The sequence below is a fragment of the Magallana gigas genome, chromosome 6, assembly GCF_963853765.1.
Source record: "Magallana gigas chromosome 6, xbMagGiga1.1, whole genome shotgun sequence".
Taxonomy (NCBI): Eukaryota; Metazoa; Mollusca; class Bivalvia; order Ostreida; family Ostreidae; genus Magallana; species Magallana gigas.
In genome coordinates, this window is record NC_088858.1 from 53,985,291 (window position 1) to 54,041,877 (window position 56,587).

General features: G+C 35.0%; 3 protein-coding genes across 3 annotated transcripts; 1 reads left to right on the forward strand and 2 right to left on the reverse strand.

The window, feature by feature from the left end:
• Positions 1 to 2,059: 2,059 nt before the first annotated feature.
• On the forward strand, positions 2,060 to 4,767 carry LOC105328818 (angiopoietin-related protein 7). Its single transcript, XM_011429838.4, has 2 exons — positions 2,060 to 3,223; positions 3,441 to 4,767. Exons 1-2 carry the CDS (start codon positions 2,317 to 2,319, stop codon positions 4,079 to 4,081), a joined length of 1,548 nt encoding a protein of 515 aa, XP_011428140.3. The 5' UTR covers positions 2,060 to 2,316; the 3' UTR covers positions 4,082 to 4,767.
• A 2,299-nt stretch (positions 4,768 to 7,066) lies between these two features.
• LOC105328837 (SKI family transcriptional corepressor 1 homolog-B) lies at positions 7,067 to 19,728 on the reverse strand. Its single transcript, XM_066088932.1, has 5 exons — positions 19,606 to 19,728; positions 9,684 to 11,044; positions 8,087 to 8,168; positions 7,688 to 7,744; positions 7,067 to 7,579 (listed from the first exon to the last, which is right to left on the reverse strand). The coding sequence occupies exons 1-5, from the start codon at positions 19,655 to 19,657 to the stop codon at positions 7,521 to 7,523; spliced, it is 1,611 nt and encodes a 536-aa protein (XP_065945004.1). The 5' UTR covers positions 19,658 to 19,728; the 3' UTR covers positions 7,067 to 7,520.
• An 8,457-nt stretch (positions 19,729 to 28,185) lies between these two features.
• On the reverse strand, positions 28,186 to 49,805 carry LOC105328817 (putative ankyrin repeat protein RF_0381). Its single transcript, XM_011429837.3, has 12 exons — positions 49,660 to 49,805; positions 48,938 to 49,515; positions 38,273 to 38,391; positions 35,629 to 35,871; positions 35,103 to 35,323; positions 33,550 to 33,993; positions 32,756 to 32,956; positions 32,359 to 32,463; positions 30,822 to 30,965; positions 29,987 to 30,148; positions 29,563 to 29,700; positions 28,186 to 29,420 (listed from the first exon to the last, which is right to left on the reverse strand). The coding sequence occupies exons 2-12, from the start codon at positions 49,246 to 49,248 to the stop codon at positions 29,370 to 29,372; spliced, it is 2,139 nt and encodes a 712-aa protein (XP_011428139.3). The 5' UTR covers positions 49,249 to 49,515; positions 49,660 to 49,805; the 3' UTR covers positions 28,186 to 29,369.
• Positions 49,806 to 56,587: the final 6,782 nt, after the last annotated feature.

A 56,587-nucleotide genomic window follows, 5' to 3' on the forward strand; every position in this document is an offset into this window, starting at 1 on the left:
GGTTTTACAGTTCTTTTTGAAAGATTTCAGACAGGGAGGTTGTCTTCAGTACAATATTTCTTTTTTTTTTTTTTTACCCAAGAATGGAACTTAATTAAGAGCATATTTGAGATTTATCGACAGGTCTGTGTATGGACTATGATACTCGGGTGACCGTTAAAGCCTGTTTGCCTCTTGTTTTAGATAAATTAGTTAATAAATCAAACTGTTACGTTTAAATTTTTTCACAATATCTTATAAAAATTTATAACACATGTACAATGGATAAAACTAAAAGTATGCTGGAATGTTAATTAATACCATCCTATGAAAAGAACGCCGTCACAAAAGACATGTGTTTTTTTTCAAAAGTGGAAATAAACAGATGACTTCCTGATCCCTTCCAACAGAAACGTAGGGTAGATGGCACTGATAGGGCCTGAGTCTCGTTAACGTTCCGTGTATGTTATTTATGATATTACATATTACAATATCAGAAACAGCAATATATAATACAGTCCTGCGGCGTCCGTGTCCGGTTTTGTATTCTATATGCACCGTATCATGACAGAATCTGCCTGGAGCCGAGAATCACCTTGACAACTGCCTTTCACTACACCCTTTGGAGCAATAAATATAGTTAGAATTAATCTACAAGACAACTCGCTCACTAGTGATAATGTTTCATCGTTGATTATATTTCTTCCCCTAAGAAATAGATATTAATTTTCTATACCAGCCGTTTGAGCAAGGTGTAACATTCCTATTGATGTCCCAGTAATCTGATCCAACTTTATGAAGACGTTTGTATTTTATTATTTGAAAACTTCTCACATTTTGGAATTCATCTCCTTTAAAAGATTTCAAAGCTATCACATTTTTCAATATGGCGAACTAATATTATCTGTAATTTGTTCAAAATAGTAAAAATAAGCGCCCTTCTTATGATGGAAGAACGCCATCGGCATGCTAGTCGAATTAAATTGTCTCCGTTTGATAATTACTTACGCTATCATATAACAAGATTATGAGATAGAGGTATGGATTATGAGAAAGAGGTGTTGATTAGATGAAGGCTTCAAACACCGCCTCCAAGATACAACACGCAAATCGGTGTGAAATCTGTCATTACACATACCTAGGTAATCAACCTATCAGTTTTTGAATACCTATTACAATCAAGAGAATTGTAAGCATATAAATGTTTTTCTGAACATTTAATGCACACACGTTTAATATTAATTGCTGGAAATAGGTAAATTATCATTCATACAATGTCATATCCCGTATATAGTTAAAAAATCTATTTCTGAAAAAGGTGAAATAAATACCACGTTGTTATATCTTTTGTTGAGTAGAATATGCAAACAATGAAAATAAATGAAGCCTAAAACAGACATTCACTATTCTCTTACATCTAAAACATGCATAATGTCTTAAAGTTGTATGCAATCATAAATGTACATCATCACAAAAATAGCAATGAGAAAATCTATAGCATTAAAGAAAGGATAAATATTTTTAACAGGTTTGTTGAGATGCAACTACATGTATGACCTATGTTTATTTAAAGAAACAATGCATACATGTACTCGTATATGATCTTATATGAGTGCAGTGACGTCCAGACTGTTTTCTTACGTAATCCTAATTCATTAAAATTGTCGACTAACATTTTATCTGAGTCACACTTGGTCGCCCAAAAAAAAATATACCAAAAACTTAGAATGTAGATCCCGATCATTTGGCTGGTGCTCAACTTCAAATACTACATTTTATATGTAAGCGGAACAGTGGGTATTCATTCTGGTCTCCATCTTTTCGGTAATTTAGGTCACGTACATGCTCATACAGCATTAGGAGAATCACAGTGCTACATTAACACGTGCAGTATCTCGTACCGGCCACAAAGACTGCTGATTAGAATGTAGTTACCAACATACATCAACTCCGATCTCAAGACTAAAATAAAACCCAGCAAACCAGAGAGAACGTCTGTTGAATATTTTATCAACCCCAAACAATTGCAAAAATTATCAGAGTCAATGCATTTGATATCAAGGACTATCAAATTTGCCTGCGTGACTTTGGAATCTTAAAGTACCTTCCGAGAAAATCTATAGCTGGGCCATTACCCCGCTCGACATTATAGACTATCGACCGCCAAAATGATGCAAAATTCTTCCCGTTAAAATTGAGGAATTGATATTAGGAGAAGTGATTGATTCATGAGTCTTGATAATGTTTTGCAGCGCCAAGGCAAAATGATGTTCCGGCCACGGTAACAACGCACAACGGTACAAGAGAAATGATTTTCTAACGACGGAGAAAGCCAAAATGGCTGCCTGGTCATCCGGAATCCACGCAACATGTGTGTTGTTGCTAGGTCTGTTCGTATGTACCCGCGCGGAGTCTTGTTCATACAAATTCAGCGTGTGGTACCCGGATAGAGATGTCTTAAACAAACTTCAAGTTGTTGAATTTAAAATCTCAAACCTGACGTCTTACGTAGACTTGGAAATACTGAAACTGAAGCACACAGACTTGCACGAACTGAAGTGTCTTCAAAACAGAACTCATGTACTGGAATTAGAGTTAATCAAATCAAAACTGAAAGAATTCAAAGAAAACTCGACTAAAAATGATTCTAAGCTGTGTGAGGAACAACAATTACAACTGAACAATTTAACGGGACGTTTGATACAATTAGAGAACAAGTTCATCAAGAGAGGTGGCCGGAAGTCAAGGATCAAACACGAAAGGGCGCTGAGTGACAGTGGTCAGGTGACAATGAACACGATCAGAGCCTCGGTCAGTGATCTCAGATCGGAGTGGATAATGATCAAGAGAGATATTTTTGATATTCACAAAGAAATTGCATACCTTAAGAAAGACCACAACGACGTCACAAACTTGACGAACCATATCCAGGATACCACTGAGATGTTAAAGAAAACAGTGGAGAACTTCAAATCCTCACTCGAACACAGCTCACAATCTATCCGAATACTTCATTCAAATTTCGACACCCTAAAACAAATAGTATCAAGCAGAAAGGATGAGCAATTGCAGACTGAATTCAAAACGATGACCAAGGATTTCCGTGACATCAAAGAACAGCTACAGGCATACAAACTGAATGCTAGTTCTTTAGAGAAAGTGGTAGAGAAAATGGTATCGACGCGGTCCATTTCAATCAACAGGGCTACAGATACCCCGGCATCCAACCGGACCATGCCATCAGGTAACTCGGGATTCCTGATCTATGACGTCATGACGTCCTTTACTTCAATATTTCATCATTTTCTTGATTCACAGGGGCTTAGGCGGTTTTAATCAGAAGCAATTACAATATGAGTATACTCAAATAGCTTTGCAGTCAAGGGCTTCATTAGCCCTTGTGACCAGGCTACATACAATAGATACGCTGTAATATATGTCATTTGTAATTTTTTTTTCAGACTGCGACGATGTTTTCACTTCTGGTCATTCTTCAAGCGGTGTGTACAGAATCCAGCCCACCGGATCTCGGGACCCTTTCAATGTCTACTGTGATTTCTCCCAGGGAAGCCTACTGGTGATTCAAAGACGACAGGACGGGCTTCAGAATTTCGACAGAAACTGGTTAGAATATAAGTTTGGATTTGGTAGTCTTTACGGCGACTTTTGGCTCGGCAACGAATTAATTTACCAAATCACAAACCAGAGGAAATACGGTTTGTTAATTACTCTAGAAGACTGGGAAGGGAAGTCCGGGTGGGCGGAATACTCGGGATTCGAATTAGAAGATCACACCAATCAGTACACGCTTCGCGTTGCTGGATACAGTGGAAACGCCGGCGATTCTTTAGGATACCACAACGGAATGAAGTTTAGCACAGAAGACACAGATAACGATCTGAACATGCGCAATTGCGCGGCAGAGAACAGGGCGGGTTGGTGGTTCGATTCTTGTTACCTCAGCAATCTTAATGGCGTCTATCACAAGGGTTGGTACACTCAGACACAATCTAGCAACAGTGATGGAATTGTGTGGTTTACGTGGAAAGATTCTGAAAAATATTCGCTGAAAAAAGTTGAAATGAAGTTGAAACGTGTTTAATCGAGGGTGCTGGATACAACGCGCATTGGGAATTCAATGCAGTAAAACAATTCATGTTACAGAGGAAAAAATTGATTGTAATTTTACAACCCAAGTGTTGTTACTGTTGATGAATTCAAATTTTATAGAAAAACAATAAAATAATGTGGACATAAAACAGAATTTGTTTGTAGACTCAATGGAGTTACTGAGTTGCTGAGTTTTGTCACGTGTAAGGATTATTTATTATATACAGACAATAAGCTAGAAGAGATTTTGTTTTAAGTAAATTAAAACATTATTAGAATATAATGTAAAGATATTCAAAAAATCACGTAAAATATAGTCATTTTAGTGGCTAGAAGCACATCATTATATTGACGTGCACGTGACAGTAAGTGGCCAGTCTTTCCCAAATCGATCAGCCGCTGTTTTTACATTATAAAAGAGCCTATATATATAAAACGAAATCGTTAGATTTTTATCCATCATTAGGGATCAACACAATATATTAAGCATTAAGGAAATAACAAACACTGTTTTTCTAGCTGAATCTTTTATAGTCTTTAGATAAAGCTTGTTTTTTTTATTGTTGTTTGTTATTGGTGCCATGCAAAAAGCTACACGATCGATACAGTATGGTTGTATTTAATTCTGGGGATGTATACAAACACATTATTGAAAATAAAAATTGAAATCACGTGTGACATGCTTATACTTTGTCTCTACCATTGCTACGTGTGACACACTAATACTTTGTCTTTACCATTGCTACGTGTGGCGCGCTAATACTTTGTGTCTACCATTGCTACGTGTGGCGCGCTAATACTTTGTCTTTACCATTGCTACATGTGACACGCTAATACTTTGTGTCTACCATTGCTACGTGTGGCGCGCTAATACTTTGTCTTGTCTCTACCATTGCTACATGTGACATGCTCATACTTTGTCTCTACCATTGCTACGTGTGGCACGCTCATACTTTGTCTCTACCATTGCTACGTGTGGCGCGCTAATACTTTGTGTCTACCATTGCTACGTGTGACACGCTAATACTTTGTGCCTACCATTGCTACGTGTGGCACGCTCATACTTTGTCTCTACCATTGCTACGTGTGGCGCGCTAATACTTTGTGTCTACCATTGCTACGTGTGACACGCTAATACTTTGTGCCTACCATTGCTACGTGTGGCGCGCTAATACTTTGTCTTTACCATTGCTACATGTGACACACTACGTGTGACACACTAATACTTTGTCTTGTCTCTACCATTGCTACGTGTGACAAGCTCATACTTTGTCCCTACCATTTCTACGTGTGGCACGCTAATACTTTGTCTTTACCATTGCTATGTGTGACATGCTTATACTTTGTCTTTACCATTGCTATGTGTGACATGCTAATACTTTGTCCCTACCATTGCTACGTGTGACAAGCTCATACATTGTCTCTACCATTGCTACGTGTGACAAGCTAATACTTTGTCTCTACCATTGCTATGTGTGACAAGCTCATACTTTGTGTCTACCATTGCTATGTGTGACATGCTATTACTTTGTCCCTACCATTGCTACGTGTTACACGCTAATACTTTGTCTCTACCATTGCTACGTGTGACAAGCTCATACTTTGTGTCTACCATTGCTACGTGTGACAAGCTCATACTTTGTGTCTACCATTGCTACGTGTGACACGCTAGTACTTTGTCTCTATCATAGCTACGTGTGACATGCTCAGACTGTCTTGACCTGCATACCTACAGACATTTCTTTTTTTTAACACCTAGGAATGAACTAAGTAGCTTTCTGTATTTTGACTTTTAACGTCGACGATATATTTTTGTCCTGAGTTCGCCCACAACAATTATTCGAGTGCATGATCTTTCAAATTTTAACAATTAAGAGCAATTCTGTTAACGAGTAGATTGACACTAGATTGGCTTATATAATCTGGTAATTTGGTATTTAAAATATATTTTAAAAAACCATTTATGAAGTACAAATTGATTAAACAATACCGGTATGTAAAGACTTTAAAAGCAAACATAACTATACTATAGGGTCTACAATAAAAAAAAATATTGCTCTAGCATTGAAATGGTACACCGCATACAGTGGGGCCTCAGATATCCGGACGCCAGATAACCGGACGCTTCAGTTTACGGACGATTTTATTTCGGAACAGATTTTTTTATACGTTATTTTGTCTCATTTATCCGGAATTCCGCGTTCCGGATCCGGACGGTCTGTTTTTACCACAAAACACTGATTTACTACTAATTCTGCTTTATTTATCCGGACGGTAAAATATGATGATACCCTACTCAGTACAAAAGAATACCCCTGTCAATTAAGTTTCACACCTTTTTACGTGCTAGACCCTCATGAGTAGCTTGTATAAACACACTGACTTCCCAAATCAGTTTCATGGAAAATTGCAAACAACGGTGTATCACACACATATCACAATTGGACACAAAGAATTTAGCTTGATTCGGTAATCATTATTGTCCGGTTAATATTTCATGACAAAATAATAAAATAAAGCAGAGTTCTTTATATCTAAAAACGTTCATGTCATCAGACAAATCTAGCATGTGTTGCTATATGGAATGAAAGGCAAATAAAACCTAGGGTCAGCATTGGGAGCCATTGTATAGAAATACATTTAATATCATTCATGACAACAATAGACACATTTCAGATATCCGGACGTTTCACCTATCCGGACGATTGGACTTGGGAACCAAAGTGTCCGGATAACTGAGGCTCCACTGTATTTCCATGTATCAAAGCAAGTTTGTGAAATTAGCTATGTATCAATGATGTTACAACGAAGTCCGGCAGATCCTTCTACCTTGCCCAAAGTGAACGTTGAGTGAAACTGTAACTAAAGACCATGCTCCCTCTCTCTCCGCATCACAAACTGTCGCTGGCTACGTCTATTAATAAATACCCCTACTGTTCGTATCAATATTCAACGAATTTAATAACAACTCCAGGGATCAAAGCTCAATGATCTCAATGAGAAATCTATTTAATAAACACTAAAACCATTAGACAATTTAACAAATATTAACTCTCATCGTGCAGTCAGCATAGTCGAGGAGCGCACGGCATAATCATTTGTCAATGTTGTAATACAATTAATTATTAAAACGCGTTAAAAGGGTATCTGGGAAAGACATTGTACATTATCCAATTTTCTACAGAAATCAATTATGTTATTTATTTCATAAATGGGAACAATTCCCCTATGACAGGCCTTGCGGCACATAGTAACAAATTAATATTTTTACGGGGAAATGAACATTTCTGGAGTAATGTTATTCCGCTTAATCTGTCCGAGGAGACTTCTAGAAGTGTAAAGGTAGAAAATTGGAAAACACAAATAAAGCTAACGGATTTCCCGCTACCAGCAGTCACCACTGGAGAAGTCCGGGGATGACGGGGGTTCCCTCAGTCTGATGCTCCGCACTTGTCCGTCCTGGACTTAAGCAGTAGTTCTCTGAGCTGGTCTACAAAACACGAGAATTATACCAGGTCAATACAAATCATGAAAATACATGCCCAGGCATTTACATCTGGTATAGTGTTATTATAGGGAACATTTCGCGGGTCATTACCGATGGAGTAGGCTGATATATCCATGGAGTCGCTGGAGTAGAGCTCTTTTGCGTCCTCTGTATATAAAAGAAAAACATTCTCAGAAGGTTAGCCAACAAAGTCTGATGGTTTTTTCTCGTTATATTTCATTGCAAAAAGGGGGCTAGGGGGTGGCTGCCATTTTAGACAATATTGATCTCCTTTAAAAGAAGAGCTCCATATAAAAATAATAGAAAATGATGAAATTTTATATTAAAATATATGAAATTTTTCTTTATCAAATACTAGTTGATAGCTTCAGAAATCGCATATAAAATTTTCAAATAAATCTGATGATTTTATATTATCCGGGTGGACAAATATATGGAACATATTAAAAGTATGTCTGAGAAATAGTTACACAAAAGAATAATAATTACCCGAAACAGTGATTGACTTGTTTGTATCCGGATTCTTTCCTGGTTTGTCTTGCTCCTCTTTAACTTTTCTTTCGAAAGGAATCTGCAAAACGTAATGAGCAAAATTTTGTCCTGATTGAAAAAATTGACATTTACCAATGGCGTAAAATTAAAAACCCAACTATGATAGACTATGTTCAGTTCATTGTGTTGCTGCTTAAACTGCCGGAAAAGAATCTTTAAAATTTTTACAATTTATTTTAAAGTTGAAACCAAATAATTAAACCGCCCCCTCCGTGGATAAACAAGCACCTGTTTAAGGCGGAGGGACAGGAAGTTAGTACTAGATCTGTGACAATGTTCCATCAGGTGTGATTAGGTGAGAACTATCATATAACCAAGACAACGGACACTTTTAATTCTTACATTCGGAAGCGTTCTCAAAATCAATCCGATTTATTTATACCCTCCACAAAGAAAGTTATTAATTGAAATATGGCGTTCGTCGCTGGCTCCTCGATCACGTGACCAGTGAGAGTAATCGCTGTTTGATGCAGGAAATTCATCTTCATCTTGAAATTGAATACACCAGATGAAGGCGAATAATGATACCAGCCTTTTGTTATTACTCGTAAAAATTGATTAAATTAGCTTTCGACTCTACTTTTATTTATCGGGGAAAGTTTGAGGTATTCTGTTTCCTATTTTAATTTAATAAGTTTTAGCTTCGGGTACGGGATCTGGTGACCAAGAATGATTAGGGCGAATTTCATGTTTCTCTTATTGTGTCTTGATTTTATATTTGGACAAAGATATCAGATCTAACTTAATTGCCAAGGCATATAAGAACTACCAGACGAAAGCTGAAATTAAACAAACCGAAGCAGCGATAACTAAGAGTTGCCGTCATATTGGGGAATGTTTATGCGTTGTAATTCACCAGTAAAAAACCTACTGAACATTTTATGGAAATGACATTTTTCCTTACCAGTATGTATTACAAATTAGGTTTAGAAAAACTGTCATGAATTGATGACAAAAGAAGATAATTATTGAAATTACTTTAAGACAGAACACAAAGAAGAAATAAATGATTGTAACATCAATCTATTTAATCAGTTTATTTTCATTGTTCGGTATTCATTAGCTCAAACGAGCACACACTTTATTGTTATTGGTAGGAGAAAAGCATCTTCAATTTTACAACGTACAACCCCCACCTCCCTAAAAAAAACCTATCGAGACATTATTCAAAATATGAAAAACACTACTTGAAATTTTTAGAGAACTTATCTAACTGCATATAGATAGGTGTAAATCTCACGTTAAATAAATGAAAATTTTACCAAAGAGAGTGTAAATCTTACGTAAGACAGTGTGAGTCAGCCTAGACATCTTTCATTAGGGAGCCGATAGAAAATATAAATCATACAGTAGATAAACGATGATTTGACGTTAGATAGAAGTATATCTTACGTTAAATAGAAGTAAATCTTACGTTAGATAGAAGTATATCTTACGTTAAATAGAAGTAAATCTTACGTTAGATAGAAGTAAATCTTACGTTAGATAGAAGATAATCCTACGTTAGGTAAATTTAGAATTATGTAAGACTTACGTAAGGTTTGTAGTTAAAAGGTCTGTCGTCCTCCCCCTTGGATTTAGCCGGACTAGTCGCCTCTGCTTCAATAAACTGGTTCACGTCCCTGGTCAATGTACTTGATGGAGGGTCTGCCGACGGCTGCTTGATTTGTTTTTTGTTCTCACCCCGAACGCTCCTCATGTGACCGGAAGTTTCAAATTTGAGGTCCCCCTCCCTCGTGGAAGACCTGTTGGAATCGCTGGAGGAGAGGATCATGGAAGGGTAGTTGATGCACGGCATGTTGATGGGGAGGGGGACAGAGTTACAGTGTGGGTAGGGCTGCCCGGTCAGGTACATCGACTTCCACCAGGGGGTGTAGTGCATGCTGAGGGAGCGCAGGATGTCCCCGTAAGAACCAATCATGTTGCCGGGAAAATTGGACTGGAACGACGGATGGGCGATTTGTCTGTCTGTCTGCTCCGGTTCTATGACGGTGGGTCCAATGTAGCTATTAAACTGGTTCACCCCAGTTGGCATTGTCTGTAGATGGTCGAATGGACTCTGGGTTAACGGCCCAACAGGAAGTGGCGCAGTGGTCGGTGAAGATGCAGGACCCATGCTCGGTTGAGAGGAGCGCTTCCGGCATCCTCCGTTAAACATGGACTTGACGTCTTCCCACGCGTGCTGAAGGGAATCTGAGGGCGAGGGCTCGTTCAGGTGAAGATGACGTCGCCATGAGTTGAAGTTTGCTGCGTCAGGGTGACGGAAGCTGGATGATGACGTCTTGTGGTAGTGGAAGATGAACTTGTTGGGCGAAAAGAACGAATTACAGAAGGTGCACTTGATACATTTAGCCCGCGAACTGTTGTATCTGGAGGGTAGAAACAAGCCCTGGCAACCCCATCCACACGAATGATGTACCTTAAAAGAAAAGTTTTCTGGGAGTTTCGGCGGAGGGATTTCTTCTAGGAAGGACTTGACCAGCCTCTCTGCCTCTCGCTTGGTGATCAGTCCACAGCGCCTTGACGACACCGGCATGGCGCCCGTTCGTCGCAATATCTCGAGCTGGACAGGCGTGCATTGAAGGCACGTGATTCCCAGCGCCACTCGGCGGTTGTGGATCTCGTTATAACTGAAGTTTCTGAGCAGTGTGTTGGAGATCTGCGCCAGACAGAGCCGCTCCCTGTTCTCGACATACAGACAGACAATGGGGACCCCGAACAGAACCACCGTTCCCACCTCGTTGTCTGCCACAGAAGAGGACAAAGAATGCTTGGATGAAGGAGACTCGCGATCACAAATTGAAGACTGACGATCACAAGTCTGGTGCTCTTTGTACGGGAGCCCTATCTCAGCCTTGCTTTCTGTATTAGAGCAGCCATCAGAGGAGAACACATCTGAAATTTTACGAAAAATAGGTAAAAGGTACATAAGTACATTGCTTATCCTTTCCCAATGAGTTGACATATCGGGTAATTGAAGAAAATGTTAATGCAAACAAGCATTCTGAGAGTATTGCATAAGCAATACACGTCCCCTACCGGTTTGCAAAAATTTGTGAAAACAATGCATATCATTTCTTACCGTCTTCTGTACCCCGAATCAACAGACCAACCCGATTGTAATAATGCAAAACACCCTGTCGATTAAATTTACAACACAATGCTTGAAACTATTTTACAGAACTTATTTGTTTGTTAGAAACAATAAAAAAATGGTCCAAGTAATATTATTACTGACTACATAATTTCCTCGTTTATTCAATACACACCGAACCCGAACATTAAAAAATTGGAATATAAGAAATTAATTTTCTCGAAAATATGTCAACCAGACGCTACAAAAGTGTAAACTTGATCTTGAAGCTGTTCAGCAAATTTCATATTATTCCTCAAACGCATAAAGAAAAAAGTGTGAAAAACTGAAGTGGGACAGACAGACGGAAGGACGGACAGACGGACAGACGGACGGACTGACGGACACAGAGGAAAGCTATAGTCCCCTCCCCGGTGAAAACCGGTAGGGGACTAATAAGCAACATACTAAAAAATCTAGAAAAGGACCTTGTTGTGTTAAGTATAATTATGATTTAAAATGTTATTCAGGTTGAAAATATAATAATATAGATACAATACCTATAGATTATAAACTTATATATCTATAATGAACATGTTCCATAGTAACGTCTAATTATCGCCACAACAGTGGTACTTATTTTAAATACAATCTTGCTATTAATTTTTTATAGTTCCGTAATATAAATAATTACTTTACAAGCGCTTAAATCCTGTATTCACCGACAAAGTATTTTAAATAAAAATTATTATTTGAGGGGGGATCAAAACTTTATCCTTGTGTCGGCATACTATTCAAAATACACTGTTAGGGGCTTTTTATGATAAACTTCAATTAAGGAACCTATTTTTATAATGTGAGTTTTCGACCTCTACACCTAACATTGCAACATAATATTATTCATTTAGACCAAGCCAAAGTTCTGACCAAAAAATTCTGTTTCAGATACTAGTTGTAAATGTCAGAAAGGTTTCAATGTAGGTGTACCATGCACCATTTTGTTTACTTTATTACAACAATAAAACATCTGTTATAAAGGTATAATTATATTCGCTTGAAAGAATTAATATTCGAATTATCTATGATGTTTTTTGTTAAGTTGTAAGACATAATGTATCTAAAATGAAATCGGTGTATTAGTGGGTTATATACTGTCTCAATGATAACAATTATACTGTGTCCAATATAAAGTGATTAAACAAATTAGGAGGTCATTTTCACACGAACTAATGAATCAAACCACGAAAGACATTCATTATAGGAATTACAGCATAATCTCTTCAATTTTTTAATAGATAAAGTTTTATCAAAATGAACATTCCAATTTAGATGATAAATTTTGCGACAAATTAGCAGAAAAAATTATCTGTCGGAACTTAAATTGAGCAATTGAAAATAGTTGTACTAAAATAACTTAACATTATAAGCATTCGTAGATATTTTATGTTAAAGTGTCATAAAATATGCTGCACAAAAATACTTTAACATTCAGCAAAATAATTATTGAAAGTTCTATGTTTGAATGTTGATTTTGTTTTATATCTCTGTAATAAGATGTTTGAATGTTGATTTTGTTTTATATCTCTATCATTTAATTCTGGTTGTAACGCGCTTTCTGATTTGCTAAAAAAATTATTTTATATCGTATAAAGAATGTTGCCTACGTCATAGTAAGACTAACGTCAAAAACGTATCAATACGCCTGACGTTACGTTTGAATTTTGTATAATTTTACGTCATTTTAAAGGTCAAATGACCGTTTTTATCTACAATGAAAAGTAAAAAAATTAAATTATAAGCAATGAATTCTTATACGATATAAAATGGTTTGAAACAGTCAACGCTTTTTTATAAACCGCTTCGCGGTTTATAAAGCGTGAACTGCCCCAAACCATTTTATATCGTATAAAACAAATAAATATCGAATTCATTCCTTAAGTAATATGATGTTTGAATATTGATTTTGTTTTTTAACTCGGTAATAAGAAATCGAAAAAACATAATGGAATTACGAAAATCATTCAAACATGCAATTCACAGAATTTTATTTTCATTTCCTGCATGAAATAGTGAATCATCAGTGAAATCAAATATTTCAAACTGTATTTCAATGAAATATATTTTAGATAAGTGGTCATGAATGTTCCCCTTTTAGCTACTATATTTGGTTCTCTTACAATAGAGGAATCAAAATATAAATCAAATGTTTACAAATACGCTAAAATTGATAAAGCGACTTGAAACTCGTTTAAACTCTATAGAACTGAATAATTTAATTGCGGTTGTAACGCACTTTCTAATTGGCTAAAAAATTATTTTATATCGTATAAAGAATGTTGCCTACGTCATAGTAAGACTAACGTCAAAAACGTATCATTTAATATTTATTCATTTGATGAGATATCGGCGCTTCTGATTGGTCGAAAAATTTCTTTGATACCTGCATCAATAAAATTTTTGCCGGATCTACTTTTCTCAACTGTTCTGATCTAACACTATTTATAGAACGGGAATTTCCAAGATAAACACTGTCAACAAAATGTAAAGTTGTGTCCGTTTTATTGTCAGCAAACAAAATGCAACCTTGTGAATATAAAAAAATGAAAGTTTAACCTTCAAAAATAAACAAAACACATTATTTGATTCACGAAATAGAGAATTGAGCGTCTTCTCACGATTTCGTCTGCTTGAGATCAATCAACATTTACAGCGAGGCTGGCTGTTCCTTTTCCAGGAATATTATAACGAACATATAGTCCTATAAACTTTCACGGTAACACTGCTGTTCAAATTTGGTAACGATGATTTTTGAATTTACACACGTACACCATCTGTCATCAGAATAAGCGTCGTAAAGAAAAGCTATGAGTAACTCCTTCGGCGCATTGCAAGCGGCAGAAATACCATTTAAGTACATCACTGGCTATATAGTTACCACAACGTTTGCAAAAGTCGCTTATACATACTATTCTCTGTCGACATATCAGCTATTTTCATCTACGATCGCCTTTCCTTGGATGGTTATGTCCAGCTGCATATTCCAGCGATCTCACACGAAAACTAGTTTTATTACGAGTTTTTCTGCACAGTGAATAATATCACAAGCTATCGCATGTATTTTCCTTTCGTTTTCAATTCAGCCGGTTCAGATTTTAACTCACTATTTGTGTTTAATCCTTTAATTCAGCTCAATAGCTCTGCATCAGCTGAAGGCGCATCCATTTTGAATATTGTTGCTGTTGTTGTTTTGTATTCATACGCGCCGCTTCATTTACATTATTTACATTTTTGATCAATGACACTTCACATTTTTTTATTTGAAAATGTTTTATTAAATGATAAGAAATGAAGATAATAATTTTTCTATTGATCGACGTATCAAAGAAAAAATTGACCGGAAAACTTTTTCATCAATGCGCTACGCGCATTGATGCAGTTTTCCGGTCAATTTTTTCTTTGATACGTCGATCAATAGAAAAATTATTATCTTCATTTCTTAAATCAATACGCCCGACGTTACTTTTGAATTTTGTACAACTTTACGTCATTTTAAAGGTCAAATGACCGTTTTCATCTACTATGAAAAGTAAAAAAAATTAAATTATAAGCAATGAATTCAATATTTATTAGTTTTATACGATATAAAATGGTTTGAAACAGTTTACGCTTTTTTATAAACCGCTTCGCGGTTTATAAAGCGTAAACTGCCCCAAACCATTTTATATCGTATAAAACAAATAAATATCGAATTCATTCCTTAAATAAACAAATTGTTTATTTTATGGCACTTTGATAAAAGACATTTAACCCTAAATCATTATAATTTTTTATTTGCCAAATATCTTTAAGATACACAGTCGTACTACATTGATGGCCAACGTATGGTACATGCAGGTATATATATTTTTTTTTTACCACCGAATGCTCTTATATTTGTCCTGAAAATAAAATGTGCTCTACACTTCAATAACCTTCGTAAAAAAAAAATAAAAATTACATAATATTTTCATTTGTTTGTCACTGTAAGTCAACAACTTTTTAATTCATACATGTAAGTGACAGAGAACAAAACCCATGGAAATAATAATATTTACGCTATGCGAAAGTAGGAGAACATAAAATGTTCAGTTTGATGGTTTCATTAAGATTACGAGGCATTAGAGAAGTTTATCTTTTCCACTGATGACCCACAAGAATAAAGGCCATTCAGTTCAAATAACGAAAACCAAGGCAACGGAGAAGGTCACTTACTACTGCAAATTAATATCACTGTTTATCATTTTGACATTTTTGTCTTCAACTCCCAAATAACAAATTACACTTTTGATGTGCATGTGATTGAAGCGCGTGCATAGTGGCGCTAAATTGATGATAACACTGGAGTACTACAGTCGGGCCCATAGATCGATGATAGCGAAATATGGTGGGAAATAAAAGCCGATTGCCGTCAAACGTCTAGGGAGGTTTGGCGCTAAAATTACTGGAATATATTTTAGTCTGAGCGCTTAAATGAAGTAGTGAGTGGAACACAGCGGTAATGATCGAGGTAGCGGGGACCAATTCCTGATTAAATTTGCTCCGTTAATTGTATGTGTTGAATTTCATTTCATTTCGTTAATAAAGAAATGAAGATCTGGTAAAAGAAGGTGATCAGTTTTTTACGAGAAAACATTTGTCATTACATACAAATGGATCTGTTGTCATCTTAGATAGTTTTCCCTCGGTGACATAGTTTTGTTCCGATTTCTTAGTATTCATCTCACAAATTAGTTTTTCTTTTTATCGCCATCAGTAACTCTAAGTGTTGTAAAGATTACTTTTTTTGATATGAATTTTACTCAACAAATGCTGCTAATTAATAACAGAAATGAGTTATACTTTTGTAAAAATGAAAAAAAAGTGTGCACTACCTATTATAAATTTCAAATTGAACAAAACATGAAAAATAAGAAAGCAAAAATATAGTTTAAAGAAACAAAACAATACAACAACGTCTCTTAAAAAAAGAAACAAATTGTGCAAAACATGCACATCTTGGTGTATCAAAAACGTCAACTGTAAACCCTTTTACCAACCAACTAACCCCCCCCCCCCTCCTTAAAAATACAAAACCACACAAGCTGCAATACAAATACATTGTATCTCTAATAAACATTCAACCAGCAGTGCTGTAGATTTACTTACAATTTGACATTAAGCAGCGCAAATTAACAGTAGGTATTAAACAACAAACAGGGCGGAAGTGAAGTCAACAATTGATATGCAACAAAAAGCGAAATACATGCAATACTTTTAACAATTGGTTACAACTAACACAATAGCCATTTGATTTTTGATAATAGTACAGTTAACATTTTACCTTTAAATAACACAAAATAAACATCCCAGCCCAATAAACCTGTTAGTTTTAAATAAAAGCACAAAACATTTCGTACTTTTAAATTATAAAACAACAAACAATTAACTTTCAAATAAGAGAACAATAAATGTATCACTTTAAAATAGCAACAATACAATAAATATATTACTTTTAAATAACAAATATATCACTTTTAAAGCACAGCGTAACAAACGTATTACCTTTGAAACAACAGGGTAATAAACATAATTTTTAAAATTAGCAACAAACAATTCAAATAAATCATTACTTGTATCTATGTTACATCAGCCATATACAGGGCAAAACAGAATACATAGAATTATCAGGATCAATTAGCTACGAACAGCGCAATAAAACAAATAACTTGTACCAACCAGCGAATAACAGCAAAAATAATATCTCTCCCTGTCTTTGGTATAAAAAAAGAAAAGAAAAAAACCCCATTACTTTAAGGAGTGTTGGATGGTTGGAGCCATTTTCAGGCTATATCAACCTCCTTTAGACAGAGAGTTCTGTATGAAAATATGAAAAAAGTTCAAATCATAAAGCCAAAATAATTGGAATCCTTCTTTACTAAATAATAGTCTATGGCCAAAAATATCATGCTCAAAAATTAAAGCAGATCTGATGGTTAATTTGTTGACAATCCATCCTCCTAAACAAGAGGTGATTATACTCTTTTATTAGCAACAAAAAAAAAAGAAAAGAAAAAGAAATTTAATTCAAAAACCAGCAAAGAAAAAATGTATTGCTTATTACAATGAGCGACAAAAAGCACAACCAACAAACTCAAGAGAATATGACGTAGCCCGCAACAAACAAAGCAATAAAGACCGTAGTTGTCAATCGTTCAATAAACCGGTTACCTGTAATAGTTGAAAGCAAATACAAAATAACACAAAACATTGAAAAAATATTAATTTTTAAATGGGTTACTGTCCATAGAACCAATAGGCCATGTGAAAATACATTATCTACCATATTCAATATTACTTTGAATACGGAATTTGATGTTGTAACTACATGTATTTATGTTTCGCAAGAAACGTTTTCCATTTGCATGTTTGTAAACAGGGTTTACTTACTCACTACAAACGTTGAGCATAATTTTGTAAATGACGAATGTGATACTTACACGTGCGTATGACGATATGAATATTTTGCCTTTTAGATATTGTTATGTGTTCTTGATATAGCATAGTTTGATCCAAATTTTAGAATAAATAATGAACGATTTATTGCATAAATAATATGTATATTGTATACATTTGAAATTTAAATATATCAACATGTATCTTATTTATTGTTTCAAATAAACATAAAAGCAATGTTTTTAAATATTTATTTAATAGTATGTCGCGGATGTTTTCTATAATTTTAAAGACATTTACAGAGAAGAAATGATATAAATTACAACCGTCGCCATTAAATATTAAGGAGGCTCGACGGCCAGCAAATTCACCATCAGATCTACTAAAAATTGAAATGTATGTTTTATTTAACCTTAAACTATTATTAAATAAAGAACAAATCCATATATTTTCCTTTTAAAATTTGGGATTTTTTCTATTTGTTAAAATGGAACTCTTTTTCTAAAGGAGATCAATACAGTCTAAAAATGGCCACAACCATCGAACCCTCTTCAAGTCTCTTTTTATTTACCCATGTCTTCAAAAGTGATGGATTCAGCTTCGTTCGTGTCTTTTAAAATTTGTTATTGTGTAACAAAACTCTAATAGCTATAGGTCTGCTGTTAAGATGACATTGAAGCAGATGATTTATCAGTTATCAACCGAATACATACCATATATAATAGGAAACTTGGTACACATCATAGTAGTACATTATAGGATTTCAAATTTTTATTCAAAAAATTATTCATTAAAATTTTACATCTCTCTGTCTAAATCTATATTCAGGATAAGATGATTGGTTCCTTTAAAAAAACCAACATGTGCAGAGACTATTCGTTTTGAATGTAATCTTGATTTCAATAAACCTATTTTTTTTCCTTCACTTAAATATTGAAATACTAAAAGTAATTGTGTTTTTCTATCACTAGTAGATTAAAGTTTTTTACTGAACAGATCTAATATATAAGTTTTATATATTCTGATTTCACCATTTAATTTTAATTTCATTTTACTTTATCAGAGTTATGAATTAAAAATGATATATCAAAAACCTCATATTAATAATTTCATGCATATTCTACAGTACTTCATAAGTTTAGAGCCGAGATGCCAAATTAAGATGCACATTGTATTTTGAAAACAAACCCTATTGAAAAAAAACCCAAATCAATTAAAATTGCCATTTATTTCTAAAAGCAAACCAGTTTAGGTATAGATTTTCATAAATAAGTTTTATTTTTAGGTAATTTTTGTTTTTCTTAAAATTCAAGATATCATTCCATTCCCCCAAGTTATTGTAATCATATGTATGCCTTGAATATACAAATTATGTTTTTGGCATTTGTATTTTCTCTTACTGTTCTATTGTACAGGTCCTAACTTTATATTAGTATATTAATCGAAAATAATATAACTCATAAAAATTCATAAAAATATATACTTAATATAAACATTTCGTTGAGGTGGTATGACGATAATTTGTATTATTACATTGTTTTTAGTTTATCTAAAAATTATGATTGTTCTTATTTCAGATTCCCACTGACGTAATACGGTTGTGTTGGTAGATAATCACACTATTATTACCTTGGTAAACAGCTGCTGAAAACCTCTGCATCTTTCCTAGTAAAATGCCTTGCTTTGTATTTAAAAAGTACTTAATAAATATATCTATACTTAGACTTTTTATGCCTCTGTATGTCAACCATACTGTTAATAGACAATATTTGATATAAAAGTCAAACTAAAAATAAAAAAAACAACTTTGTTAAAACTTAAGTTTTTCTTATTCAAAAGTAAGAAGAATAAAAAGTTAATATTTACATACAAAATTGGCTTCTGGGAATCAAAATCATTAAATCTTCGTTACCTTGTCTGTCCGGTCCCCATGTGTTAAGCATTGTGGAAGGACTTGATTCCATGATTTTTGACTTGTGATGGTTTAGTCTTCGTTAACAAGGGACATAGAACGTTGGACGATGTTTGCAGAGAAATATCATTTGTTTTATTATATTACCCATGAAACTCTTCTCAATTTATTAGCTAGTTGCAGCGTGTGTCAACATAATGCTGAAAGACTGGTGACAGATTGGGACCACGCCCCCTTCTGTAGAGATGTTAATCTGTGGAACTGAAAATCGTCGTGAAAAGGGGAAAACAGAGCGAATCGCATCAGAGTACGTACTTGTTAAGCATTTTTGTACATCGAGAAAATGATTCCGTCAAATATATAAAGCATATATAAGTCTATGTATATGATTGACATGTGAAGAAAAATCACGTCTGACTACTATTTATTGATAAGGAACCATGATGTTAGCAATAGAAGTCACAAGAGTTTTAACTTTTTCTCTATAGAATATGGAATGAAGAAGTAGGTGTAATTACATAATGAGGTAAATCGAAAATTTCAAACAAAAATAGCAGTAACATAAATATAAATGATTTTGAAAATTTATTTGTTGCAAAACCTCAATAAATCTATAAAAAATTTTTATATAACTTCACAACCCTTAGAGTGAATTTGAATAAAATTCTATTAAAATTGAAGCAGTTTACACTTTTATGCCTATCAAGTCTGGTGGATTTTTTGGGTTTTTAAATTGGCGATTAAGTTTATTTGTTTGCTGCAAACTTCATTTATTTGTTTAATCAGTAAAACAACAAGTACTGGGGGTGGGTTTTTTTTTTATTAATAACATTATCTTACTTTGAATTTTAGATTTGTCTTATGTCTACAGAATAAGAGGTATATTTGAGTCAATGTATAGCGTTAAAAATTAAAAATTATCTGATTATTTTCATACATGTATATTATAAAGGCATGAGACATTTGGGAAGAGAGACGAATAACTCGTTTGTTACTTTTTTTATTTTACACTTTACAAAAATCCAAGAAAACTGTTGTTTTTAATTTTGAAGATGTTGTGTGTTTTCTATCCTCAATGCCAAGGCTCGGGGATAGAAAACACACAACTCGTTGGACAAAAATATAGACACACAGAAAAATAGTCATTTTGCTATTCAAAACTTATCCACCATTCCTAACTTTAGTTCTAAAATAAAATTGCTTCAAAGTACATGCACATCTGTTACAGTTTCTTTATTTTTATATTTATAAAAGGTTCTATGTTGTTGCCACGTAAATTACATTTTTATGCAATACAATACACAATTAAAAGTATAATGTCTTTTGATATGATAATTTTTACAATCTTCCAGATTCCACAGTAGGTTTTATCTTCAGAAAATTATCAAGAATCTATACTACTATATTGAAATAATAGACTCGAATTTTTGGGCTTTAATACCGAGAAATCGGAAGAGTACTGTGTTTTGTTTTATATATTTCAAACATCATTGGTACCTGTAGATTACCAGTTTGTTTTTATTTTTTTCAATCAAGCTTCGCTAATTAATAATCAACAAAATTTTTGAACAAAAATCCGGAAATCATCTGGATTTTTTGAATTTTACAATTTTGCGCACTCATTACATGGTTTGTTATGAATAATTTAATGTTATTTTCAATGCAGTAATTTTGTCCAAACCGTTTCGGAGCGATTCTGCAATTTTTTGCTACATTACGGGTATATGGGAGGCCTTTAACTATGGTTTAGTCCTGTCTTGAAACAGTTCGATTATTCTAACTAGGCAGAGTGTAGTGAAATTAATAGCATTATTTTAGGCTTAAAGCTTGGTAATGTAAATGTCAAAAATACGGTGTGTCGATGTAGCCTTTTCGTAAATGTCCGATCATGTATCATATGCAATGTCAACCCGTGCCCGCACGGGTCAAAGTGTAGTTAATTAAAAATAACATGATTTTTTTTTCATCCTTGATTTGTTTACGTTATTATACATACTTTCTGACCATGGGCTAACACAGGATGTTTTTTTTTTCAAGTTATAAATATTCATCATTATACAGAATTGTTGTGTTTTTTTGCACTAAACAAGTTGAGCTTCCTCTTCTTTGTGATTGGTAGAAAATACATGATGTGGACGTTCTCTTTTATTCTATAGGATAAAATGCTGTTCAATACCAGGCAGAGATAATTTGCAGGTGATCTAATTTACGCATAATGTAAGAGTTTTTTCAAGACTAGACATACCATGTTATGAAATGAATAAAAAAATTGTTTTCGCCTTTCTATGATTTATAACAGATATGGTTCCTTTCTGCATATGAACTTTTGGGATTTTGGAAGATCTATTTATCAGGTAATTTATGTCTGGAAACAAAAGTGTTTTAAGGTTTAGAAGAATAATTCTCATTATCACGTTAGAATATAATGATATGTACTCACTCATAATATGTTATAATTGCAATCTTCAAAATAAGGGATATGATTTGTTTCTATTTAAAACGAATTTAAACCATCACACATTCAACTTCTGCTCATTTAAAACAGTTTTTTGGTATCCCTGAAGAAAACTATTGAAAGAAAAAGATAAAAATACTTTAATGGTGTGATAAAGGTAGCTTAATTTTATGTTTGAAATATTTCCTATGAAAGTTAAAGCTTTTAAATAAAAAATATACTTATTTCATTTAACCAGTGAAATGGAGAATTTTGTTGGTGGAAAGACCGACGTCTTCCTTCTTTAATTTTATATACTGAGGTGTTCTTTTCATCTTTAATGGACGGATTTTTCTCTCTTTTCCAATGGATGAAGCTTGGACTCTCTTCGTTAATTGGTGAATGTCTTCCTATTTACTCTAATGGATGGAGCCCTGTCTCTCTGTTAATTGGTGAATGTCTTCCTATTTACTCCAGTGGATGGAGCCCCGTCTCTCTGTTAATTGGTGAATGTCTTCCTATTTACTCCAATGGATGGAGCCCCGTCTCTCTTCGTTAATTGGTGAATGTCAGTGGATGGAGCCCCGTCTCTCTGTTAATTGGTGAATGTCTTCCTATTTACTCCAATGGATGGAGCCCCGTCTCTCTTCGTTAATTGGTGAATGTCTTCCTATTTACTCCAATGGATGGAGCCCCGTCTCTCTTCGTTAATTGGTGAATGTCTTCCTATTTACTCCAATGGATGGAACCCCGTCTCTCTTCGTTAATTGGTGAATGTCTTCCTATTTACTCGAATGGATGGAGCCCCGTCTCTCTTCGTTAATTGGTGAATGTCTTTCTATTTACTCCAATGGATGGAGCCCCGTCTCTCTTCGTTAATTGGTGAATGTCTTCCTATTTACTCCAATGGATGGAGCCTCTTCGTTAATTGGTGAATGTCTTCCTATTTACTCCAATGGATGGAGCCCCGTATCTCTGTTAATTGGTGAATGTCTTTCTATTTACTCCAATGGATGGAGCCCCGTCTCTCTGTTAATTGGTGAATGTCTTCCTATTTACTCCAATGGATGGAGCCCCGTCTCTCTGTTAATTGGTGAATGTCTTCCTATTTACTCCAATGGATGGAGCCTCTTCGTTAATTGGTGAATGTTTTCCTATTTACTCCAATGGATGGAGCCCCGTATCTCTGTTAATTGGTGAATGTCTTTCTATTTACTCCAATGGATGGAGCCTCTTCGTTAATTGGTGAATGTCTTCCTATTTACTCCAATGGATGGAGCCCCGTCTCTCTGTTTTCCTTTCTGTTTTCATCTCTTCCTCAATGGGCTTTGTCTTTCCCACTAAATGGATGGAATTCTTCGCTCGTGGAGGCTTTCCTTCTTCAGTGGATGGAGTTTCTGTCTCCTGTTACTATATGAGTAGGTCTTCTTCTCATCTCCAATATACAGATTTTCCTGTCTTCTTCAATGCATGGAGCTCTGTCTCTCTTATTCGATGGAAGTTTTATTCCTCTCTTATTCAATGGACATAGTTCGTCCTCTCTTTTACAATAGATGGGTTCTTCGTTCGAAGAGACTTTCAGCCTTATTCAATGGACAAATTTTGTCCATTTCTCTACATTGGATGGACTCTTCGTTCCTAGAGACTTTTAGCGTACATTCGATACATTCAAGTACAATGATGAAAGTGAAAAATCGTTTTGGTTACGGATAGTACTTTTGGATTTTAACTTTACTCTTTTAATTCATGCGTTTAATAATTTTCAACATTAAATATAAAATCAAAATGTCTAAAATAGTCAGATAGACACTTCTAATAAAAACAAAAGCTTTTTAAAATTAAAAAGATTATTTGTTCACATTTTCATATCTTTGGACAGATTCCTCAAGAAATATGCCACCTACATAAAATTATGATATTGATGTACTAGACAAGCATATTTTAAAAGAAAAATAGATATTAGAAAAAAAATAATGATACATTGTACTTGTACTAGCATTCACATCTGAGTCACAATCAATCAAAATAGACTGATCCCAATCTGACGGATGTATAAACTTAATATAAGAAATAATCGTATTTTTGAAAAAAAATGTAATATGTCTTAGTTGTGATATCTCCAAATTAATTAAACTTGAAAAATTACTTGATTGCTCTATGGCAACTTTATTGTTAAGTACATAAATTTGCAACATGTGTTTTTGTTGAAAAGCAATCAACAAAACCTATCCCGATCATAGGAATGGTATTAAAAATAAAAAACGAAGGCAATGTTGCAATAAACAACCGTTGTCTGTCAAGTTTAGACCGTGGGTTGTATTAAATTGAATTTATTGTTTAATATCTGTTGGACAGTATCACTCGCTACATTCGTTACTTTACATTTATCATTTAATTTAAGAAGAAATAAAGAAGAGTGGAGTAAGATATTGAGGCAATAAATTAAATAGGCGCCGGTAGGTAGAAAGACTTACTTCAATAAACAATGAGAAGCGTTGATTGCTGGCGCAGCACGGAATCTGTCCGGGTACAGAGTTACCTTATTACGGGGATAGATTGCTGATGTACCAAAGTCAATCTTATATGCAAGATTTGAAGACAATTCTACCCCATTCCAAGATTTGATACGTTATTGATAACAGTGATTTGCAATTAACGAAACAAAAATGAGTGTTTTATATAAATGTACGTATAACGAAATCCCCGACACATTTGTGCAAAAGGCGATATTAGATAAGAACTGTATTTGGAATGCTTAGACATAAATTGGAAACTTAAAAGCGAAATAACTTATTCACAGTCATTATGTATATAAATTCGACTGCAAGTCCGGTATTGTAATATTAGTGTGATGATTTACTGTAAGCGTCATTGTGAATAAGACAATACTTCCTGGCTCGGCACGGGGACAGATTCTACTTCCGATGCAAAGATTTTATTGAAACCTGACAAGCTAGAGGGGACGTTTCAAGGAGGAAATCTTGGTATTTGTTTCATACTATTGAATAAAGTTAGTTTGAAGCTGAGGTATCTATGAGTGTCTAATGATTAATCAAACTGTGCTGCATAAGTATCTTATGAAAGAGTGTAGCAATCTTTATAACAATAATCGATGTATGTGACATCGCAATTTAAATCTAAATTTTATTTTCTGATTCTTATGGGAAAAAACAACAAAAAAGTACACAATCAGTGAAATCGTAATTCAAAACGGTTTACTTATAATTTTTGTAAACTTACAATACTGGGTAAACTCTGAATCCAAAGGAATAAACAAGAGTAATTTGGTTCCCATAAATCAACATTTTATGTGTGATTGTGTGATTGTTCTTCGAAGATTTGATATTAGATATATGTTCCTTTCAGTGACCCCATTCATTTGCATTCTGAAATAGTATAATTATATCCGTGTTGCCACCAAATGTCATTGTCAATAATACAACAGCTGGGCACGATATATGATTCTTATCTAATATCTATTTTTAACAATCTTAAGGTATTCGATCCATAATAGCCCCAGATTCAATGAATCTGGGATCGTAACAGATATGTATGACTTAATACTTAGTATACTTGGGCATAACTTTCATATAATTTAAGTATCAATATGTAACAGTGGAATGTGTCCTAATTAATGACCTTTCTTTTTTCTAGAAGAGTTGTCCCCCTTCGCTTTTTTTTCTATAAAAATTAATTCTAGAAAAATCTATACGGTGTAAATTTATTTTCATTAGTTTTTGTATTTCTAATGATAAAATACATCTTTCCACCAAAGCATTTATTGATATTCTTAGTATTAATATATATATTTTTTTAAATGTGCTGTTCCCATAGACCATAATGCAATCTTAATTATTTAATTACTGCTTAGTTAATATTTTTGAAAATTTCTCTCGGTAAATCTTTTTCTACTCTAAAATGCTTTTAATTAATATCAAAGTATTAAATACATGATTAATATTCAAGGTTGGAAAAATTAGGTCCTATTATGGATCGGATACCTTAAGGATAAATGTGTATCTTTAAGGAATAAGGAAGTATTGAAAAACAGAAATGAATTCGATAAAAATCAAGTATTCAATTACCTTATCCTCTTCTTATACGTTTGTAATGTATGCAATACGGACGCAAATAAAATTAATAAGATTTTTTTAAAAATTGTTTCAAATGCAGCAAAGGGCAGATCACTCTAACTGTGCAAAATATAGATAACGATCTTTAGCATCCAGTGAAAAGAGTTGTTAAACAAAAGTACATTGAACAGATCATGCTTGATAACTGTATTCTCAATTAAACTGTTGTAGGTGGAAACAAGATGGTTTCCATCAGATTATAAACAAGAAGAGGCCCAGGGGCCACATCGCTCAGCTGAGCAACGATTGCCCTAATTCTGATCAAATTAGGATTGCAGTATCAAAATATCTTGACAACTAAATACAGGAGATCTTGCTAACAAAAATTAAAAATCTGCCAATTTTTGTAAATACCAAGCCCCTTTTGTTGTTGTACCTGTAAGAAGATTTTTCTCTATTCATATATCCCACCCCCCCCCCCCCCCCATTTCGTGGCCCCACTTTTCTCTAGGGAATCATGGTTTCATCAAACTTAAATCTGCATAACCTGTGCTTTCACACTTATAGTACTGAGTTTTGAATCAAAAACTTTCCCAGAATATTTTTAAAGATTTTCTCTATATATTCCTATGAAAAAATTCAAACTGCCATCACGGCCCCGCCCTATCACTAGGGACTGTGATTTTGCAAACTTGAATTTACATTACCCGAGGATGCCTCTTCACAAGTTTAAGCTTTTCTGGCCAAATAGTCTTTAAAAAGAAGATTTTTTAAGATTTTCTCTATATATTCCTATGTAAAAATTCATCCCACATTGTGGCCTCACCATACCCCTGGACTATTGTTTAAACTAACTTAAATCTATACGATCTGGGGATGCTTCCACTCAAATTTGGGCTTTCCTGGCCAAATAGTTTTGAGAAGAAGATTTTTAAAGATTTTCTTTATACATGTATATAAAAATTTATCCCCCATTGTGGCCCTGCCCTACCCCCAGGGACCATGATTTGAACAAACTTGAATCTACATTTGCTGAGAATGGTTACACGCCAATTTGAGCTTTCTTGGCCAAACAGTTTTTAAAAGAATTTTTTTTAAAGATTTTCTCTATAATTCCTGTATAAAAATTTATCCCCTAATTGTGGCCCAACCCTACCTCCAGGACCATGATTTGAACAAACTTGAATCTACACTATCTGAAGATGCTTCCACTCAAGTTTGAGATTTCGTGGCCTAATAGTTTTTGAGAAGAAGATTTTCAAAGATTTTCTCTATATATTTCTATGTAAAACTTGATCCCTCCATTGTGGCCCAACCCTACCCCCGGTTACCATGATTTGAACAAACTTGAATTTACACTATCTGAGGATGTTTCCACTTAAAACTGAGCTTTCCTGGCCTAATAGTTTTTGAAAAGAAGATTTTTAAATATTTTCTCTATATATTCCTATGTTAAACTTGATCCCCCTATTGTGGCCCCACCCTACCTACAGGGACCATGATTTAAACAAACTTGAATCTACACTACCTGAGGATGCTTCCATTTAAATTGGAGCTTTTCTGGCCTGATAGCTTTTGAGAAGAAGATTTTTAAAGATTTTCTCTGTATATTCCTATGTAAAACTTGATCCCCCTCCTGTGGCCCCTCCCTACCCCTGGGGACCATGATTTGAACAAATTTGAATCTTCACTACCTGAGGATGCCTCCACACAAGTTTAAGCTTTTCAGGCCGAATAGTTTTTGAGAAGAGGATTTTTGAAAAATACCAACAAATTTTCAATAATTCTCAATTATCTCCCCTTTAAAGAGGACGTGGCCCTTCATTTGAACAAACTTGAATCCCCTTCACCTAGTGGTGCTTTGTGCCAAATTTAGTTGAAGTTTGCCCAGGGGTTCTTGAGAAGAAGATGAAAATGTGAAAAGTTTACAACGACGACGACGACAACGTCGACTACGACGACAACGACGACTACGCCGACAACGACGACAACGACAGACAACGGACAAATTGTGATCAGAAAAGCTCACTTGAGCCTTTGGCTCAGGTGATCTAAAAATAAAGCAACTCGGCATAGTCTGCAATATTTATTACTAAACAATACAACATACCAATACGTCATTTTGACAAATGGGCAAAATTTTATCTAATGCATTATACAGCACAAATTGCAAAAAACACATCTTTTATGATTAAAATGATGATAAATACACTTAACTGTTTTTGCCTATAAACATAAATCTTTTAAAAATATCAATATACATAGAACAGCAGATAGATATACACAATACGTCTTTGGAATGTGAACAATAAGTAACGACATAATCAAAACAAAAGTAACAAATAATTAAACTTAATGTCGCGTCAAATCAAATGCTGAGGTCTACTGTACACGTAACGTCCGCCAAAATGAAAGTAGACATAAACCGAAACTAAAACTACACACACTGCCGCCACCTGCTCAACAGATCCAGCTCCACTGTTTAAAGCATTGCTTTTAACTTGTTTTACATTTAGTCAGAGAAATTACAAAACTCTTGTAAGAATTCTTTACATAGAAAAAACTTTTTTCAATCATAATTACTACAACTAGATAGTAAATCTTAGTGTTTTCCTTTTTTATTACTGATGCGACACAATAAAAAATCATAATTCACAAGACGCTGTCCATAAAATAGAATCATGCAAATAAAAGTAATAATAAAACTACATCAAATTCATTGTGGACATCGCTCATTAAACAAACTTAATAAAGTACTACAGAAATAACAATTCTCGTGCATATGAACACTAGGCGACGTGACCAAGTGAAATAACATCTTTTCCATCATGTTATTTTGAAATTCCAAGTTATTTTTTTACTTATCTCCCTTTGATGCTGCATAAATGAACAAATTTTCTGGCACATATTTATCGGCATTTTATTGTTTATAAGAATAGAAACAATCACGTGTCAGACTGATCTGTGTTATGAACACGCCGTGGACTACTTTTACCCTGCAATAACATAAACTAAAGTCAAAGGCGGAAAGGGACCAGAAACGGACGTCTACAAAACAGGTGCTAGCTGGAGAACCCACGTGATCGCCGGAAATGACGAGTCGACAGATGTCGGTCGCTTTGGCAACGCTTTCTATATATGTTGTATGTTATAATGTTAGGGCGGAAAATGCTATATGGAGAATGCGGTGGATTGAATAGAATGGATATGTACAAAGGAGAGTTTGCGTATCGTACTTCGAACGGGCTGGCGAGAAGTTAGACACCATACATCGATAAACCGTTCTGTTGTGTATTCTGGACCTTAATCTGCAAAAAAGTGGGACAAAGTCACAAGTTTGTTTTACCATTAATTAAATATCTGTTTATCAATTCTGTAGTTGATCAAATCATTCATGTTTCAAGACTTTTTGTGCGGTAGGATAGAAAATGAGTTTCAGTGCGTATTTACCTTTCCAAGGGAAACTTGTTCAATCAGTTTGACAATTTCGTCACACTTCTTGTCCATTGCCCGTTCCTTCAGTGACGTCATAGAATGCCCACATTCCATCATCGCGCACATGGGGTCGCTAGGATCACATTTTTGGTACTGCAACATAAACATGCCACTCTGATTTAGAAAGTTGAAAAAAGCTAAAGGGAAAGAAATAGTATCTTGGAGCTCATTTCAATTAAATTTTCTCGGTTTCAAGACCTAATTCAAAAGATTTCTTAAGAAACCTCACTGTAACTGAATTATTTCTTCGTTAAAAGAATGTAACACAGATATAAACATGTAGTTGGGAAACCATTATTGAGATGACCAATATTTCCCGGTTTGTAACATTGACAGTCGACGTCAGACGCTTGTAACAAGTAAAGTTATGTAAACTAACCTGCTTATAAATGTCCGTTTTGAAGCCGTTGGTGATGAGGTACTTGGCGATCTCTGTCTGTTTGTGGTCCACACAGTCAAACAGGGTGGAGCTGTACCGAGACACGTCACCGAACGCCTGGAGCCCGGATGTAAGACTTTTGACGGTCTCCACGTCCCCGTCCTGTCAAAAGAATACAGTGTAAAGGTGTGAGGGTGGGAGAGAGAGAGAGAGAGAGAGAGAGAGAGAGAGAGAGAGAGAGAGAGAGAGACACACACACACACACACAGACAGATAGACGGACAAACGGAAAAACAGGGGATAAACTAGTTAAGGAAAAAAGAATTGTTCTGTTTCTTTCTTTTTTTGATAAAAATAATTAATGTAACATGTGAAAGTATCCTTATTCATCTGCTGTATAAAATAACGTACAGCATCTCAACCTATATCAGAATACAGAAGTTTTGGTAGTTAATTTGCTATTAGCTGAAACATTAAAAGCTTTATGATTCAAAAGTTTGGAAGCCAGAGCTTCTTTATAACGGGAGTATCAGGTTTTTTTCACGTCTTCCCTATAGTCCTTTCTGATACAATTTAATTAAAGAAAAAACAATCATACAACGACTATTTATTTTCATACTTGTTTTGTTAAAATAAAATTATATCCAAAAGGACACTACCTTTTTGTATTGTCAATATTTTGTTGTTTTCCCTTTTTACTTGAAAATATTTTCATTTAAACTGGTGCTAATTACCTTCATCCATTACCTAACACAAACTACACGAGTTTACTTGGATACCTAGTAAACGTTAAGAGGGAAAAGTCATTGGGAGCAATCTGAATGTAATCACTTACTTGTATTGCCTTTTTAAATGTTTGTTCAAAATCGCTGTCACACAGGTAAATGTTGAGATCAAAATCTTCGATTTCTTTCTGGACCTTTCTGTGTTCCTGACTGCCACACTTCTCAACGGTCAGATCCTCCGCCAGCCTCCCGAACTGTCTCAACAAAACATGACGTAAGTATTTAGATAACTCTTATAGAAATCAACATGGTGTCAACGATACACGACGTAAGTATTTAGATAACTGTTGTAGAATTCAACATGCTGTCAACGATACATGACGTAAGTATTTAGATAACTCTTATAGAAATCAACATGGTGTCAACGATACATGACGTAAGTATTTAGATAACTGTTGTAGAATTCAACATGCTGTCAACGATACATGACGTAAGTATTTAGATAACTGTTGTAGAATTCAACATGCTGTCAACGATACATGACGTAAGTATTTAGATAACTGTTGTAGAATTCAACATGCTGTCAACGATACATGACGTAAGTATTTGGATAACTGTTGTAGAATTCAACATGGCGTCAACAAAACATAAGCAATGCTGTGTAATCAACTGTGATAGAAATCAACATGACATCAACAAAACCTCAGCTTTACTATGTAATCAAATGTGATAAAAATCAACATTGCGTCAACAAGACATCAACATTACTGTGTAATCAACTGTTTCAGAAATCAACATGGCGTCAACAAAACATCAGAAATACTAAGTAATCAACTGTTATAGGTAACAATAATGCGTCAACAAAACATCAACATTACTATGTAACTGTATAACTGTGTAACCAACTGTTACAGACAATAATGCGCCAACAAAACAAAAAAATAACTTTGTAACCGGCTATTATAGGTTATAACATTACGTCAATAAAATGTCAACATTACTGTGTAACTATAATTTTTTTTTTGCGTGCCTCGCATATGTTTATACATGTAATTATGTTTAATGCTGATGAGCTTATTGCTCAAAGTTGAAATAAATAACAACTAGTATATAACTGTATAACCAACTGTTTCAGACAATTATGCGTCAACAAAACATCAACACTACTGTGTAACAATATAACTGTAACCAACTGTTATAGACAGCATGGCGTCAACAAGACGTCAACATTACTGTTTACCCAATTGTTATAGCATTGTGTGAAAAAACATCTACGTTACTCTATCAATAAATGTTTAAGCTTAGCTTACTAGTTCTAACATAAGACACAACATGCCATCAACAAAACAATAAAATCACCTATAGAAGTTCAAGTCTACATTTTGCTTTTCACATATAATAAATGTTTGCAAGCATATACCGGAAATTATTTATTTTTTCAATGATGTGTACTTTTAAATATCACTGACTACAATGGATTTACATATATATATATATATATATATATATATATATATATATATATATATATATATATATATATATATATATATATATATATATATAGCTCTGGAACTAGGGGAAGTTCGATTTAAAATGGTACACCTTAGATTTTTGGATTTGTTAGTTTTTCCTCGTTATACTCACAGCGTCTCTTCTCTTGACTAGAGCCCCTTTGTCAATCATCTTTTTGATGATGGCTTTCTCTTCCGGAATAAACAGGTATCCGTAGTGTAGAGGTGTTCGGTCCAACTAAAAAAAGAACGGGTCTATGTTCTAACGGAGTGGTATCGTCATTTTTATTTAATATCCCTTGTAAGGGTATTATATTGACAGTGTATTACTGTATATTTCATATTGTATATTGCATATAATTATTACCTATCATCGGTGAATTTGCAGACATTGAAAATAAAAATTAAACATTTTTTTAATCGATTCGAAGTTACAACGTACTTATTCTTAAACTATTTTTACAAGCTTTTAATAAAATTAATACAAGTAAAAACGAGCTGCAATCTTTTGAAGATCCACATGATCTTACCGTGTCTCCCAAAGTTACGTGACCTGCGCACTCATCCAGGAGGAAGCTGATAAGTGGCTTGTGTTTTTTGAGAATGGCCCGGTGTAGCAGGCTGCGGCCGCACCTGTCCCTCACGTTTGCGTACCGCTTACAACTGAGCAGCTTCTTCAGATCCTCTAGGGACCCATCATCCACTGCCTGGAACACCCTCTTCACGTACGCCTGAGCGGGGAGAAAAGGTCACGTGATTTATTTTTTTTTGGCAGGAAAAAACTGTCATCACTTAAGAACAATGCACGTGTGCATTCTTTATCTCAACCAATATGTGAGATGTTAAAAGTTTAAAAAAACGGAAATTCATGACATCCGACACTATTTCCTTAATCATGTAGTATTATAGGATATTCAGGTAAAATATTAAACTTTTATGCTCAAAACATTAAATATATATGGAAAATTGGCAAACCTGATTCATAAAAAAAAACCTTAATTCATCTCCTCCACTCCTTAATCATTATAATATGTTATGTCACTTTGATTCAAACTTGAAGCATCTTCAAATTTCCCTTCAACGGTGTAAATAACCATATCAAAACTTGAGTCTCATGTTCGCTGATTTACGTTCTCAATACATGTATTTGTTTACACCAGTTAGGTCAATATCGCCACCATTCCTAATGAACAAGTCGGAATCTACTCGGAAATTTATCTTGTAGCAAGCAAGCTTATATATCTGTATCCATGTGTGTGTGTGGAGAGAGGGTATGGGGTGGGTGGGGAGTGATGTAGGATGTGGATGGGGACAAGGTGTCTACCTGAATGGCCGCCGTTAGTTTGACCACCTCGTGGATCTGACGGGTGCCGTATTTCTTGGCTATGTCCACTAGGGTCCGATTCCCACTATCCGTGATGTCTAACAGATGGTCGTAGTTGTGTAATATAAGCTTCTCAATGTCCTCAAATTTACGGTCCTTGACTAGTTTGATTATGTACTCATCAATGCACTTGCAATAATGTTCCTTCTGAAGTTTCTTCGCGAGGTCACGTGGTGTGCGGCCATTACAGTCACGTGCTGATAGGTCGGCACCGTAAGACATGGCGACTCGGAGCGTGTTTTCTGCAGCGTTCTCTGGCCGATCGTGCAGGACGATCTTGTGGAGGATGGTGTGGCCTTCCCGGTCCCGTGCGGTCAAGTCCGCCCCCTTCAGGACTCGGTGGACTATCTTCTCATCCCGAGGCGCCGTCACACCGCAGATAATCTGAAAAAGCGTATATCAGAAAGCTTTCATATAGATTCCTATGCGAACATAGATAAACGATAAAAAACGTATATAAAAATGTTCTATTAAACAAAACACAGTTTAATTTATGCGGTATGTGGTCTCTTTGAGCACCAGGTATTTATCAAAATGGGAACCAATTTGTGACGTTTACTTGTCAAAGGTTAATGACAGAGACAGCCAATTTTACGCTTGGATTACCGCCCTTGAAGCTTCAATAAATAACACAGAAGTCGGCGACACGACAGAGGTGGGCGTGGCAATGAATAAACACTTCACAAAGCGACAGTCGCTTATCAGTCTGAACACAATACACAGAAAATAAAGAGGAAATTTGACGAAGACTGAAGGGCAAGATGTGCACATTCATGTCTTGTTTCATTTACAATATGTCGCCGCTGACTTCATGTCCAGAACATAGCGGCCGATCTCCTTAATGGATGTTATTATTGTGCAGATAATGGAGACTTTGTTGAATCACTATTTAAAATTCACGTTTTGATCTGTAGGTTAGTTATGATTTTAACAGTGTCTAAGAATCGATCTGGTTGGTCGAAACCAATTTGTCGCTGACGTAGGATAAAATTTAATAACATGTTAAATTGCTTTCTGACAAGTTCACTTTTCGTTACCAATGAAAACGTCTGAAGAAAAATGTGCACTTTTCAGGATTCGTAAATAAATAAATGTTAAGCCCAAATATCTTGTAATCATTTCAAATCTAGCTTCTTTCTTTAACTGGCATTTGTAAGAAGCTACCAAATATAATTTAGGAAATTAGCACAATAATATTTCATATGAGTTTCTCCGAAGAAAAAAAAATGGTTTCCTAAAAACATGTCTATTTAAACACATATTAGAAGATTTCTTTGATTGACCTCATTATTGAAAAAAGGAGTTAGTTTAAACTTCTTTGGTCTAACAAGCATGTAAAACATTGCTTGGTTGTATAATTGACGGAATTCTCGGGATCTGAATTAAATTGTTAGAGGGATTTTGGCAGACTCTTTTATTGGGTGTGGGTGACTTTTGAAAGTCAGACCTACATGTATCTAGAAAAACAAAGGTTTGTACGAGTACTGACTTACTTGGAAAAACAGTGGTTTGGGCGGGTTCTTTGACTCGGCGTCGTCCGTCCACAGGACGCGGGTGTCGGGCTCCATCTCCAGGAGGACGTCCACTGCGTCATAATTGTTGGACTCCCACGCCGCCGCCAGGATAGGGCGAGGCACTTCCGGGAATTCTGGGTACTTGTGCTGGTAAGAGTAGTCCATCGCGTTCGAATCGACATCCTTCAAGAGTTCGATTCCTGGCAAAATATGAAAATTGCAATGTTAGAAAGTCTTCACGTATATGGTATGAATTAGGTGTTCAATTTAAGCAATATTTCTATTGCTTTTTCTATCATATCGTTTAAAAATGACTACCGATGTTGTAATTGACATGTCCTCTACCCGGGGATCATTAGGCTTGTGCTTAGAAATTTTGCCGTCAGGAATTGTTTGATACACTTTTTTGATTTGTGTAGAAAGGGTCTTTTCGTATCAGACAATTCCTTTTTTACAAAGACTTTGTCTTAAATTTTAATTCTTTGGTTGAAGCTATATTCATTACCTTGCTTCACCCAACTTTTTACAATGAATCCAAATCCAGCATTTAGAGCTAGACACATCTCGTTCTGATTTTCAAATTCTTCGATCATGCGCAGTAGGTCCACTTTGTGTATATCGTCCTTTACGAGGGATTTGATGTTGACAACTTTTCCATTTTTGACGCACGTCAGGCGACACCACTGTCTGAGCAGGCGCTGTACCACCTTCCGGTCTGGATTTTCTTCACTCAGTGCAGCCCATAAACCTTCAAAATAAAACATTTACCCTTACTGATTGGCTGCTTCGTTAATGAATGATTGATTATCATGGTAAACATTCAGAATGGCAAAAATTAGACTTGGTTCTTAAAACATAAGTTAATGTTTTTCTAGGACAAAGTATCAATAACTGCATAATACATTTCATTATTTGATAAACGAGATAGCATCAAGATATATTTTCGATTTGTTCTTCGCCAGTCATCGCTATGCGAACTCACTTTTTAAAACATGCTTCCAAAACTGGAAACGACTTTATGCAAGAGTTTTATATGTTGAAATGAAGTTCAATAGACTAAACTAGTATGATATAATTTTCCTAATTTGTTTGTGTAATCACGCAGTGAAGTTACTGATCACGTGGTAGACGTGAGATTTCCTCAAGCAGCTTACTGATCACGTGGTCAATGTTAGATTTCCTCAAACAGTGTCGACACTTTGATTACAGTCTAAAATTGAGGCTAATTTTCGCTTCATTTGGCAAAATGAAATGTGAGAGACTCGACCTAATTATACAGCAGTGTTGAATGAACGAAGGTCGATAATTTCTTGGTAGAAAGCGGAGCAGACACACGAGACTCTGTCACGCTCCACAATCCAAGTACAGGCAGCGCGTCCCCGAATTTAAACCGGGGGTGGTAGAGTAGAGAGAGAGAGAGAGAGAGAGAGAGAGAGAGAGAGAGAGAGAGAGAGAGATTGTATTGCATATATTTTGTGATCTGTTAGTTAACTTTCTACGAAAGATTACATCTACGCGAATACAAATGAAGTGTTCAATTTTTCTTGGGGTCGAGAGGTTTTCACGGCATACACTTTGGCATTCTGACTGCGCTCCGCTGAGAGTTGAAATCTCCATTTCTTGCTGACAAAAACCTCCATCAGCTATCTCACCACAATGGAGGGTGCGTCGGTTTTCCATCGCGATAAAAGAAAACAATACTGTGCAACATTCCGAAAAATTACAAATTTAGGAATAAATTAAAGTTATCTTTCAAAGCATGGTCTATAAAAACTAATTGTATAAAAATGAAGTTACAAAGCCTTGTCTGTCGCCATAAGGTGATTTTCAGATAGTATCGCATCACCCGGATTAATGTGTTCTGATGGGGAGTGTGTCCCGCTGTCGATACTTGGTGGGTAAATAGAGTACACGCAAAATTCAAAACTGTATATCGTAAAATTTTACATCACAATGAGCATATACATCACAATGAGCACATAGCGGGTGTGACCGTTCGGCAGGGGATGCCTACCCCCCCCCCCCCCAAAAAAAAAACCCACCTGATCCCACCTCTGTCTCTTAAGAGGTCCGTATTGCTCTGCTTTGAATTTGTATTTCGCTATATGGATTTTTTAGATGATTCACAGTGTCTTATTGTCATTTTTCATCACGAGTTTGTAAAGTACTTTAAATTGTGTTGTCTATATGTTATTATAGATGTTGTATGATTTGTATGATGAAAAGTTGTCATAACAGTTTCATGAATATTGTCTGTACAGTATTTCTAATGTCATGTGTTTGTTGTATGTATAATTAGATGTTTATACAACGCTTTGCTTTATCTGTCAGTGGGCTGTACATTAAAGTTAATGTTGTATGTAAAGTTTTATAATAAGTTTTCTATGCAGTCTAACAATAACTATTATGCACAGTATCTTAAACCTTTATAAGTTGCCTGCACATAGTTGACAATGTTGTCTGAGTGTATAAATTTATGATAATTTGTCAACACAATATAATTTCATAAATGGTGTCTGATTTGTAACCAATTATTACATGTTGTTTGTATATTTTTTGTTAAGTTGCCTTTTTAGCATCATATTGCATTTGGCTAGCTGTTTAAAAATAAGTTGTCTGCGCGTTTTCATATTTATGTTTAATATAGAATAACTTAGAATTTTATGAATTACTGTCTGTACAATATTATTTAATTTTCTATGCTGTATGATACTGAGTTGCCTGAATGATATTGTCGCAAGTTGTTTGCTTTGTTTTATCAACTTTATTTTAAGAGTATGGGACCAGGCCTCTGCCTGGGTATAAGTGAGCTCGGCACAGACTGTAGTGCTCTGTACACGCCTTGGTATAAGTGAGCCCGGGACACACTGTAGTGCTCTGTACACGCCTGGGTATAAGTGAGCCCGGGACACACTGTAGTGCTCTGTACACGCCTGGGTATAAGTGAGCTCGGGACACACTGTAGTGCTCTGTACACGCCTGGGTATAAGTGAGCCCGGGACACACTGTAGTGCTCTGTACACGCCTGGGTATAAGTGAGCTCGGGACACACTGTAGTGCTCTGTACACGCCTGGGTATAAGTGAGCTCGGGACACACTGTAGTGCTCTGTACACACCTGTAGGATATCTATCAACACGTGGATCTCACCTGGCTTAAACTTTTTATACCAGTGGTACATCTCCTCCCAGCCCTCGGGTTTCTCCGTTATAAGGATATCTTCTGCCGTTTTGCCGTCATTGTTAACAATCCTGGTGTCGGCACCGCATCTGCAAGATAGAACATTAACCAGTCAAATTTATATCAGTAATGGAAGAAAACTGTAATGACCCATAAACAGAGTGATTCTTTTGCTTCATTTCTCAAAATGAAAAAAAATATGTAGTTGAATATCATAACACTTAACCTAAATCTGAGTACATGTTTTCTTTATTAAGAAAAAAAATTTTGGTTTGCACATACAACTTGATTGAAAAATAACTTACTTAATTTGTAGATATGCAAAACGGAAGGAAATAATACAGCTGAATTAAATCTTTTAACAATTTAAAACCCATGTTACCATATAAACAAGGCTAAAGATAGTCAACATTACGATAACGTTAATGTTTGGTTGGTTTTGTATGAGATATATTATTTTTTATAAACATTAAATTTGAAAGAACACGTATCATTAAAAGAGCATAAATTTTCATCGGCATTTCACATTTATTAGAACAGACAAGCAGACTGACAATCAAGCCAGGTGCGTTCAAGAAACAGAGCAACCACACCTAAGATAGGCCACCTGTGTACCTAACAAATAGTACACAAGTACTCAACATGATAATAATCAATATTGGAGTTATAAATAGATGTCGATGTTTTGTATATTTGTCGTAAAAAAAAATGTCAAATCAATTCTAAAGTGAACATGTTTCAGCCAGATATATCCTCCAGAAATTGACGGGACACCAGTTAAGTCTCATACATCGGCCGGCTATTAATTTGTAGAGACGCGATATACGATGGACTGGGAGCGAGTTCAGAGTTTTATTTTGATGCGGATAACGTTTTATTATTTTTTTCTTTAACCAGGGAATTTGTATCGGATTTCACGATTAATGTACTTGTACTTTATCGAGGTATTGTTCGCGGGAATTAAACACATCCCGCCTCAGTAAATTATCTTACTGTTTCATTGTTAGAACCCCAGCTGGGTGTCCTGTTACCGTCCCCTTAAATGTCCTATATATAGACCTGAACAACGTCCAGCGCCATCTTTCGGACACACACGCGGTCAAATAAGAGGACATCTTGACTATGCTATACTGTGAGGAAAGCAGTCATCCGGATATTTCGACCCGTCCGTCCAGTTTCTGGTCAATTTGTGACGCTTCATCACAAAAAATGTACTTTGTACTGCGTGGCATTCTTTCCCTTCACCAGGAACCCAGCGGTGACATAGCAAATCTTGCTCTAATGAATCTCGTTTGGTTGTGTACCAAATGCCGTCCTTTTTCACACGATATACTTGCGATCATTTGGGGAAGACCTTGACCATTGTCCATGTTATAGAACACTGGCAGAAGAAACATTTTTTCATTTGTAGTCTTTACAGAACCGAGTATTCAGATAATTCTGTCCACTTTATTGTTTCACATTAAATCACTTATAGGAACTTGAAGTTTAATAAAACGATACGCCACAATTTGTTGAACTAGTAACTACATTTTGTTAAATTTCACGTACAGAGCTTGGTTTTACCTTATAACCCTTAAAAAAAAATTATGGTAAAAAATTACTCATCTTCCTAAAATTTTAAAATGATTTTTCTGTTTTATCATGAATCATTTTAAGTAAAGAACAAATCCATAAATTTAATATTAGTCATTTGACATTTGTGCTATATCTATATGCAATGCTCTTTGTTTAAAAGGGATTCATGTGGCATAAAAATGACCAAGACAATTCTAACAGAGCTGCGTGCTGCAGCCTGATGAAGGTAAACAGGTGTTGAGAGACTCCAAATAAGGGTGGAATTATTGTTTTTAGCCAGGTAAAGAGTTTTGCGAAAAGGTGGACTATTTTTTCTTACCGATAAACATCTACAGTTTAAACGAGGTTGTAAAATTGTTCTTAATTCACGTTTCGATTCCTTCTCTAATAGCGATTTAATGTTTTGGGGACAGTTCTAACGTTACACTGATTGAAGCAAGAGAGACGACAACACAAAGACCGACGACAGAATTCCAAAAAACACTTTGTATTGGTTCACGGAGAGTCATTGTGCATGGCACATAGTATTTGTTTAACAGCCAACTAACTGCAGGCCGTGGTCACGTGGTCCATGGTTTTCGGGTGCATTTTTATTTTGATATGCGAAGGTTGCAAAGATCCCACTCTGCTGTTAGTCATACATAAACAAAAGAGAAGGTGCACATGCAACCCCTCAATCCACGCATCCCCAGCGTACTCTGTACATCAAAGGTGTGCAATAAGCCAGCCAGTGTACTGGGCTCAAGTGACCGGCAGTGTCTGTCACCCGATCGCCTGGTACCACGCTCTGCCTCGCCGTGCCGCCAGAATACATGCCGATAGTTTTCACACCTCACAGAAAGAGGCTTTGTTTGTTTTTATGAAATCTAGGTGTGACATGATTTTAAGTCACAACAAGGTGTTTCAGGTCCTCGCCTGGGTCTACCTCATTGTGATGGTACACGTCTAAATCAGAGAAGCTGAGTGGATGTCAGTTACCTGTCAGAAATGTATAAAGCTTTGTTTTGTAGCGGTCAGCAGCCCGTTTCCACAAAACGAGAAAACGATAAGCTGTTGACTTGATAACCAATGATTGTGTAATACAACACTCTGAGAGTCTATGGCACAGAGGCACCAGGTACATACAGATAGGTAACAACAGTTCTCCAGTGACTAAAAGTAGACTTAAGGTAATCTGAGACCAGGTGAGGATACAGGTACATACTGAGTGCACTTCATTTACCTGAGTGTCGTACTGATGTGTAACCTTAGACTGAGATATCACTGAGAAATAACAGCTACTCAACAACAATATAAATGAACAAAATTAACAACTGATAAAACAATATAACAACTGATGGACAAAAATAACAGTTAATAAAAACCTTTTCAATCGATGAACAAAAAATAACAGCTGATGAATAAAAATAACAAAACAATGAACAAAAAACAACCCAAGTTTGTGAATAGATCGACAGTTGATGAACCAAAAAACAACAAGCCAAGTTTGTGAATAGATCGACAGCTGTTGAACAAAAAACAACCCAAGTTTGTGAATAGATCGACAGTTGATGAACCAAAAAACAACAACCCAAGTTTGTGAATAGATCGACAGTTGATGAGCAAAAAACAACCCAAGTTTGTGAATAGATCGACAGTTGATGAACCAAAAAACAACAAGCCAAGTTTGTGAATAGATCGACAGTTGATGAACCAAAAACCAACAACCCAAGTTTGTAAATAGATCGACAGTTGATGAACCAAAAAAACCACAACCTAAGTTTGTGAATAGATCGACAGTTGATGAACAAAATAAAACAACAACCCAAGTTTGTGAATAGATCGACAGTTGATGAACAAAATAAAAAAACAACCAAAGTTTGTGAATAGATCGACAGCTGATGAACCAAAAAACAACCCAAGTTTGTGAATAGATCGACAGTTGATGAACAAAAAACAACCCAAGTTTGTAAATAAATCGACAGTTGATAAACCAAAAAATAAATTCAGATGATGAATAAATATGACAATTGACGAACAAAAATGATATCTGGAGAATAAAATGTTTGCATTTCACTGTTTGTTGTGTGTAACTCTAGTTACAGCCATATTTTGTATGATCATCATTGGTTCCTACAAGTTATAAGCAGCTTCATTTTCCTTTTCCTATCAGATGGTAAATCTGTCAGTGCCGGGGAGACGATGGAGTTTATATTTTACCGGGACAAAGATGATGGAGATGACTTATGATCCCGTTTCATAGATTTGTATCTAAACATAGTATGTGTCCGAGTATAAATCCCACACCGGAAGTCGCTCCGCCATAGTCTCTGATGCACAATATACATGTACCACACTTTTATTAATGGCATTGTCTTCGTAAACCAAATCAATTGCATTGTTAATCATCAGATTGATCAATTAATATACTCTGAATTATTCATAGTTGTACATTATATTGTAACAATGAACGCCGGGAGATTCCGAACGACCTAGGTGTAGGTGGCCTCGGGCCTTTTTGTCAACGTTGGAGGATTACACTGGCGTTCAGGATCTAAATCTACAGAGACTCACATTTTGATTTTAAAGAATGTAATTCTATTCTTATTAAACTTTCAACTCAGTAATTGAAATACACACTGTACCAAAAGGCTATTTGTTCAAACATCTGTACGCATTTTTTACTGGGGCGCTTGAACGATGCCTGATTAGAAATTGTGCGAAGAAGATATTTCACATTGTTTTGTATACTTTTCCCTTTAAATAAAAAGTATTTGAACTGTGAACAAACCAGTGCTTTATATCTGTAAATTCGAGAGTAAAGATATTTCAAAGTAGAACTTTGACATAATCATTTCGCCTCGGGCTGAACAAGAAGAATTTAAAGGGACACTGGTAAGAAACAAAACATGGAATCACACGCTAGATTGGGCATTATCAAAAGGAGCGAGGCCAAAACTGGGTCACGAAAGTTTTGCAGCTTACACAGAATGTATATTATTTTATTTTACCTTGTTCCAGATTTTACCTCGATAAAAACTCTATCAAGATATACAAAAAATAACATTGGCTTGTAATAGAAAATTCATGAAAGTTATTAAAAGCATTGTACAAACGCCCTGTGCTCGCTGTGACCTTGAAATGACAGGCTGGTTACGTGCCTGATTGATCAATTTCATCTTTTATTTTAATTAGCTTGAATATTGATTCTCTGTTTTGTATAAGTGATACGCGCTTAGATTTTACTCCAGCTACAAAAACTAATGTCACACATTCGTGGAGTTTTCTCTGAAAAGAACGACTGAGAGATACGAAACACTGTTGTTTATTAATAGACTTTGCAAAAGGTTTAGCAAAGATTTAAAAAAATGCATGTAGAAACACAAATGGATGTATATAAATCTAAAAAATATGTCCATATAAAAAGTAACTTTGTAAAAAAAGCATGGGACAATGATAGATTGTCATTCAAAGATACTAGTAGCCAAACAGGTAAAGAAGGGGTCGTAGAATCACTCTCTCTCTCTCTCTCTCTCTCTCTCTCTCTCTCTCTCTCTGTAAGAAAACTGTCCATTATCTCATTTGAAGAAGAAATATTAGATATCACATATTAACAACAAATTGTGTAAACAAACACAAAACCTTCTCATTCCATTTTTTTGGCAATAAATACGAGTAAGAACACTGATAGTGTAGTACATCCAAAAGTTGTATTTTAAACGTTCAATAATTCTGTTTATCATGCTGACTAGTAATATTACACAAAGAGAGAATAAAAGTGGACCAAGGCATGCCTGCCAGTTATCTTTTTTGAATGACGAAATTCTCTTTAAATTGTTAATATTAAACGCGTAGGAAATTACTCATCTCTTCAGCCATTCAAATTAATTGTACAATACTCTTCACTTCAATCAATGAAAACTCTCTCTCTCTCTCTCTCTCTCTCTCTCTCTCTCTCTCTCTCTCTCTCTCTCACGCACACATATATGCGTTAGAATAGACAACAGAACTATGAAACTGTGTCATTTAAAAGAACTCAAAACATTTGGAAAATTATAATCATAACCAAAATTGAATAAAAAAAATTCTGATATCACTAGCTTTTCATCAGAATTTTTCTTGAAAACAAGTTGTGGTTATTTAATATTTATGTATGGATAAGGTCCATCTACAGAGGTTTTCGTTTTTATATTAGACACCCTTCCAGACAGCGTTCAGTGTCGAGCCTTGCTTGACAAGCCTCACAGCCCCGCTTTCCTCTGATTCATAGTTTTTTGAAATTAATAAAACAGGCGTATGCTGAATAAATTATGGAATTAATTGTGATTGATTTTTCGCAGAAGACAACTGACAACTTCCTATTTTACTGGAATACGACATAAATAGGATTTATATTTCGATAAACAAGATATGATATGTAAAAGTTATTTAGTTATCATTTTCTAGTTTCGAGTCCTGGCATGGTAGCCAATGTTTACCCCCCCCCCCCCCACTCTAGTGTTTCCCATGTAAACAAAAATATGAAATAACCAAAATTATGTTCACTAAAACAAAATGTTGCATTCCCACAGGAGTATGTGAAAATAAAATCGATTGAATTAACAGGAGATGAAAAAGTACATATCCTGCTGAGTTTGTTTACCTCGAGTAAAGGTGGAATATTTCAACGTCGAATAAAAAGTACTAAAAATTAAACAATTTACATAACCATCTAAATAAAGGCATATATATTGTCTATATAGATTGTTTCCACATTCGATGATAAAATTATTCAATGAGCAAAAAGAATAAACGTCGGTTAAAGAGGTTTTCATTTCACAATATCTTGTGAAACAAGATTGTGTGAACATCTAATTTATGCAATATTGATTTTACACAATACGTGAACAGTATTTGTTGAACTTAATGTCTGAACATTTATTGGAAGAAGTATTCATTTATAATTAAGGAATGTGTAAATATTCTGTGGAAGAGTATCCATGGAACAGAGTGTGTGAACATGTAGTGAAAAAAGTATCCATTTGACAAAACGTGTGGACATATAGTGAATGAAGTATACATTTGACAAAACACATACATGTGGAATGAAAGAAGTATCTAACGAAATGTGTGGACATCTACTGTAAAAATAACTATTCAACCGAATATGTGAGCACCTAGGGAAAGACGTATCCATCATATTGGGTGTGTGTGAACACGTGTAGTGAAATATGTATCCATTTAACGGCATATGTGAAAAATGTATGAATTTAACGGAATATGTGTTCTGATGAATGAAGTATCAATCGCAATATGTGTATTTACATTTAATAAAAGAGGTATCCTCAGTAAAGATTGTTCTCAGAGAGATGAATAATTGTATTAATGTTTGATAAAAGAATATCCCACTGACCAAAATACACCAACATCACTGGTTATAGAGCTGATAATTAAAGTAATCATTTAAGTATCCAATGAATAAAATTAGTCAAGTATCCAATGAATGTATCCATTGAAGTACCATATGAGTGTAATGTAAATTAAGTATCCGATAAACGTAATCCCTTAAGTATCCAATAAATGTAAATGTAACCATTAAAGTATCCAGTGAATGCAATCATATAAGTATCCAGTGAATATATTCATTAAAGTATCCAGTGAATCTAATCATTAAAGTATCCAGGTATCCAGTGAATGTAATCATTAAAGTATCCAGTGAATGTATATATCTAAGTATCATATGAATGTATTTATCTAAATATCACATGAATATAATCATTTAAGAATCAAATAAATGTACATGTTATCATTAAAGTATCCAGTGAATGTAAATCATTTAAGTATCCAATGAATGTAATCATGAAAGTATCCAGTGAATGTAATCATTAAAGTATCCAGTGATTGTAATCATGAAAGTATCCAGTGAATGTAATCATTAAAGTATCCAGTGATTGTAATCATGAAAGAATCCAGTGAATGTAATCATTAAAGTATCCAGTGATTGTAATCATGAAAGTATCCAGTGAATATATTCATTAAAGTATCCAGTGATTATAATCATTAAAGTATCAAGTGAATATAATCATGAAAGTAATCGGTGATTGTAATCATGAAAGTATCCAGTGAATGTATATATCTAAGTATCATATGAATGTATTTATCAAAATATCACATGAATATAATCATTTAAGAATCAAATAAATGTACATGTAATAACATAAGTATCCAGTGAATGTAATCATATAAGTATCCAGTGAATGTAATTATTCAACGGACAGAATATGGCAGCCGCTAGATACATTAGTATGTTCTCATGGAATCATAAGAAATGATGAACGAGGTATTCAAAACATACTGTGCCAACATTTTAGGCTAACATAATCAATTAAATTGAAAGAAATACGTTCATTGAATTGAATGTAGTGAAAGAGTTCCCAATGAACGGAATGTATCAATAAAAGAACCTAACAAAATAATAAAAAAACACAAAAGATCTATAATGAGTGATCAAAGTATCCAATTATCTCTGTTTAGTGATACAAGTATCAACTGAACATAATTATTCACGTATGATGGTTGAGGTATCCAATGAACAAGTTTATCAACATACAATGATGGGAATATCCAAAGAAAAGAATGTATCAACATCTAGTGCTAGAAATATTCAATGACAAAGTTTATCAACATACAATGATGGGAATATCCAAAGAAAAGAATGTATCAACATCTAGTGCTGGAAATATTCAATGACAAAGTTTATCAACATATAATGATGGGAATATCCAAAGAAAAGAATGTATCAACATCTAGTGCTGGAAATATTCAATGACAAAGTTTATCAACATATAATGATGGGAATATCCAAAGAAAAGAATGTATCAACATATAATGATGGGAATATCCAAAGGAAAATCTTTATCAACATCTAGTGCTGGATATATTCAATGAAAAAAAGTATCAACATCTAGTGATGGAATTATTCAATAAGAAAAAAAATATCACTATCTAGTAATAGAATTATCAAATAAAAAATGTATCAACGTCTGGAATTAGGAAATAACAGAATTCATCAATATATAGTGATGGAATCCACCAATGAGAAGAATTTGTCAGCGTCAGGAGATGGAATCAACCAATCAGAAGAATGTGTCAGCGTCTAGATATGGAATCAACCAATGAGAAGAATGTGTCAGCGTCTAGTGATTGAATCAACCAATGAAAAGAATGTATAATTGTTTAGAAAAAAATATCCAAGAAAAAGAATGTGTTAAAATCTGGTGATGAAATTATCAAATGAATAGAATCTATCAACATCTAGTGATGGAAGTACTTAATGAAAAAATGTGTCATATCTTGTGATAGATTTATCCAATAAACAAATCTATCAACATCTAGTGATGAAAGTACTCAATGAAAAAATGTATCAACATTTTGTGAAAGAATTATCCAATGAAAAGAAATATTCATAATAAAGTGATGGAGTAAACTAATGTAAAAAAAAATGTGTCAAAATCTTGTGATAGAATTATCCTATGAATAAAATCTATCAAAATCTAGCGATGTATTCAATGAAAACAATGTATCAATATCTAGTGATAGAATTATCCAAAGAAAAGAAGTGATCATTATCTTGTGATGGAGTTAACTGATGTAAAAGAATGTGTCTAGTGATAGAATCATTCAGTGAAAAGAATGTGTCTCAACATTAAGTGCTATAAGTATCCCATGAAAAAAAAGTATCACAGTAATAGAATTTTCCAATGAATAGAATCTATTATCATCTAGTGATGGAAGTATTCAATAAAAAAAAACGTATCAACATCTAATGATAGAATTATCCAATAAAACGATTGTGTCAACCAATGGGAAGAATTTATCAACATCTAGTGATGGAAGTATTCAATAAAAAACGTATCAACATCTAGTGAACATCTAGTGATAGAATTATCCCATGAATAAAATGTATAACAGAGATAGAATCATCCATGGAATGGAATCAATCAACATCTAGTGATGGACTTACAACCAATGAGGAATTTCCGATACCAGATGTTCCTAATGAACACACTTATCAACTCTCAGAACAGAAGGTTCCAATAAAAAATATGCATCGGTATATTGCAAACGGACTGTAAAAGAAATATAAGACTCCGGGGGACGGAGGTTGGAGTGGGGGGGGGGGGGGGGGGGGGCTAGGGGGACGAAAATAATCCTCAGATTCATGGAGTACAGTTTATATCCTTTTTTCAGTTTTTGTTTTTGGTTTTCTTTTTCTTACAAAAAAATGTTTACCAACACATCATTGGATATTATATGTTTCCTTTTGACAATCCTTTTTTGTTTTAGGCCCCAAATCCTTGGTTGGTTTTCATCACGAACAACAGTAAAGCTCTTTATGAGAGACGACTGGAAATAGACCCCGGTGTGTTTTCATCAGTTAGCCTTCAAATAAAAGCCCCGTCAATAATTGGTGTTCTCTCAACTGGAAACGATGCATTATGTAGGCCAAAAGATGGGACATCGCTTTCACCTCTCCATGATGAGTCCAATTTCACAGTAATAACGGCTTTTTAAGAACTTATTGAAGGCCGCTTATGTTATCTCTAACAAGCCTTCCCAGTGAAGCATACAAACTAAATGTCTCAATTCCCTCATGTTTAATTAATTTCACTATTGAGACATTTGCCACCATGAAAAAGGTGACGCTTAATTAGGGTGACGACCCGGGGCTTAATTTACAGTTTATTAATAATCTGATACATTTTATTTTCTTACATTGGATAGTGACTAGCCCAGGGCTGGCTTGCTCAAGAAAATACTGCTGTAACAGAAACAGAAACCAATGGCGAGGGGATATTGTCTTCTTTTTCCGTTTCTACACACTGCTTTGAGTCATGCAGGAGTGTCGCGGTTTTTCAAGAAACAAACGTTGTTTTGATCACCGTTATTAGAACCTTTGCGGACGATGACTATATTCTGTGTGTGACCGCACACCTGAATCTACCTGTGTCCGTTTTACACTATGTCCGTTCTACAAACCTGAATCTACATGTACCTATGTCCGTTCTACACACCTGAATCTACATGTGTCTGTCTTACCTGATCAGGGCCATCATGATGCGGTAGGTCCCCGGTTTCCTCATCACTTTGTGGAGACCCGTTTCCCCGTCCTTGTCTTGGGCGTCAATTTCGATATCCTTACACACCAGCATATAAATGGCCTGGACCGTCTCGGGGTCAGCGAAATTCTCGCCGTGGTCCACTAACAGGTGAAGCAGGTTCCCTCCAGTCTCCTCATCCCTCAGGTTCACATCTTTACCTGTCTTCAGGTATTCCCACAGAGCCCCCATCACCTGTTTGGGGTTACCTGTGTTTATTGTCTTGAATAACTTCGTTTTTCGAAGATTCATCCTGACAATATTAATACCGATCCGAATGTAGGCCAAACTTTACTGTCTATTCCTCTGAACCTGGAAAATTGATCGTCACACTTTTGTTTTCAGCCAACTAGAACAATTTCGTCATTTTGTCGCTCGGGTAGATGTGTGTACGTTGTTTACATTAGCTTGTTGGTAGATACAGCTGAGGCCGATTGTAGCCAATATCGACCAGTCTCCTCTGTAACAGTACTGCTGTTGTTCCGTCGTTCTCGCTCGACTGTCAAACACTACGTCTGCCTGGCGAACGAGAGAAAAAAAGGGAAGTCTCGTTCACTCAGGTGGAACAACAATGCTTAAATTCTCCCAGTAAAGCGAGAGCTATTTCGTCTGATGGAAAGAGAACGAGCTTTGGTGTTACACCTGAGTGCTTCTTTTATTTACCTGTAAGTTGCGGTAATACCTGGAACGCTTTCCCCGCACACTCTACTAGCGCTCGCTGCCTGATTGACTGCCTGTCTATCTGTACACAATCCATTGATTTATCTGACCTTTCATTTGATTTGCCAAGAACGAGGTGTTAATGAACAAACGCGGACTCATTTACAAATGTACAATATACAATAAGAATTCAACTTTTCATTTTACATGCCTGTTGAATTAAAAATTCGTGCAACGTCCACCCACTAGTTCAATTCATTTCATCATTTGTAATGTTAACGGGTTTTGTTGTTGAAATTGATATACAATACCAATATTATGCACGAGTGAAATGTTCAGTTTCTGACAAATTCTAGCAATTTCCAATATACTTCTGTGATTTCGAAGAACAAGAACCTGCTCGCTGGCCTGGTCAGTACTACCTTACCGGTGGGGGTGACCCTCGCGTGTTGGGTCCAAAATACTCCCTGTAGTATCAGTCAGAGTTCCTGTGCATGTAAACCACAGATTTTTGGATTTATCTGAATATTCCTGAGAAATTCCGAGCCGGTGTTGCGTTTCTCTCTGTATAACTGGAGCATTACTTGAACAGAATATGGACTCTTTATTTGTTAAGACACTTAACAAAGAGCTTTAAAAGTCAAACATATGAGAGGATATGTAATCAATCAATTTGCAAAACACACAAAATTATAGTCCATATCTTATAGGACAGGAAACGTTTTCTCTTTCTAAAGTTTATGTCTCAAACGATTGAATGTCGGATCTCTATCTAATGAGATGACCAGTGAAGTCAAACCCGTCAATTTATTGACCATTTAATTTTTTCTCACTGTTTAGATGTGCTGATTTTGCACCTTTTGCTGTATTTAGTGTTTTCGTGATCTGTGACAGTAGGTGAATTGGATGGAGTGAATTATAGATGACACGAGGGTTAGAGCGATGATTTGGGTACGTTCACGAGATCATAACACGGTACCAGGTACATAGAGGAGAAATCAGACGGCCATTGGAATGAATGAAACTGTCTCAATAGAAGCACAAACAGAATATTCTTCAATGAAATTGGTTACCATTCAAGCTGTTATTTTATTTCTATGAGGAGTAATCAACGATCAATATTTTTCAATCTGTGAGTACACATGTAGTTGGTGTTATATATATGTATATTTATTTTAAATAAAAAAATATATATATTTATATCCTACCTCAAAACACATATCTACATAATAATGTAGGGCCTGTATTTTTTATTATGAGAAAAATAAATAACTTCAGATTCTTGTGTTTTAATCTTATAACGTTAGTTTCTATTTTGTTTGGAGAATATTTCACTTGTGATATGACGTCACCATCGATGACGATATCACTTGGTGCTTGATTTTTTTATTATCAATATTTTTTTACGCTTTATACATGTAGAAGTGAAAACTGATGACGATTTAGAAGATTAAAATTACTGTGATAATTCAAAATCTCGTTTAAATGACTCGTGAGCAGGCACGTGCATCTATAACAACACGGGGTTTTAAGTCCACATTTAATTTTTTTGACACATACGTGTACAAAACACAAACTCCCCCACGATCCCCCGACCAGAAAATAGAGTGCACACATACAGAATATATTAGTATCCCACCCACTCGATAAAGCTGTGAAGGACACACACACACTTTGTTATTTAGAATAAAATGACGTGAAATAGGATGCTTGAGTACATTTAAATTCTCTAATCTGGAAATGTTCTGTTCTTGTTGGGAAAATGTTCTTAAATGTAAAATTTTGGTGAATTAAGATACCCTCAGGATTATAAGGCAATCACAGGATTGTCGAACGGAAAATTAAGAGAGAGGTCAGACTTGCCTAGTATATTTAAGAATCCTGTCATTTTCTTCTTTCAGTTTCCTTCATTCTTAGTATATGTTCTAGTGTGTATATATATATATGTAGAAGTAGATAAACACCACAAATAATTAATTGTTCATTCTCTTTATATTTTTCAGTCACCGGTCTACCTTTACGGTTGATTGATCGGTCTACAGTTCATGTTTCATAACACTGCATGACAATGTCATCATGTCACGCTAAAAGTTTAAAGCACGTCTAACTTCCGGTTGAGTAACAAGGACGTGATTATGAAACTCTGAAGGTCATAACTGAATGATAACGCTCCAGTATATCAAGACAATCAAACGCACCAGTATGTAAAGACAATCAAACGCACCAGTATGTAAAGACAATCAAACGCACCAGCATTTAAAGACAATCAAACGCACCAGTATGTAAAGACAATCAAACGTACCAGTATATAAAGACAATCAAACGCACCAGTATGTAAAGACAATCAAACGCACCAGTATTTAAAGACAATCAAACGCACCAGTATGTAAAGACAATCAAACGCATCAGCATATAAAGAAGTATATAAAGGCAATCAAATGCACAAGTGTATAAGGACAATCAAACGCACCAGTATAAAGGCAATCAAACGCACCAGTATATAAAGACAATCAAACGCACCAGTATGTAAAGACAATCAAACGCATCAGCATATAAAGAAAATCAAACGCACCAGTATATAAAGACAATCAAACGCACCAGTATGTGAAGACAATCAAAGGTTAAGATGTAAAGAAAGAAGCAGAAAAATAAAAAATGATAGCCGGAAGCAACGGCAGGGATGCTTATTTAGTCCTTATGATTACACAAAGTCGTGTAAGCAATGAGTGTGATACAGACGATCTGATTGGCTGTGGATGTCACGGATAATTTAATTGGTTGTGAAGTGTTTTTGTATTGTTGAGAAAACTTATTTGTCTCGTGTTCTTGTGACCGGTCTTCGAACTCAAACAATATTATTTTCTAACTAGAAAAACACCGGATAAAATGTAATCAATATGTACTAACTCTTCTATGTAAAGCATCTCTGCAGCTATATATATTACAACAAGTCAAAAGCTGTCAATGTGACAGCAAACCGGGTTTTCTTTTATGTGAACTGTATCCATAATCCATGTCAACCCGTATCCAGTGAAATGGAGTACCCTATATGCAATATTTTGCTAAAAAATGACGAAGTTCAAAAGCTGGTATTTTTTTCATAAATTATCAGTAATCAAAATCCTAGCAATATGCACACCTCTGATATATGTACAATTGATCTGCAAAAGAACAACTTCCTATCTTGGAAACTGTAGGAGGAGTTATCTGTACAATGAGGGTACCCTTTTGGCAGCCGCCCGCCCGACCGCCATTTTTATAACCGGATTTTTCCGTTGGAAAACCCGGTTAAAAATGTACCCGGTTAAAAATGTATGGTATCAGCACAGATAAGATTGTCGTTTAAAACCTGCAAATGCTGTGGGGTATTAATTACGAGCAAGCAGAGTGTTCAAAGAGTAGAAAACTAATAAAATATGAATGAATTCTTGCATTTCGACACTTTCTTATTGTGACATATTCATGTTTTATCGTTTTTCTTAACATTTATTATTTCAATCCACCAATGAAATGCTTGGTTGCGAACCCGAAAATCTTTTGTTTTCGGAGGTATGAAGATGGAAATGAAGATTAATATGTTTTTATTGCCATTACAGTCCCCCTCTCGAACCTTTCCGACAAACGGTAAAATAACTGTAAAGACCCCGAGTAGTTCACGACAGCTTTCACAGGAGCGCTCAGTGCGCATGTGTGAAACCATGGATTTCCAGCGATGGCCTTTTCATCAAGTAGCATATTCATATCTTCATGTACTAGAACTAGAACTGTAAAATAACATATTTTATGCGATAAAATCCACAATATTATGTGCGCATTAAAAGTATAAAAATGAACTTTTTATGTTAGCGTAAAAAATATTTGTTGTGATCTGTTTTTCCAAATCGACCTTGGCATCAGTGACGTACAACAATGTATTTGTTCATTAGTACAGCAGGTTTCCTGATCTGACCTTTCAACTGTGAAATTACTTATACGTTATGAATAAGGAACCAATCATGTTTACATAGCTGACAATTATGAGTCCATGTCGAAGCTCTCATTACCACGTAGAAGTTGATTAATGTCAAATTTTTTAGATGAAAAATAAGATATGACGACATACTTTCGAGTACATGTAAACAATTAAAATCTGAACTTCATATGTAATTTATTTATAAGAAGTGCAATCATCATTGTTGGGGGGGGGGGGGGGTTGGAGGATGGTATTATAGTAATCTCTCTCTCTCTCTCTCTCTCTCTCTCTCCATCTCTCTCTCTCTCTCTCTCTCTCTCTCTCTCTCTCTCTCTCTCCATCTCTCTCTCTCTCTCTCTCTCTCTCTCTCTCTCTCTCTCTCTCTCTCTCTATCTCTCTCTCATTCTTGAATATGTACAAATACAGGTCAAGTTAGGAAGAGTACAGAGTTAAATAAATCGAACTAATATTTTTTTAAACAAATATTGACAATTTTTTAAATGAACCAATGTCATTTGTGTTCATAAGGTTCCCAAATTTATTAGTGTTAACATTTGTTTTTTAAAACATTTTTTTTCAATTAATTGGTTGCGGAATAAAGAAAATACCTGGCATTCCATATACGCCCCAAAACCAGAAATATAAGGTACCATACACACCAATTAATGCTTTAAGTCGCTATGGGTATAATGTTTTATTGTGTTAATAGCACTCATCCTGCAAATTCAGAATCCACAATATGAAAAAAATGTCTACACCATGCAATGATAATTACTGAGTAGAACACGGTCATCATCCCGGAGATTTACCTGTATCAACCGCAGCACTAACTATTTGGGAGGCTGAGTGATCCTGGAGATTTACCTGTATCAACCGCGGCACTAACTATAAAGAAGGCTGAGAGATCCCGGAGATTTACCTGTATTAACAACAGCACTAAGTATTTGGGAGGCTGAGAGATCCCGGAGATTTACCTGTATTAACCACAGCACTAACTATTTGGGAGGCTGAGAGATCCCGGAGATTTACCTGTATTAACCACAGCACTAACTATTTGGGAGGCTGAGAGATCCCGGAGATTTACCTGTATTAACCACAGCACTAACTATTTGGGAGGCTGAGATTTACCTGTATTAACCACATCACTAACTATTTGGGAGACTGAGTGATCCTGGAGATTTACTTGTATTAACCACAGCACTAACTATTTGGGAGACTGAGTGATCCCGGAGATCTACCTGTATTAACCAGCAGGTGGCTGGCTAATCAGAAATTCTTCCACCGTGTATATATATACACGATGGAATATATATATATATAATGTTTTGTTCTTTCCTTAAATTATTTTTAAGTAAAGAAAAATTCCAAATATTTTTACTTTAAAATTAAAATTTGCTATTCTCTGTGGGGTTTTTTACACACCAAATTTGACAGAAATCCATTAAGTTGCATAGCATCTATACATATATATTTTCATTTGATAAAAAAGTGGCAAGGGGATATCGAAGTTTAGGCCTGGTGTAACTGCTATCATGTATGTTATAGGGATTAAAGATGTGGCAAATCTTAGTTACCCGGTCTCTAAAATCATGTACATGTTGTCAGTCAGGTAGACATACATGTAGGTCAACCATCAAAGTTAAGATTAAAATATTAATCTGTTTTAAAATGTATATTGTTGATTTTAAAATCATTGGAAACCTTGTGTAAGTAAATAAAGCATAAGGCGTTTTATAAACAACGGTAGCCGCTATATTTTCTTGAAATGTGGTACAATATATTTTCGAAACTGGAATGGGTTGCCATGAAATATTTTATATCAAAGTAAAATTCATTACATACCATACATGACAATTCATTTATGTTGCTATACATACAAAGGTTAAGTATTCTTCTTTACTGTCTTTGTCAATAAAAGATCCTTAAAAAAAGATTAATTAGACAATAGGAGCAATCACGGGTACTAGGGCAATCACGGTTACTAGGGCAATCACGGTTACTAGGGCAAACACGGTTACTAGGGCAATCACGGTTACTAGGACAATCACGGTTACTAGGACAATCACGGTTACTAGGGCAAACACGGTTACTAGGGCAACACGGTTACTAGGACAATCACGGTTACCAGGACAATCACGGTTACTAAGGCAATCACGGTTACTAGGACAATCACGGTTACTAGTATTTGGACTGTTCGTTCCTTGTTACTTTTTTTTGCAAAACTATCTAGACTTTTATTCCCAATGATTGGAGTCTTTATTATACGTTGTAAAATACAATGAATACAAAAAAAAAAAATCATTGAAGTCACTAATTTTAAAAACTCTATAGCAAGGCTAGAATCATTCTGTCGATTGATGATAAATATTTCTCAAAAGTTTTTTGCTTTGTTTCCAAAATATCAGTTTCTATGTTTTTGTTTTTTGTTGGTTTCTTTTTTGTTTGTTTGTTTTGTTTTGTTTTGTTTTGTTTTTGCTGCACAGCCATTAAAATAAATGAAAATAATTTCATGATAACTCAAAAAGAAATCAAGACATTTAAGAAAAAACCCTGACATTAATGTGATTAACAAACTTAGCTGAAATGCGTACAGTTTGTCCTAAAATTATCTAGAAATTGTCATTTTTCTGTCTTAAAACTGTATTAACACGGAGAAGGGGCAAAAGCGGCAAATTGGAAGAAAATCGTTGAGAATACTTACCAACGATTTTTTTTATATACAGAGAGAAATGATTAAAATGTTGAACTATTTTCTTTGTTCTTACTCTCTAGCACTGAACCGTCATTTGTATAGAGTTACAAAGACAACTTTACCGAGTTGTTTACGAGTAATATATAAGAAGTGTTTCAGAAAAGTTTTAAATTAATAGTGAATTTACAAGGAAGAGACATGAGACAAATGAATAGATGTAAATAAAAGGGTGTGGCTGTTATGTTAGTTTCCTGTCCTTTACGATAGACTTTATCCTATCGAATGAA

Excerpts from the sequence above, each read along its gene's own strand:
- LOC105328818 (XM_011429838.4), top strand. The coding sequence starts at position 2,317 with ATGGCTGCCTGGTCATCCGGAATCCACGCAACATGTGTGTTGTTGCTA. Across the intron at positions 3,224-3,440 it reads CAACCGGACCATGCCATCAG|ACTGCGACGATGTTTTCACT; the intron begins GTAACTCGGGAT and ends TTTTTTTTTCAG.
- LOC105328837 (XM_066088932.1), bottom strand. The coding sequence starts at position 19,657 with ATGGAATCAAGTCCTTCCACAATGCTTAACACATGGGGACCGGACAGA. Across the intron at positions 11,045-19,605 it reads ATGGGGACCGGACAGACAAG|ATGTGTTCTCCTCTGATGGC; the intron begins GTAACGAAGATT and ends GTAAAATTTCAG. Across the intron at positions 7,580-7,687 it reads TATATCAGCCTACTCCATCG|ACCAGCTCAGAGAACTACTG; the intron begins GTAATGACCCGC and ends CGTGTTTTGTAG.
- LOC105328817 (XM_011429837.3), bottom strand. The coding sequence starts at position 49,248 with ATGAATCTTCGAAAAACGAAGTTATTCAAGACAATAAACACAGGTAAC. Across the intron at positions 35,872-38,272 it reads GTATAAAAAGTTTAAGCCAG|GTTTATGGGCTGCACTGAGT; the intron begins GTGAGATCCACG and ends TTTATTTTGAAG. Across the intron at positions 29,701-29,986 it reads AAACGGACATTTATAAGCAG|TACCAAAAATGTGATCCTAG; the intron begins GTTAGTTTACAT and ends TTTATGTTGCAG.